Source organism: Eupeodes corollae, chromosome 1 (genome assembly GCF_945859685.1).
Source record: "Eupeodes corollae chromosome 1, idEupCoro1.1, whole genome shotgun sequence".
Taxonomy (NCBI): Eukaryota; Metazoa; Arthropoda; class Insecta; order Diptera; family Syrphidae; genus Eupeodes; species Eupeodes corollae.
This window is the reverse complement of record NC_079147.1, coordinates 310,173,545-310,231,905: the sequence shown is the minus strand read 5'-3', so window position 1 is coordinate 310,231,905 and position 58,361 is coordinate 310,173,545. Positions and strand designations below refer to the sequence as shown.

General features: G+C 32.3%; 2 protein-coding genes across 3 annotated transcripts; both read left to right on the top strand.

Moving 5' to 3' along the window:
- Window positions 1–8,776: 8,776 nt before the first annotated feature.
- Window positions 8,777–16,585, top strand: LOC129942884 (acidic amino acid decarboxylase GADL1). Its single transcript, XM_056052003.1, has 6 exons — window positions 8,777–9,201; window positions 14,753–14,940; window positions 15,085–15,210; window positions 15,299–15,647; window positions 15,713–16,201; window positions 16,282–16,585. The coding sequence occupies exons 1-6, from the start codon at window positions 9,049–9,051 to the stop codon at window positions 16,462–16,464; spliced, it is 1,488 nt and encodes a 495-aa protein (XP_055907978.1). The 5' UTR covers window positions 8,777–9,048; the 3' UTR covers window positions 16,465–16,585.
- An 8,986-nt stretch (window positions 16,586–25,571) lies between these two features.
- Window positions 25,572–57,743, top strand: LOC129942883 (semaphorin-5A). 2 transcript variants are annotated; one of them, XM_056052001.1, is made up of 9 exons: window positions 25,572–26,193; window positions 40,978–41,099; window positions 42,684–42,783; window positions 53,304–53,508; window positions 53,668–54,200; window positions 54,261–55,963; window positions 56,031–56,186; window positions 56,241–56,431; window positions 56,490–57,743. In XM_056052001.1, exons 2-9 carry the CDS (start codon window positions 40,979–40,981, stop codon window positions 56,715–56,717), a joined length of 3,237 nt encoding a protein of 1,078 aa, XP_055907976.1. In that variant the 5' UTR covers window positions 25,572–26,193; window position 40,978; the 3' UTR covers window positions 56,718–57,743. The 2 variants fall into 2 exon arrangements, with proteins under 2 accessions (XP_055907976.1, XP_055907977.1); XM_056052002.1 differs by lacking the exon at window positions 25,572–26,193 and adding an exon at window positions 40,718–40,816.
- The last annotated feature ends 618 nt before the right edge of the window (window positions 57,744–58,361 follow it).

Below are 58,361 nucleotides of genomic sequence, written 5' to 3'. Positions count from 1 at the left end.
ATATAGATGCGTTTTTTAATTGGTGTAAATATAATCATCTCGAGCTTAATATCTCTAAATGTAAAATATTTAGAGCTTCTCGTACAACACCTAAGGTGCTGTTCAGTTACAGTCTTGGCAATGAAAGTCTTTCAAGTTTTCTTTTTCTGAACACATACATTTTATTATTTCAAAAGCGAATTCTTTGCTAGGTTTTTTAAAATGGAACACGGGGGTATTTAAAGATAGTTATACTCTGAAAACGATTTACATATCTTTATTTTTACCCATACTGGAATACAGTTGTGTTATTTGGTCTCCTTTTTATCAAAATTCCTCAGACGAAAATATTGAAAGAAGATTCACGCGCTTGGCTTTAAGGAATTTCAGGTGGTCAGATGGTTTTCCCAATTATGGCTCTAGGTGCGCACTGATAGCTTTAAAATCTTTAAAAAGCCGTAGAGAAACCCTGGGGTTCTTTTTATCAAGGACATACTCAATGGTAAAATAAAATCTCCAGACTTACTACCTCTTATATCTTTTTATGTTCCTGAGAGACATCTAAGAAATAGAGACGTTCTCTTTTTGATTTCTAGTCACAGGACGAACTATGGACTTAATGAACCCATAACTCGTAATTTGTCTCTTTTTAATTTAATTCATAGTGAAGTCGACCTTCAAATGAATAGGGATATGTTTAAGAGTATTGCTTTAAACTTTTTTGATGATGTATAATGATAAATTATAATTTAATTGTAGTCAACAGATTATGTATCCATTGATGAATAAAGAAATAATAAATAACAATAATATTTGAGTTTTATGTTACTCCTTTGATTTGATTTCACAATTTTCATTTTGTTTGTGAAGAATCTTTCCTTATCACTCTCTCACCCTCATAAAATTTGTATTTAAAGTTTTCGACTTTAACCTGCAGATAAATATTTAATCATTAGAAAGCATCAAGTCCAAATTATAAAAGTTTCTTACGAATTAGCTTCGCCAATAAACGTTCAAAACCAAAAGTTGCAAATTGTGTTGAATGTTCGCAATTTTTAGTGCAAATAGCTTTAAAGGTCGTTTAGATCTTCTTTTTTCTATATGTGTTGAATTTAGTTTTGAAGATTCTTTTCTTTCCTTTTCCAGCTAATAGATCAACGAACTCTTTTTCTTTTTTGTTCTTTCTGATATTCCAGGCAGTGGTGTTGTATTTTTGGTATCTAAAGATTTTTAAAAGAATAATGAAAGAAGAATAAAGAATGAGAATGGTTGGTAGTTAAAATATTTTGTATGGTGATTTGAAAAGATTGGATCGAATTGAAACTGGTATAATTTTAAAATCTGAAAGTCTATGGGCTAAATATATTTTCAACGAAGAAGAACTTGATTTTTAAGAGGTTATATATTTTAGAGCATTTGAAGAATAAAAAGCACAAAATCCAACTTTCGGTGCCAAATTCTGTTTTAAGACCGAAATTTGAGGGCGCAGTTAAGCATTGCATGTATTTTGAGTAGTAGCTATATATCTTCGTTTTGTGTGCATTTTTTTTAAATCTATTTTATACAGGTACCTACTTCTACCTATTTTTGGCCAAACCAAAATCAAAAATGAATTCCTTTCAAAAACATATCTCCACCACTTACTATCTGCACTCTTTCCTTTCGGTTTGGATCAAATTCTTAGTTTTTTTTTTCTTGAAATTTATTGCTGGGAAGAAGAAACATAGACCTGGTTAATGTTTTTCTTTTTGTTGCTGATTTATTATTCTTTTCCCCTATAAAATGCTACTTCATTTTATTTTTATTTTATTTTACAAGGTCAATGCGGTCGTAAATAATTAAGGGTCAAGGTTGTATGGTATACATTTTGGGGATCCGCGTTATTATATAGAATGGCGGATTTTGTAGTTTTTTACTTTTTTAAGTGTGAGGTGATCTTTTTGATTGTTTTTATTTTTATTTTGGTCGCGTGTTGCCTTTAGCAGAAAAAAGGAGTTTTGCGTTTACTAAGAAATAAAGTGGCGTGATGATGGGAACTGGTTAGATTCTGGTATAGACGGAAAAAGAACTTTTGCAATTTCTAATTTTTGTTTTCGTCTTGGGTGATTGTTTATAGTTTTGGAAATGATGCAATGTTCAGAAAAAATTAGATCTTGAAGTAGGTAATGGGATAATAAATAATTGTATTCATTATGTTTTTAAATAAAATCAACTAGATAAACAATTCTTATAAGAATAATTATCACATTTTGTGGTTAAATCCTACAGGGGATTATAATTTACAAAATATTCAGATCTTTATAAAAGAAAATTAAGTAGTTTTTAAATGGGTTTGAACTAATTGCCTTAATTTCACAATTTTAATTGATGTACACCCGTAAGCTATACTTATTTCCTAAATAAAAAGATGCATTTATTTCATTATTTAAAACAGATTTGTATCTTCATTTAAGAAAAATAGGTAAAAGAAAATGTGATCTGTTTAAATAAGTGTCTTAAAATTAATAGTAATAGGTACTATGGAGTCTTTGGAGTTGGTTTGAATAAGGGACCAAAAAAAGATAAAAACTCTTTGCAAATTTAAATAAACAAAAATGAAATGTGAAAAAATGAAAAATGTTTGTTGGCAACTGGAAATCTAAACATGTTTCACAATACTGTAGAGTGTAGACCCTATTGATCCTATTGTTGGGCACAAATTTAAAACTACCCTGGCATTATTCAACTAACGATCTTCATAATCAAACAGGTGTTGAATTGATTTGCGCAAGAATTCGAAAATTAACTGATAATTTCTTAATGAACTGTGATATTTCTGACAACCCTTTGGTAGTGCAATTAAACACTTAAAAATGTATTTATTTATTTTTGTTATTTATTACTTACTATTTATTGTTTATTATTAGTTTTTTAGATTTTATTGCTAAATAATTTGCTTGTTTCTTTATTTATTTACTATTAATTTATATGTTTTGTATGTATATATATATATATGTTTAATTAACTTATTTATTTATTTATATTTTCAATTAAAATGCAACTGTTTTATTACTTAACGTTTCGTATGTGTTTTAAAATTCAATCTATTTCTTACTGAAATGTTTGTTTTACTTAAATGAAGGTTTTTATCATATTTTCATTCAAAATATAAATGTTTTCTTTTTGTAATTATAATGTTGTAAAAATAACTTATTCAGTAGAAAGATATATTTTTAATATCAAATCTCTGTGTAAACTGAGCGGTAGCAAACCAAATAATATTTTAAAGAAAGAAATAAAATATCTATCTATCTATAAAAAGAGGTTGGGATGCGACCCACATTGATAACTTCCCATTTCGTCTGTTGATTTTTCTTGCTTAAAACTTCAAAATATTTTGTGTGAGATAAACAATTTACAAGTCAATATTTTTGATTGTTCTCTTAACAATTGAGTCGAAAACCATTTCTTATCAGTTCCTTGTTGTTTTTTCGAGTTTCGAGATTAACTCAAGATTGCCAACGATATTTTGCATATTATGAAACTGACGCATTTTAAAATGTTTTGTTGTAAACGAGATTTTTGTTCCAAAGCCAATTTTAGTGGCATTTGAATTTTTTGTATTTCTTATGTAAACAAATAGAGATTGGATTTTTCTTGGAAAAGTTAGCACAGAATGAAATGATTTTGAAGTTAAAACCTTCATTTATTAACGAGATATCGAGGATCGAAGAACAATTTTTTACAATTTTGCGAACTTTTTTATTGAAGATTTTAATTTTTATGAAAAATCTTCAATTCTATTTTTCTCAAAATTTTACCATATATCAAAACCGTTATATTCATAACTAACAATTTAATTTATTGGGTTGACGAACATTTTTCGAAATTTAAAATTTTTTGGAAGTAATTTCTGCATTATTATCTGTATAAACGAAAAAAGTTGTCCTAACGTACGGACGCACGGGCTTCGTCGAGAAATGTCAACACTTTTAATTCAACAAATCAGACTATTACAATAACTTTCTACGGGTAGTTAAAAATAGTCGGTTCAAAGAAAAAGAATAATCATTATTTTGCATACAAAAAATGGGACCTATGCGTTTCGAAAGCCAATCCGATTCGAATCTGATATTCGAGTCGTTTTCGTACTCAGTAAAAGGTTCGAATCGAATAAAACAATCATCTAGTACTTTTTCTATTTAAAAATTGGATTTGTCAAGTCTCGAATTATTTCTTATGATATTTGTCAAAGGAAAAATATAAAACAAAATTCAAAACAAATCACTAAAAACACGAGGAATAAATTAAAATTCAGTCATTATTATCACTGCTTTGCAATTGCAACATATCTCTTTTTAATTCAAGCTTAGAAAGTCTAAGCTGATTTTTTTCATATTCATTTCTTTTTTTTCTCAAATTTGTCTTTTGTCACGGTATACATTTTTCCTTCAAGTCATACGAATTCCACCATAATTTCAAATTGCTTTTCTTTGGTATGCACTTTTCGCTGATGATTCCCTGCAATTTGCTTAAATTTTGAATACAATTATTATTTCCTTACTTACATATATATATTTTATTTTATTTCACAAAACTTATAACAATTTTTCTTTTATGTCCTTTAAAAACAACCTTGGAATTGCAATTCGTTACCGCTCTTAGTGTAGAAACAAAATGTTCGTTTTCGAACGCTAATGACATTCGGAAACGCATTGTCCGGTACGAAAAATACGAATTCGGATTTGTCATTCCGTAAGTACTAGATTTCTTATCCGCATTAGAAAAAGAGAGTACAAAATATTCGTTTTTGAAAATATTTGCTTTAAAAACGCATTACAGAGTAGAACCCTGGTTTACGTTTTAAAAGATACCTATGTACATAAGCAATAAGTGGTCATATTTAGAGAAGATTGGTCGATTAGTTTTTGAGATAACATTGTCCCTGTTTTGGAGACATTTTATTCACCATAAATTTATAATTATATAATTACATATTTGTGTGAGTAAAAAAAGGCTTTACTTACTTTGATTTTTTTTTTAACCCAAAAAGTTTTACAATGATATCTGTTCAAGAGCCTTTTAAAAAACTATTGAATAGATTACGTTAGTAAAAAATGTACTTTTTCTTTAAAATGAGTAAGCTGCAAATGTTATATATCTTACCTTTTTTTTTTTTAAAAAAAGCATAATGGAAAGGACATGAATTATTAGAACACTAGTTATGAAGCTGGGTTGGTGCAAAATGGATTTTTGAATCCAATGACAAAAATGCTATGAATTACTTAAGATACGTTTTTTAATTATAAAAATAGATCATTTAGGAATTTGTTTTGGAGCACCCAATCCCATGCTCGGGGTTTTAAATCATGTCCTTATCACGGTAGAAGATTAGACAACTAGTTACAAACTTAAACAAATACAAGAAAATGTAGCTGTATTATTTTTCACTAACTTTTTTGTTTGATAAGATTTTAAACCGAAAAGATTGTTAAGCGGTAGAGCGTATAAGAAAATGTGTCATGTGGGTTAAAATAGTGAAATAATAATTAAATTAAAATAGTTAATAAAGTGAAATAATATATCCTTTAAAGATAAGAGAGTTGATAATAGAGAAAAGAAGAACACGAAGAAAATTGAAAAATACTAGATTTCCAGATGATGAAACAACGTATAAGCAACTATCTTAAAAAACAAATTTACAAACTCAAAAATTGTTGACTCAGTACATTCCTAAGGAATTTAACGACTGATGCTTCAAACGATTTTTCGCTATTGAAAGCAACCAAGCTCCTGAAAAGATCGCAGTTACAAAACTCGCCCTTGAAATCTCAAGATGGGAAATGGATCGGTAACCCGAAAGAAAAAGCTGAACATCTTGCGAATGTTTTTAAGCCATACTCATCAAACGCGGATGAAAATAGTTAACAGTTTGTTGATAAGATAAATGAAAGTTAAATACCAGTTGTAAGACTTAAAGAAATAAAAACATGTGTGTTTACAACAACTATCAAATAAAAAATCACCAGGTTACGATCTAATTACTGCTCAGGTTATGAAAGAAATGCCATTGAAAGCCTTCATAAACTCCAATATATAATAAATGCATGCCTTAAGCACCGGTATGTCCCACACCATTGGAAAATAGCTGAAGTAATTGCCATACCAAAGCAAGGTTTTTGAAAAACTTATGAAGAGACTTAGCAAAATCATTGAAGAAAGAGGGTTAATCCCAAACCATCAGTTTGGCTTTAGAAATAAACATTGCACGATAGACCAAATTCATAGAATATCGGATGTAATAGAAAAAGAATTAAAACAAAAACAAGTATGTAAAGCTATTTTCTTAGATGTTGCTCAAGCTTTTGACAAGGTTTGGCATGAGGGACTTGAGTACAAACTGCAAAGGGATCTTCCCAGGCAGTACTTTGAAATATTAAAATCGTACATCTCAGACCCATTGTTTAGAGTAAGATACGATCAAGAATACTCAGAATTGAAGAAAATAGAAGCCGGTGTACCACAGGGAAGTGTTCTAGGTCCTACCATGTATTTACTATACACAAAGGGATATTCCAGTTGGTAATCACACCATAATGGCTACTTTTGCAGATTATACCGCAATTTTGGTACCCGACAAATGTGTCTCTAAGGCACAGTAAAACTACAAAATGCCGTCTACACAGTGAGAGCTTGGACCTAAAAATGGCGTATCAAACTCAATGAAACAAAATCTTCACATATAAATTTTACAAATAAAAAGATAAACAATATTCCAATGTGCATTAATAATCAAGCTGTACCTTACGCCAATACGGCCAAATGCCTTGGAATGACTTTGGATGCAAAGCTTAAGTGGAAAGAGCACATCAAAAAGAAAAGAGAAAAACTAAACTTGAAATATAGAAAAATGTACTGGTTACTTGGTAACAACTCTGATTTATCAATCCAAAACAAAATAATGCTGTATAATCAAGTACTAAAGCCTGTTTGGACCTATGTAGTCCAATTAGGGGGCTATACAAAGAAAACAAATACCGAAATAATCCAAAAATTCCAAAACAAAGTCCTTCGTGGAATAGTTAATGCACTTTGGTACATAAGAAATACCCATCTACATCGTGACTTACAAATAGAAATGGTTCCAGAAGTTGTTAAAAAATACGCTGTATCGCACAAACAGAGACTGTAAAGTCATACTAATTCTGAAATGGAGTCCGTCTTGAATATAACAAACCATGTTCTGAGATTAAGAAGAACCCAGCCTCATGATCTTATGGTCTAATAAAACATGGGAAAGTACTAAAAATTTAAACTTCCCCCAAAGTGATTGAACAAAGTTAAGAAAGAAAAATTTGTAGTCGATCCTTCAAGATTGGTCCTCATGAAGAGGTGGTTTTAGTGGTTAAGAGTCTCACACTACTTGTTGTCGAATACTGCCAAGTGTCATTTGAAGATTTCCTCTTGTCAAAAAAAAAAAAATCTGGTTTAGGTGGAAGCAACATTTCAGGTATACAAAGGGGGGTAACTACGAACGGCCCATCACCAACTATACGTAGACACGAGATTTTATGAGACTTTACAGCACAATGTTTAGAACATCTAACAGACCTCTTATTCTGAAGTAATATCTTTTTTTTACTTGTCTCTATGTGTCAATTGTGGACAATAGGTAGTCTAAAATGCCTATTCTCCTTTCTTTCGCTTATTAATTTCATTATTTTTATCACTAAAGATAGTTCTTTGTTGTCTGAATATCAATATGTCTAAATAGTAAAATACTTATAGCAGCAATAATGTGTAAAATAATCTTATCAGCAAAATTATGTGTAGGTATATCATATCTAACGTTCAATTCAAACTTAACAAAACTGATAACCAAGTCAACTAGAATTTTAATCTCTCATTATTATTAGTATATTTTATGTCGTTTTAAACAAAAGCATTTCAACTGATTTAGCGCCAAGATCGGTCATTGATTAAAAAATAGCAAACATTTTATAATATATAGGGTGCCTTTTCATGTACATATTTACATTTTTTTTGATATACGATTAAACTTAATTATATATACCCACACCTCGTTGAAATCAACTTAGAGTTTCGATTAGTGAATGGAATTTTAATTGCTTGGAAAATGTAACATAATTTCAGCACATTTCAGTTTGCCGGGTCAAGGCAAAGTCAAAATGAGCTCCCTAGCGCGCTGCATTCTGCACGCTTTTATCTCTTCTAAAACGGCCATTATCCGTAGATTGCCATGCATTTCCTAATGGTTAATGCCACACCTGTTCTAAGTACACTTCGCTGTCTGTCATAACATTGTCTACAAATTAACAATATACAAAATAGCAAGTCACTGCAATCTACATATTATTGGAAACGAACCTCAGTAACCTAAGACTCCAACAACTGTTCCATTGAATGGAACACTGATTCTCTCTCTCTAATGTTACCTCAAATAAAACCATGTATCCACCTAAACTATATCTAAAACCTAATCTACCAGAACGTGCTTAGCATACTCAAAACTCAACTTAACTCAGGCCAGGCGCAGCCACAAGTATCCAAATTGTAATTATAGATCAAAGCGTTACAGGCACCCCTATTTGTTGTAATATGATGAAGCAAAACAATTGACCGACCGACCGATCGATTATATATTCTGATTCGATTTCTCTGCGTCTCCGCAACTTATCTCCTCGACACATTTTAATCAGTCAAATAAAAATAAAAATACAAATCAAATAAAAATCGACAACAAAAAAAAACTCGCGATGAAAAATCCATTCGTTACAAATAAGGCTATCAGACACCATCACACTTCAGTAGTAGCTGCCGCAGAAGCATTGACAGCAAGCGCGTATAGATCTCTATGGAAATCAAGTTGGGCTTTCAGACGGATTGCCTGAGCGGGATCAGTACGAGTTTGCATCTGGAAGTGTCTAAACCGATTTTGAATTAGAAATTAGTAGAATCTTTCGAGTTTTTCCATCTTAAACGAGATACGTACCTTAAAAAAGAATTTAAGTGAAACGAAGACTGAGTATTGAAAGTGTTTGGTTTTTGTGTAAATATAACAAAGGTGCCATGAATCCAACGGTTGAGAAAATCCGCCAAGGCTTGCCGGCCGATTGGGAAGTCTTACGGACGGTCTATGAGTTATTGCGAAATGCGAACGTCTTCTGTGTGAACGATAACAATGAAAAAATCGTCGAATTTGTCCAGCCAGCTGAGCTAAAGGTGGGTCTTCTAGCTATACGCACACTTTTTTGAAGGTCTTTTAAAACTAACCTTTTATAGTGACATAACAATAATATCAATATGGGACACATTGCAATTTATTTCAATTAATATTGTTGTTAGTTCTTTGCTTGCATTAATTGATCTGTATTCTTTAGTGTGTGCCACTAATAATAATAAATAAATAAGTAACCATTTTGAGTGATGATAACTTGTATAATGTATGTGGACAAAAATATTATCGTATTGTCCATTTAGTCAATTGCTTAGATCAACCGCGACACCGCGTCGTCGGCCGCCAACGACCGACCGCCGGCGTCGATAGATATTAGCTCTATTAGGTTGCTGTTATATTTTGAATGTATATTTTTAGTGAAACCGCAATTTAATTGTTTGCTTCTGTTATTTATGCTTAGGGTCTAGACATATTAATTTGACATTTGACAGTAAATATGTTTCTCTGGGTAATTATTAGTCTAAGGAACCCTGCACACTACATATCAGGTTGAATACATTTTTGTATGAAGTTGGAGTACGAAGCTCAGATAAAGAATTTTTTTAATAAGAAGTTTTATTTTGATGAGTATTGAAAACAAAAATGAGTATTATTTGAGAGAAATAAGTGGATATTTACATCTTCGTAAAGATAAAGGCATATAGCAATGAAAAACGATAACCAACTAATGGCCATCTCGGCTACAGTTGCAACACCATGGCCGATTTCAACATTTCCGACTTTTACGAATGCTTTTAATGTGTGAAATCCAAATAAAAATGTCTAACAGTGTTAGATTACACACAATTTCGATGGCTTATTGTGATCACCTCATTAAGAAATTACACTGCCAGGAAGCTTTTTTGCAAAATTGCAATTGCGATGTCAAAAGCGACAAATGTCCACATAGTGGGCTATTCAAAATGGAACCTCTCATGGAAAACACTATACTTCATTATTTCAGTTTTGACTAAGCAAAATATGTTTGATATGATGTTTGGAAGATAATGTAGGTTTAAAGCTTTAAGAAGTCTAGGTTAAGGTTAAGACATTTTTGTCAACCCTGATAGACTCACTGTCAAAAACCATAGAGTCATATGCATTGTAAGAGGTTTAAAAACCACGCCAAAAAAGGCAAATAAATGCTATCGTTTTCAATACATTGTTATTTTCTTCTTAATATTTCCCTTACAATAATAATACAATAAAAGATAAAAAATGATTGTTAACATTTTGATTTGAATTTCAAGTTTTGTGTGAAATTTAATACAGAACGGAAGCACTGTAAATGATGGAAACGACATCAATTGCACTCAATAAATATCAACAAATTAAATTTTGCACCGTGTGTAGGGTTCTTAAGAAAATGCTAAAACAAAAAAGATAAGTAGGTTCTGCCCGGAAAGAGCAAATGAACTTATTGTCAATCATATTAAAAACAAAAAAGACAATATTTTCAAACATAGATAATGGGTTCTGCATTTTTCTGCTCTGGTCTAAAGTTATTGATCTCTTATCAATTTGTAGGTTTACTCATTTATTTACGAGAGAAATTGTTTCTTGCTTAGTGATAGATAGTAGATTTTTTTTTTTTATTTTATTGTTATACAAACAAATAAATTAAGAATAATAATACAATTTTAGTCACAGCCTTGGGCACATTGACGTCAAAATTAGTGTGTGAAATTAAAATTAATGAATGAACTAATTTTTAAAAATTTAGTTGTTTTGATATTTTTGCAGTTTTAATTTGAAATTAGAGCTTGGAATTTAAATTAAGTGGGGTTCCTAAATGTAAGTTAGTTACAGAAGAACTTTAAAACTGTTGATAATTTTTGAAGACTATTTTTTGAAACGAAATATATTACGTCTGTCTCTCTATCTATAGCATAAAACTGTATTTTTAATTATACTAGAAAAAAAAAACAAGCAAAAATATAATTTTTTTGCGGTTTCAAGATTAGAATGTAGACTTCATAAAAAATTATGATGTCGCATCACATAATTTTAAATAGTTAGGTAATGATGCAGACGTAATCATATGTATGTAAGTAATTACATACACATGAAATGATAATCTGAGTCTTGCTTCCTCAAAATAGCTTAATACTGAAACTGATCTTTGTTTTTACTATTATTTTGAAGCATTCAACTTTTTGAAATGAAAAGTTTCAAGACCATCATGTAATGGAAAAGGGCTTGTAATCTACAATCCAAAATTCCATAATGCACTTTTGACTCATTTCGGTGGGTTAAAAATTCATTATAAATGTATAACAAACCCAAGTGGAGATTTGGGTTGGGTAGAATATATCCTTGGGTTGACCTTTGTTCTGGGAGTTATTGCAGGAATGTACTCTTATGTATTAAAAAACGTTAATATTTACTACCACTATCAGTTGTAAAAAGTTTATATTATAATAGTTTAAATAGCTTGATTTTAGGCAAAAAAATGTTTACAAAAATATGATTTTTAGTTGTGATTGATTTTGTTTTTGTTTATGTTTTCTTTTTTATAATTTTTAAAACTGTTTTTAAAAATAATTAATCACTATCGTCATTATATTCTTTTGTTTTTGTTTTTCATTTTGAATTAATGTATTATTTGACATAAATTGGCAATGGTTTGAAACGAAAGATTGATTAATAAAAATCTAACAAGAAAACACAAAATAAAAGAATCTGAATGAATGGTAGCGACAATAGCCAAACAAATTTTAAACAATTTAATGTTTGGCATTCGTAATAATGATATTCATTAATCTATTTAACAAAATATTATTAATATTCATTTGGTGATTAGCAATGTTGGAATTTCTTTTATAACATCTCGATAAAAAAGTTAAAGTGAATTGTGCTTAAATTCAATGAAATCCCATGCTAAGACCAATTCTTAATATATTTTTGTTAACGAGATTAACTGATTTAAAATTGCATACAATTTTGAAAAATCTACTGTTAAGTGCTTAGAAACAGTTCGTTTTGTAATTACCAATCAATTTTTACTTTCCCAACATTTTTGGGAAACTGACTGACCTAGATCTTGAAAACTAAAAAAGAAAACAACATACAAATACGGGCTTATTTTTATGTAATGCAAATTTATGAATTTATTTTATTAAAATAAAATGCATTAAACAACAACATTTGTAATCTTTTTTTAATAAATTTAAATATATTCTGTGTTTCATAAGAAGTATTGTAAATTCTCACTGCTCGTTGGCCTTAACCTTTTCTAAATAGCTCTGAAAGAAACACTATACCATTTAGTCGAAAACTGTGTTTTAACAGAAATAGGAAAAACGGTACAAAGCAATTTTTTATTCTTAAAGGGTAAATTTTTAAAAGCTTTTAGAAAAATGCATGAAATATTTATTTGAATCGATAGTACGGATAGTAATTTATTGTTTGAAGATTATTTTATGCAAATGTTGTTGACCTTGACTACGCCTCGAATGGTTCATCCGCTTAGTCCAATTTCGACATACTCTTTTCAACATTTCGGCCGGTATCTCACGAATAAATGCCTCAATATTGTCTCCCAATGCGTCAATTGTCTGTATAGACATAAGCTTTAACATAATCAAACAAAAAATAGTCTGAAGGCGTTAAATCGCACGATCTAGGCGGCCAATTGACCGATCCCGAAGTGAAATAAAATGTTCACCGAACTTGCCGCTCAATAGGTCGATTATTGCACGTGCTGTGTGGCATGTGGCACCGTCGTGTTGAAACCACATGTCATGCAAGTCAAGCTCTTGCATTTTAGGCAAAAAAAAAGTTGGATATCATCTCACGGTAGTGCTTACCATTCATAGTTACGTTACGATTCGCATCATCTTTGAAGAAGACTGCTTCTTTTTCTTGTAGCTCTTGCAATGCTTCTGGCTGATATTCACTAAGGAATCGACAATTCTGGTTATTTACGTACCCAATGAGCCAAAAATGAGCTTCGTTGCTCGCTGGAAGAAGCGCGCGATGATGAACTTTCTTAACAAAGAACGCATTTTGATAATAAAATTCAATAATATGCAAACGTTGTTCGTTTGTAAGACAATTTATGGTTAAATTTTAGACCGAACTGATGACGTTTGAGTGTGAAACAAAACACAGAACGTGCGTTAGCTGTTTAAACCAATGTTGCCAAAAGATCATAACTAACCCTTTATATGTCGTCACATCAACTTCTTGAAAAATATATGGACAAAATATAAAAACAAATTTAAAAGGTGTTTTTTTATTTGGTCAAATTGCTAAAACCGAAAAATCTGATTAGAATTAAAATTAACTCTAAAACGTATTTTTTAAACCATAAAGGTATATCATATAAAACCACACTGAAAAACTATGTTTACATTTTGTTGTTTTGTGTCTTGTTTTACCTTAGCCTTAAAACACCATTTTATAAATTTGTTTGCACCACTAATTATAAATTAATGTCTTAACAAGTAAGAAGTGTTTTTACTTAAAAAAAAATACGTCGACTTTGAACACAAGTTATTAGATAAATTCAAATGTTAATATATTTATGGCCAATTTCTTGACAAAGTTCTAGTCTTTTAAACTCGGTTTATTGATAAATTGAAACTTGATCGAGTGCTTATTTATTTCTTCTTCAAATTCTCAAGCGTTAAAACTCTGGTTTAGATAGAACTTCGATTTATTAGACCCTCAAATTTGGTGTGTTTAGAATATTAGAAATCGCTTTAGCAATGTTTTTACGCCTTCGAAAGGCCTAATTCTTACGTAGATTCATTCCGGTTTTAGATTCAATTTCAGACCACAAGGATTTTTATGATACATAAACATGAAAGGTAGGCTACATAATGCAAAATGTTGTGGACGCTGACAAAATGTAAGTTACGTAGTCATTTAAACCCATTTAACTATTTACTTTTCATGCGCTTTATTGTAGTTTTATATATTTTAACGTTTATAATAACAACGAGCTTTGAGTCTACACAAAATGAAACAAGACCACATGATTTCATGAAACGTCTCAAAATAGTTTCTATAACATATTTCACGCATTATGGAGGCAGGTCTTTAATATTTAGTTCGAGTTTTCAAGAATACTGGAAAAATTGAAATCCAAACCAATTTCCTTTGATCTTGTGTAAATTTATCAAAAAAGAATAATTTATAAAATATCAACCCTAAATGAAATGCATTAAATCACGAAAATATAATTTTTATTTAAAAAAAGAGAGAATATCAGAAGTAAATCCTAAAATAAATTCTGCTGCTGTTCGTGTCAGAATTTGGCGTTTAAACTAGCTACGGGATGCTACAAAAACAACAAAAAGACTCAGTTCCATTCAACTGAGATCTTAAATTCCTAGAACTCAAAAATTATTTTAAACCCAGTTTTACAGATATGATTAGGTGTGAAGAAATGCTAGAGTTCAAAATATTGTTTTGAAAAGAAGTCTTAAAGATAAAAGAAAACGGGCTTTTCTATTTTCATAAATTATTATAATGTTAGGCTTAATATTTAAAAGAAAAAAATAACTTTTTTTTAATATTTTATCTCACAACTTTCTTCCTCTTCCGCAGAAACTCATAGATCTTTCAATTTCCGAAGATAAGTCTTTAAATGAAACCGAAATTCTATCCATGTGCCGCAAGGTAATTCAATATTCCGTCAAGACTACGCACAACCGATTCCATAATCAATTATTCGGTCAGATGGACCCCTACGGTCTGTTTGGTTCCTGGATAACCGAGGCTCTCAACACAAGTGCGTAAGTTTCCGGCATTTACAATTAATATAGATAACTTATTATGACAACAAAACAAACTAAACAAAAATATAAAATGAATCTGAAAATGTCAATGTTATAGATACCTTTGCGTTAATTTATTCGTTTGCATTTACCAATCGACAGGTATACATTCGAAGTGGGTCCAGTTTTTTCACTCATCGAAACGGAAGTCATAAAGAAAATGTGCGACATTTGTGGATATGCTAATGGCGATGGTATATTCGCTCCGGGAGGATCCATTTCAAATATGTGAGTATTGTCAAGTAGGTAGAAAGAAAAGTACCTTCGTGTTTCGAGCGGGCTTTTTAATTGAGTCAAAAAATTGTTCCATTCAAAGGTATGCCTTGGCCTTGGCCCGGTACAAGATATGTCCTGACATCAAGGCAAAGGGAATTTTCGGAATCAAGCCTTTGGTGCTGTTCACCTCGGAAGAATCTCATTACAGTTTTAAGAAAGCTGCCAACTGGCTTGGGCTTGGAACCGATAACTGTGTTTGTGTGAAAACAAATGCGCGGGGTCAAATGCTCCCCTTGGACCTAGAGGCAAAGATATTAGAAGCCAAAAAGCTAGACAAGACACCGTTCTTTGTGAATTCCACAGCTGGGACTACAGTTTTGGGTGCATTCGATGATTTAAATGATATTGCCGATGTTTGTCAACGCTATGGGCTTTGGCTTCATGTTGATGTTGGTTTTGAAATATTTGTCTATAAAGTTCGAATCTGTGATTTGGGTTGTTTTTTTCCTTTTAGGGCTGCCATGGAGCATCTGTTCTCATTTCAAAAGAAAACCGTCATCTGATGAATGGCGTCGAACGAAGCGATTCCTTAGCTTGGAACCCGCACAAAGCTCTCGGAGCTCCATTACAATGTGCCATGTTTCTAACCAGGGAAAAAGATCTAATGTCAAGATGCAACAGCACGGAAGTTAAGTATCTCTTCCAGCAGGACAAATTCTACGATGTCTCGTATGACACTGGCAACAAAAGTATCCAATGTGGCCGAAAAATTGATTCTTTCAAATTCTGGTTAATGCTCAAGGCTCGTGGAGTGAATGGGCTCGGGTCCCTGGTTGACCATGCCATAAAAATGGCCAAAATATTTGTTCAAAAGCTTCTCCAGCGGGAGGGATATCGTCTAGTGCAAGATTCATTTTCATACACAAACGTCTGCTTTTGGTATATTCCGAAGGCAATGCGAGGTCAGGAAGAGAACAGCGAGTGGGAAGCCAAGTTGTACACGGTAATTAAAATAATTGCTCTTTATCAGATGTAATCATTTTAATAAATACATACTTACATACTTGCATTGATTTATGACAGGTTGCTCCAAAAATCAAGGAGAAGATGATTCGAAGTGGAACTCTCATGGTTGGTTATTCACCACTAGCCTATAGGGGAGTCGGAAATTTCATTCGAATGATCTTCACATGCTATCCGGTAATCGATGAAAAGGAACTCGATGCTATCCTTGACGAAATTGAGTTTTTGGCAGAACAGGATTGAAAAAAAATAAAAAGCTTTTCGTTTTAGATAAGTTAATGAATATTTTGTATATGATTAAATAATGATTTGAGGTAATGATACGGTAGTTGGATATTTTAAATAAATTTTTAATTATTTCTTATTTATTGTATTTTAAATTAGATTAATTTAACTCTATGAAAATCATCAAAACCATTTTCTTTTATATTAATGGTAAGTTAAGCATTTTTAATTTCCAACGAAAAATCAACCAAAGCCACTAAAGTCCTACGCACGATTGACCAAGCCACACGCATTGTAATAATATATGGGCCACTGTTAAACATTTATTTTTCATTGTTAGAAAATAAGATTTGGAAAACAAAATTATGGTTATGGAAACAAAATAAAATAGTTCACTAGGGCGTATACGTGATTTTTTTTTTTAATTTATTGGTTCTTTTTGAAGCAGTCCGTTCTATTTGTAGATGCGCATTCTGCATCGCACGGCCTACATCAAAGGGCAGAACAATACCAGGCATTGATTCATTTATTCTTTGGAGTAAATACTTGAAGGAACTAAGTCAATGATTAGACAAACAATCCATTTATAAACTGATCAATATTATGTCGATAGTTGTGTGCGACTCTATCAGAGAAAAATACTTATATTTACATAAAGTGGCGCACTCAAGGGGTTTTAGGAGTGGGTTTTAAAGGAGTTGTCGATGCACATTGGTTTTGAATGCCTGAATATTACAATTGCTGGTAATGATTGTTGAAAAGCATAACACATTGGTGTAGCACGGCTTAAGAACGAAACTTTGTACTTGACAGTAGGACCGAAGGTTATACTGATGAACATTCCTGAAGAAGCGAGTATTGCTGTCAAATTGTTTGAGGGGAGGAACGCCACTGGCTGTTTCACTACATCATAGTTCAATAAAATAATGGTAAAAAGGAGACAAGAAACATCAGCAATTATCATCAATATATTTGAATGCTTTTAGTACAATACTTTCGAAGAGATTTAAGTAAGTTGCAGAAGCACCAATCCAGAGATGGGCATTATGCTTAAGTTTGGATGTATGTAAGACTTATAGATAAATAGCAGCCAGATTAGAGATTTTGAAAAACCTTTTTGGCTTGCCTTTATAATCTTAGAAATATTGCAATATTTTTGCCATTATCGTATATGTTTCATTCCACAAAAGGTGGTTAATGATAAAAATAACGAGAACTTTGAAACTCATTACTTGATTTATACGCTTTATCGACACAGGCAGAATTATACTTTTGACACATTACATTTTTATCCAGATTGTATTCCCCATTCAACAAAGCTATTATGATCTACAACCGAAAACAGAGCTGAGAATCTAGAAACAACTAAGAAAAGCTGAGAAAAGGAGATCATTAATAAAAATTAGAAAAAGTGCGGAACACAGAGCAGAGCCCTGCGGCACACCAGCATTTATTTTGCGTTTTTAGACTCGAACCAATACCACTTATATTGAAATATATTTAGGTGATTTCTAATCCAACGAAGGAGGAGTTCGTTCGATTCTGATTCTAAAATCTATAAGATTCTTTTGTCAAAAAAGCTTTTTCCTTCAATATTTAAATCTAGATTTGAATTAAATTAGACTACCGCTTATAAAGATAAATGTATTTAAAAGCCAACTTTGAGTGCAGTGGAAACGAAACCATTAAAACCAAGCTGTGAAAATATTTATTCTGTTTTATTTTCCAAATTTGTATGAACTTCTTTCCTCGAGATGTCTTTACATAAGCTAAGAGCTCGGCTTTTATATATAGATTGTGAAAAACAAAGAAACACCCACATTATGTACAAATTGTTGTATTCTACGGGTTTGTTTTGTTTACGTTGATTCTTCTTTTTTTTGTTTTCTCGCTGATGTTATAAAAACACATTGACAACACTTTCCTTAAGATCTTGAAATGAATCCGAGACAGACAGTCAAGAGACCGATCATTAACTTTAAGACTTTTTGTTGTTGGATTTTGTTTGTATCATCATAAAATAAAAATATCCGTCTAAGCGCGGGTAATTTTTTGTATTGTTTGGCTCAAGCATCTTTTCGATGATGGATTGCAGTCTGAGGCACAAACGAAGAACGTACTGTAACGAACGCGTGCTGAAGAAATCAGAGAGACAGAAAGTGATGCAGCTGCTAGAAGATGATTGGAGGCGACATGCTTTATTTAGAGCAAGATTAGATATTTAAAATTATAATTATGATAATAAAAGCTATATCTATTGTCTTCTTCGTCTCCTCTCTTATCGTATTCATCACAAACAAATGATGACGGTGACGGCTAATAGAAACAGAAAGATACCAAATTCAAAAAAAGCCAAGCTTCCTTTTGTCAAGCGTTGCGTCCGCGTCGCATCGCTTTTTAGTGGTATCGAAAGGAGACGCAGAGTAAAATCAGTGAAGATAAACGATTTTACGTTGCTTGAATTTTGATTAACAATATCAAAAAAAAAAACATAACACATATGATAAGCGTAGGTGTAAATAAGCACAATAAAATTATATATGTAAAACTTACGTATGTATATAGGAGCTTTGTGTTTACAATGTCATTTATGCTGAGAGAGCCTGTATTTAAATACAAACAATAATAATAATAACCGCTTATTTTAAAAAAAGAAATGATATATGGACTTCGACTTCGAGAAGAGCTCACGTTCTGCTTTGTTCCTTGGTTTTGGTTTCATCTTGCGATTGAGGTACCTACTTTAAGGGAATTATATAAGTTTTAAAAAATAAAACAAGAGTTGAAGCTCATAAAATATAAACCTTTACGCTTTCATGGTTTTGAAAAATACGTTTTGGATTTAATGTTTTGTGTTGATTTTCAGTTCGAACATCGATTTGTATGTTTTGTCAAATGTTTTAAACCGTTTTCTACCTTTTATTGTTTTAAACAGTTTTTGAATACATAATCTAGAGTTTCTTTAAGATATATGTATGTTAAACAAAATATCTAAAAACTAATAAACATTTTTTTAAAATTTTATGCAATTGTAAAAAATATTTAAACTAAATATTAAGGATATGAATTAAAGATTTGGAAAATTACTTCAAAAATGTATAAGGGCTTTACACGTGTAATCTGATATATCGTGAAAGCCTAGCGTGATAAAGATGTTTTGAAGTCGGATTCGAACTTAGGCGATCAAAACTCTTTGTTTAAAAGTATAATTTAATTGGCAGTTATAATAACTCGCCAACCGGTGTTACTTTTCTCAATTCTGTAAAGAATTCGGCCGTAGCGAAATATCTGTTCGTAGCAGAAAATTTTTGTTGAAAGTTCAAATTACATTCAAGGTGAGGATAATACTACACAAATGCGTAATATTTTAATATTCAAATTCTTACAAATTCTTAGGGCAGAATTGAATGCAATACTCTATTTCTTACCTATGGTCTAATACGTCAATAAACGGTTGCAAACAGCGCCTCACGACTCTGCTGGTAAAGTAGTAATATATCAAATGAAAAGGTTCTACAGAAATAATTGGGGATGGGGAAATGAGCCGACAATATCTATACACTTTTTTGAAAGCAACTCGCCAACTCCTTCAGATATCCCGATCAATGCAGCATATTTCAACGCAAGGTATTGGCACTGACATATAACTTAGGTCTCAATGAATATGGTGATATCACAGGCTGATATCACCATATTCATTGACTGCTAAGCCAAGCATTAGAAATGTCTGCCTTAACAAATAAATCGAAGCTTGTAAATTACTGTCGCCAAGAACTTACGGTTTTTAGCTTACAGCATAATTTTATACGGTGCTGGGTACCAGGTCACAGTGAAGTGCCTGAGAACGAGAGAACTTGGACCTGGCGGCAAGGCCTAATCCGATATAAACTCAACAGGAAAACCATCCTGTGAATTAAATCAGACCAAAATACTCCAAGAAACCAATGAAAGATAGAAAAGCCTTTAAACCAACTTTTTCAAAAAACAAGATTCCGTTCGATTATGCATCTTGACAAGCAATCTTTACAATAGATTGTATAAGCATAACAACCACACATACCTTGTAAGGTATATGCAAAAGAGTGTAGCGATGAGGAAAAGCACGAAGACAATACTCACTCCCTATGCCACTGCCTAGCATTATGCCACTTAGGCAGATAAGTGTTCAATAACCTTGAAAAACTCGGAGACCTTCCAGTTTTTAAATGGCTGGAAAAAAATAGTGCAAGGAATACATTACTCTAAGAATGACGAAAATTAAATCAATCTCTATACCATTTACCTAACCTCAGCAAAGTTTTTCCAGCACTTTTCAGTTTCTTCACTTGGGCCTATTGTTAAAGAAGTTCCCGATTCATATTTGTAAAATTTGTTTGACAAACTATTTGATAAATTTTTACTTTCCCAAACAAAATATAGAATTTATGTTATTTCATAAAAGCAGAGAGCAGAAATAGACCTCGAAAGAATTATTACCGGAGCCAAACGAAAACTTTGGGAGTAGTTAAAAAAAATCATAAGAACTCTTTATTATTGTGATTCCCCTTAAGTGCAAGTCCCTATGACCCATACATGTGTTTTATTTTTCAATTTTTACTTTATTTTTATGCTGCGTCTTCACTTGTGGAACGAGAAATTTTTACAAATTAATAGTTCTTAAGAGAAAAAAACTAAATAAAGGCATGAAGCTTATTTTAATCAAAGCTTTCAGAATAAATGGAGGACTCAAAATAACAAATTCATCAATTTTGACAGAGCATTGCAGTTGTGTTTAAAATAAACAAACGAATGTTTCAAACTTAAAGAATAATTTTGCCATGAACCTTGAAATTAATAGTAAAGTCATGCGGTAAAAAATAGCAAATATTATCTCACATCATAAGAATTGCTGACCAAAAGCGTGTGATTTTTTTTTAATTAAAACAATGAATTATTACAAACTATTTGCTAATTAAATTTTATCAGAACTATTGGAGAAACACCTTAAAAACCGTCAATATCCTCCGACTTATTTTTAAAGTCCAATTCTATTTTCAGAAATTACAAAACGCCATCATCACCTAACGCTAAGTTTTGTACGACTAAAAGCTACAAGCTTGCTTCGAAGCTTCCAACAAATCTTAAGTGGCCCAACCCTAGTAAGTGCCACAAAACACTTGATAATAATAAAATAATTTATTTGCCAAACACGTACTTCATGTACTACTTATGTTAACTCGTAGCTTCTTCACGTCTTCATAGCTGCTTTACACGAAGTTCTTAATCTTAAGCTTATTAATTATTCGCAACAGAAGAAAAAACTCGTTTTTATTTATGTACCTAACTGATGCTTTATGCAAACAAAGTTAAAACATTTTATAACATTTTCGAAGTCGAATACTGAAGATTCTAAAACTCAGTTGCAACGTATAAGCTGAGCTAGTGGATGGATGATTTGAATATATGAATGCTCGTATAGTGTGCTCAATTTATTTATTCATTTTATGATTGAAAGAAAACCTTGGAGAGGGAGTCTTTTTAAATCTTTTCCAAGTCATAATAAATACGACCACGACGACTACGAAGACGACGACGGCGACAACGAAGACATCGAGAAATAAAACAACGAACTAGAATATCTCTGAAGTTGCTGGCGAAGATGACAACAACAAAATCAATCAAAGATCATAAAATAAGCAGAATATCTGTTTATGAGTTCAGCTACGAGTTTCTAGAACAACACAGTACGCTCTACGCTCTAGCTCTGTGCCTCTATGCCAAACCTCAGGCCGAGGCCGAGACTGATCAACATGCCGAATTCGAGCATCCAGAGTGTTGGGTATTGTAAGTTGGAACTGCAATTGAATAATCAATTGTACTCGTATGTAAGGAACGGTACGGTATTTGGCTTCGTGTGTCCTCTACTCCGACCGATCGTCTGCGTCTCCAGAGATTCATTATGTTGCAATTTCAAGATGCTGGCTGGCTGGTTGTGCCTTGTGTGTACAATACATAAATGTGGTTCTAGTTCTAACTTTCTAAGCTCTACAGATCTCAGAACTCGGAATAAAAACTGGGCACTGATGATGATGATGATGAGGAAAGTAGAGGTAAACTCGCGTTAGCGTTTACGTTAACATTCAGCTTACCTAGAAATGAAGAAGTGGTCTAACCAAAACAAGGCACCAAATGGGGGCGATGGCTGAGGTACTTTAAAGGGGTTACCTGTCTCTACCCTTTTTTCTGCTGTTCACTGTGCTCTTGCTGTGCTGTTGATAATACTAATGCTTCAGATTCGGCTTCATGAAGTTGAGTTGAGTTGTCGTATGCCAAAGTGCCTAGTAGTGCGGACGCGGAGTGCCTACCTGTGGCCAGGTAAACGTGATCGGAAAACCGGTCGCAATGAGAGGCGTTCGCATTATTTTTGTTTTTCTTCTTTTTCTTTCTTTTATTTTTGTTGTATACTCGTAGTTTCTCTCCGCGGATGGAGTGGTTTTTTTTTTTACTACTCCATACTCTGTTTACTGATTCTATCTCATTTTTGGTGTGACCAGAGGAACTTGAGTTTTGTTTTCCAAACGTTTATGATTTTAATTCTGTTTTAATGGTCCTTGGACCGAAAGCATCCTAAATCATGGTGCTTCATTCAACTATTTAACTTTACTTATTTATGTTAAAGTTAGTAAAGTTTATTGATTTTAAAAGAATTTAATTTCTTAAAACAAACATTTTATTGTTAAATACAAAACAAGAAAACAACTGTCTATGAGACCCGGTTTTTTTGTTTTGATATTTCAAAAATGCAAATATGTTGTAAATGAAGAAACATACAGGTTTACATATTCGGCCTTACTAAAGTAGACTCGTACTTTCAATAGAAGGAGGAAGTTTTGATAGTTTTTGTTGCCATTAACACGAATAAGCTTTGCCGGGATCTGTAATAAGGCCAATTTTTTAAGAGGAATACATACATACATACATGCATACATACATACAATACATGCACCTCTCAATGCTTAGTTTAGCAATAAAATCGAGTTTAACTACAAAAAATATGCATTTTAATGAATTTTTTAACAGAAAAATAAAATATCCACTACAAACATTCTCACTCTAAGAAGTAAGAGTAATAGCTTACGGGGAAACCATTATCCGCAGACCGAAGACTGGTCGCTATAGTAAAAACAAGTGCCGGTCTTCCTAAATTAAATAAAACAAAAATTAAGGATAGGTTGCAATTTGACAAAATGTTAGCTACATCTAAAAAACACAGAAAGTAATTACATCCGTTTTAAATAAAAAAAGGAACGAAAACAAAGCAATTGAGATAAGTGTTTAAGTAATTGTTATTGTAATTTACACCCGTGACAAATTACACGCCAAAATATTCAATAATGTTGAAAATAGCTTAAATTGATCTTTATGTGTACAATATCTTAAACTATTCAACAACGCATTTAACGCTGTTAATAATGCTGTTAAAATAATGCGTTCACCTAATCACCTAATAAGCGAAATGTTAACTGAAGAAAAGAATCAGTGCTTCAAAACAGTAAATTAGCACGCCAAAGACTTGATTTCTTTGTTGGTATATTCGAAGGATCAGGGTCTCAGTAGATCGCAATCTCTATTGGTGTCAGAAATGCTCAATTTTTGAGCCCGCAACTCATAAACATTTCCATTTCGAAGAGGAATTTTCAACAACAATTTAAAAAAATTCAAAAAACCTTGACACAAGTTTACTACACTATAGGGGAGAGGTTGAGTGGCACTACTGAATGAGGAGGATAAAATGAATGTACAAGATTTTTCAATTTATAAACAAATTCTCGGATTTTTTGCCTACAGTGCTACACCGTAGGCCCCATCATTCTTAAAATGATAAAACAATTATAACACATGAATGGCTTTAGTTTCGGCAAAGTGCACTGGGACCTAAGGATCCATAAGCCTCTTTTAAAACTGGAACGGCTGTCAATTTTACAGTTCTTCAACTAAGTTTGTATCTTCTCCTTTGGTGTATGAGTACTTACCATTTTCCTAAAATGTGATCAGGTGCAAAGCAAAACCTAGAATTGGCAAGGTCTGTAAGACCAAGGGCGTTTAGGTTCTTGTGACCAGTGAGTATGCCTTTCTAAGAATATTTTTATCTAAACTTGTATACAGGCTGTAAAACGCTTTTCATATAATTTCTAATAAATGATGAGGTCTTTTCAAATTTTTATTCTTTTTACGTCCTCGTTATTTTTGATTTTGTATTAAATCACGTTTTCTATATTCCACAACAGTGTTCGGTTCCTGTCAGTGAAATTGTGGTACACATTTTTGAAATAAAATCTGGTTCTTTTTTTCCCTGCACACAGACTTACCCAGGTACCCAATGATAGTGATAGAATTCATTGTGGCAAGTTCTTTAAATGTCTCAATACAATCACACCATATTTTTAGGTGCAGCTTGATTAACTGAAATAATGATACTTTTTGACTGTTCCATCGACATGAAGATGAAAAACTTATTACATTTATAAAATTTACAAATGTGCACTCCTTCCATGTCTACAATTTTAATACACCATTAAAAAAGTAAACTTTTTAATTATTTTCTAAGTGTTTACTATAATCATCATCTGTTACAGTTTACTTGTAATTCAAAATACTATATACAATATCTGTATACGTAGAAAACTCATTATCGGTTCTGAAGAGCTTTATGAAAAACAGTTGTTTGTATAATATTTTATATTGTTTTTATAATTTTCTTCAGTCCTTTAGTCTCGCGTATAAAGTCAAAAGGTTATCTTCAATAAAATAATTATTATCAGAACTTGACTTTTGCTGTTAGCACATTCACTACGAAATAATTTTTCTGATTCTATTTTCATTTCCGTGGTGTGATTCATACACAATATCTCAACTACCACATAACGATCTAACTCAAAAACTACTGGGGAAAGAACCCAAACTTAGATATCTCTTTAAGTTCCTTCACAGGTCTGGTAACCTTATGATATCTCAGTTGTTTTACACATTTCAATGTTTGGCCCATGAAGAAAATAAATAAAAAATGAAACCTGAATTGTGTAGATACAATTTACCAGCTAAAAACAACCATGCCAACCTTAGCCTTTATGTTTCTCGGCGATCAGTCTTCTTTGGAACTTGCTAGCTAGCTATTGCTGCAGCAACGCGCGAGCACACTTCTAACTACACCAGGCAAAAAATTATATATTGTTTTTGTTTCTTTCGTCAACTCAAACTCTACACATATAGCTAGCAGATACAATATCTATACCATACGATACGAAGATTCAATTGTACTTACGAGTTACGTACGATAGTCTGTTATTGGATTTTCAAACGCGGATCCGCGTTCGTGTTGATCGCTGATGTTTGGAGCGTTTAATGTTTTTATTATTATTTCATTTGGAGTTTTTGTTTGAATCTTGTCGTTGTTGTTGTCTTTGCGCGCTCGAAGTTTTTTATGAGGATGAAAATTAGCATACGCGACTTTTGATCGCACAAAACATAAATTGTGTTTACACAAATCGCATATTAGGATCAAATCCGCGAAGTTCAGTGTTTCAGTGGAAAAAAAAGAAAAGAAAAAGAAATTATTGATCGAGTGCAATAATAATTTATAGTCATATAGTGAAAACTCCGGTCAAGCCAAAGGTTCATTTGAAGAATATGCTTTGGTAAATTCAAACTTTCACTCGAGTGTAAATTTACAGCAATTAAAGGATATTCCCGCAAAAAGATCTTATCAAAGTAAGTATCTTCTAAGGGTTATGGCATGTTTTGCCAACATTTGTCTCTTCTTCCGTTCAACTTGAAGTTGCATTAACACGATCAGCATCAGAGTAGGTATATCATGAGGTTGAGGTACAGCTGTAAGTTTCCATAAATATTTATGCCTTCACTTGACAGGAGTCTCTTTTTTCGCTGTATTACGGCTTCTTATTAAAAATTCAGTAGAAGCATAAAACAAGCTTTTTTGCAGCATTCGAAGATGAAGTCAAGTTTTAGCTTCAGCTTGAGCTCCGGAGTGTGGTATGAGGAGAGCGCTAGCGCGCGCTACCTTAGTTTTTTTTTGTTGTCTTTCTTATGTTTTGATTTCAAAGTTGTTAAAGTATCTTTTAACTATACTCGTATCTCTATAGATGTTATGTGCAGTGTAAAGTCAACGGCATTCGCAGCATTGGCAAACTCACAATTGCAATGGCAGTTCTTTTGAACAAAACAAATGTAGGTATGATGACGGAATTATTGTTGTTGCAACTGAAGCTGAGCTGAGCTGATACTCAACTCGTACGTCGTACAACAGCAGCAACAGGCAGTTAAAGACGATGTCGACTACGACTACGACTACGATGACAAAGACGAGCGAGGAGTGACCTACCTACATAGAGTTCCATCTCTCGGATAATCAAGTACTTTAGTGTTTGCGAGTATCTGCAACCTACGGATCTTTATACGACGAGAGTTGTTGGATTAAAAAATAAATAAAACTAAAACTAAGTACGAGTACAATGCAAAAGACCCAGCCACACATAAATGGAAACAATTGCCAGTTGGCACATTATTCAAGCTAAATAGGTACACGGGGGGATCAAAGTTAAACAACAACAACCCAGCAAAAACAACAACAAAAAAGTTTATGCTGGGTTGTTTGCTAATTAAGTAATTTCGGAACTGTTAAGAGGTTATAATTAGGTTGCTGTGCTGAGTTGAGCTGGATGAGGTATGAGGTCAGAATTGTATGGTTCTGTGATTGATGTTAAGAATCTTTTCACTTCCGTGTATTCTTTTCCAGGTTTTTTTGAATCTTTATTTTGATTTTGATTATTTTTCACTTGAAACAATAGCTCGTTAGAAATTAGGCAGAAATGTCTTCTTTTGTAAAGGGTTTTTTTCGAGCTATATTTTAGCAACTTTATGAGATACTTTTTCCTGCCTGGTTTCATTGACCTATTGTTTGGTTGTTATTGTCTTTCTTTTTTTTTTAAATAAAAATGAAGAGAGAGGTTGGCTTTAAACATACTTAATTTCCATATTTGGTAAACGTTGAAAATTTGCCTATCCGTTTTCAGTTTCAGGTGAGAGTTAAATTTACTAAAAAGACAAGAAAAAATCAGCAAAAGTTTGCAAAAACCGATTTAGATGGGTGTCAGGGGAGTGCAAGCTTGTGCATACATGTATTTGTAGCTTATTGTAAGTAGGTATCTACATTAAGCAAATTGTTTTCGCTTTTTTAAAGTTTTTTATTATTGTTGTTTAATTAAAAATAAACGTCGAAATTTTTGCTGATTATTTATTTTTGATCCGAGGAAACTTTAATTTTTTTTTAATAAAACACGTTATGACCTTGAGTTGTATTTTTATTGAATAAAAAGCAAATACTTAAAGCAATTTTTGCAACACAAAAATAAACACCTGAGAAAAGAAAAAAAGGTTTTTTAAATGAAAGGGAAAAAAATAGGTACTTGTGTACGAATGTAAATAAATTACATTATATTTTTAAATATCTGATGTAATTGCAGTTAATAGTTAACCTTTATAGACATAAGTTTGAAAAATGCGTTGATTTAAAATGTTTGTTTTGTTTAAAATGAGTTAATACGAAACAAAAACGAGTATTTTTTAAGAAAAATCAATTGATGTTTATTTTGTTGTAAAAACAAAGGTATATACATTACAGTGCTTATAAGTCAGATGGCCACCATAGTTTTAAAAGCTTGAATCGATTGTGAACCATTGGAAACTTTCACGTACTACCAAAGGATAAAGGTGATAAATCGCAAGATAACGGAGGCCAATCTTTTCTCCTAGAAATCCAACGGTCAGGAAACTGCTGCCAAAATAGCGGGCTAAATGAAACCTCTTACTTGAAACAAAAAACAGTCTAAAACTCAACATTGAATCTGTCACTGTTAAATCACTTACAGAAAGCATTACATACAAATATGTAAGCCGTATTTTAAAATGTACTTCGAAAAACAAGACACTTGAAAAAGAATTATTTTCCCTAGGATTTTTACGCTGAATCCTACATTTCAAGCCTTTAAATAAATAAATTAAAGGTTAGGTTTAAAAAATGTTTTTTTCTTTTATTGATTTGACATTTTCATTCATGTTCAGCATCATCATTTGGACTTTCAGTTAATTGATTTCATAATTATTTTAAAGTGATATTTTGTAGTAATGAAACAAATTTAAAAGCAAATTCGCTAAACCGACATCGGTTAACTAATTTGATGTAATTTTAAAGCCCCTGTAGAGTTTAATACAAATTATACCAATCGAATGCCTTTTTTTACTATCTCGCATTTAAACATCAATTGATTTTAAAGAACTATTTTAAATGGAAAATTTAAAATGTATCGTTTTTAAGCAATTAAAAATAGAGGAAATACAAATTTCGTACTTTTAAAATGATAGCTCCCTTTTTCAATATTCTTAACTCGCGAATTTAGCGCTTTGTTTATTTTTTAAGCAACTCGAATAGCCCATTTTATAATGAGTGCAAACTTTATAACATTGTTACTATTAAAGGAAAAACATTAATTATTTCCAGGCTTGGATTTAGTCATTAAAATTTAACTGAGCCAAAAAACAGTGTCTTTTTTTAAGAATACAAATTCGAAACACCGAACAAAATGAAAAAAACGAATAAATTTTCGAGTCCCATGGAAATTGTACCAACTTACTTTGACTGTACATGCATTTATTTATTGTAAACGATACTATTAAGCGACTGTCTTTTAGGCAAATTCAAAATTGCAAGCAAAGGTTTTTCAACTAAGCTCATATAAAAAATTATTTATAGAGAAATTTACTATACTAAGAGGTTCTGAATACAAAATATAGAGTTAAGTATTATGGTATTTTATTTTTAAAAACAAATATTGCATTGGATTGAAAAATATTCCACTAACAAACTTATAACGTTATTTAATGACAATTTACATTCGAATTTAAATTGAAACCCTTTTATTTCCAGGCATTTCAGCAAAAAATAAAAACTTAAATTTTAACTTTTATTTCAATTTGCACATCTTAAAAACGATCAAAATTAATTCTTCCGAGCCAAAAAAAACATACTTATTAATAATCAATAAATATACAACAACAAAAGATGACAACATCGCAGTCATTTAAATTATTAAAGTTTTTTATTTGTTTGTTTCTTCACTTTAAAAAAATAAAGAAACCCTCATCTACGGCTTTTGCTTTTCATATTCATATAAGTTATGCGACAATGATCACGTTTTCATAATCGCCAAACAAATGCAATGCAATTTCTGTGGTATCCTTATACCGCAGAAAAACTTCATTTTTATTGCTTTTCAACCTCAATGGTATGGAAATTTCAATACGGCTTCCATTTATTGATATGACGTCTTATGTAATCTAATAGGCCGGGCACTGTTATTTGCAACATGTGAATACGCCTTGTGATGCAAGTCTATAATACATTATATGTTATGTAGGTATTCCCACGCTCATCGATAAATCGATGGCAAAAATCTGATACGTTGGGAGATTTCCATTTGATCTTTAGGTATTTTATTTTTATCGCCGTCGTCGTCGCCATCGTTCCAATTGAAAGATTGAAGTTATTTTGAAATTCCTAACCACAATTGGAATTCTTTTTTATTGCAGCTAAAAATTAAATGCATACTTAAATAAGTTCAATAAAAACACTGAGTAAGATTATTCCATTTATATGTGAGCAGGTGAGCTTCAAGTCTGTTCATATAAAGTTCTTCAATTTAAAAAAAATTGTATTTTTACAATATTTTGGTTAACATTTAAAAAAATTTTGTCACTAAAAATTGGTTTTAAAAGCTAAGAACACATGATTTTAACGTCCCGAATTCGAATTTAAACTCATAATTGCTCCATCAGGTACAAATTTTAAAAGCAAATCTAAGAACGTTGAAAAATCCGCAACATCGTGATTTTAAGGTTAAGGCTAAAAAAGAAGTAGCTCTTTGGAACAAACATTTTATGATGATTTTGCAAAGCTGAAATGTTCATCTTTTAACTAACTCACTTAGTTTCTAGAAAATCTAAAGTCCTAGTCTTCTTCGAAAGTTTTAAAATAACCTTTAAAATGCACCAACTTTAAACTTAACTCGCATGTTTTAAAATACCCATTACTTTTATATTTGTTTCAATATATTTCAAAAACTTGATTTTATAACCATGATAACAAATAAATAGTTTTATAGCAGAGTTACTTTCAGATTTATGAATGACAAGTGAAGAATAACAAAGTTAATATCATACGGAAATATTGCAGATATATGCGTTATAAAAAAATGTAGTTCAGGAATTAAAATAGTCTCCAAAAATCAATATAATAGTTTTAGAATTTTAAAAGGTGGTATCTGAAAAAACTGCCCAGATAGTGATTTTGAAGCTGGATTGAACTCATAGGTCACTAAAAACATTGGTATAATTTTATTACCAATTAATAAACTTATTTTCATAAATTTAGATACTTTTTGGTAACACAAAACAAGCGTTTCTACCGGGCCTAATAATTCTCGTTTTTGCGTGTTTTCAATAAAACCGCTAAAACGATTTTGGTGAAATTTTGAATTTTAGTTTTGTATGAGAATGTTTAAGATAGTTTGTTTGATATGAGCAAAATCAAAAGATGTAAACATTTTCAAAAAACAAAAAAAGAACCTAAAATACAGGTACATCTGTACTGTAACTGAAGACCATTATGAAAAACTGTAACAAGTTTGTAAGGCAGATAATAGAATGTGGACAATTTACTAACAACAATAAAATGTTGCCCATTTTATTATCAGCCTTTTTTTACTAAAACGAAACTAGGTTAAGATTTGTTCGTTTATTTTATGTAAAAAGTCTATTTATTAAAATTTATTTAGTTCTTAATCGGCTAGTTCAAGCTTTAAAAAAAAAAAACTAGATAAGGTTTGACGAATTCACCACACAGTCAATTTTATTATTGATATAACTATAAAATCAAGTAAATCATACAAACTTAAACATTACATTTGTGGTGTATTTATTATCAAATTGATAGCGCTACAGAAAACTAAAACTTCAAAGCTGTGTCCGGCACCGATAAAAGTTTACATATTTTATGTTTGTATTTATTAACATATACATATATACATAATATTTTTCACGTGTGGGTTGACTTTTAATTTAAGTAGCCGTTGCACTTTTTGAGCTCACTTAATCGTGAAGCATTATTTTGGCCTCATTACGAGGGTGAAATTAAATTAAGTATGCCCCGTCTTAAGTTTGAAGGTTTACTGAAATAAGGTAAAAGAAAAAATGTAATTCCAAAACGAGTTCGTTAAAATGCATCAATAATGAAAGATATGCATCATTAAAATATGTACAGGGTTTCAACGCCAAGCATAATATGCATTTAGTACACACTTCATTAAACAATCTTCATTCCTATCATAAATTGATACAAACAAATAAAAACAAAATCGATACTCTCTTTTTTTTTCCTCAAATGGAAATATGGGACACAACTACGGACCGATATTGGGGTATCAAATGACGAGAATTGATATATGAGATGGTTTTAAATGACTGAATTAATAAAAAAAGTTATCGATGGTGGATGATTGATTTTAATGTTATGTCAATATCGTTTATATTACTGGAATTGATCTCCAATATAAATTCATGCGTTCCATAATTTCTTTATCTATCAGAAAATTGTATAATTTTGGAATAAAGAAGAAGGTACGTTCGATACGTAAATTCCTGTTTTTAATTCTTAAATTCGGTCTTTTGGATGATATGAACGTGCTCAAGAAAATCCAAGGCAACTAAAGGCTATTTTGATCCTCTTTTGTAGCTCTTCGGACTAAGTTTTTTTTGTAAGAGTTTCAGAACGATAGTCCATTCCGAAGGGAACTTCGAAATCGATTAAGTTATCCACTCTGAATTAAAAAAAGCCATACAATGACATGTGTCAGCTGTATTAGTTCTTCAATTAATACAAAATATTTCTGATATTAAGAGTTTTAAAGTTAGGAATCGGTACCGAGTATTGTGGGACTTCTACTGCACCGCAACTATCAGTTAATCAAGACCAATTTATGGAAGATCGACAAATTTGTATTCTTTCTTTAAAATTCATATAGCTTTTATTAACCACTTCTGCGACCATTTTAATTTGAAGGTCACGATGAAGATTTCTATTTATTATACACCAAGGGACATTTATTATTGCTTTGGAATGTTTGGATATATCGATCCATAATTCATTTCTTAACTTTTTTTTGGAGACTCAATTTCTTAAAATATTGTGCAAATATTTTCTGGCGAAAAATTTCGGAAGTAATTCTTGGCTAAACGCAAATCGATACAATGTTAAACGCGTTACATTTTTTACATCTAAAATTGTCAATTGAAAAGGATTTAACAATAGGAAATTCTTTATTATTTATTTTTTTACTTGAACTTAAATACATTATCGATTACCAATTTTGACTAATTCGCTAGCATCAATATCAATATCAAAAAATTTCGGAGTGATAATAGAAATTTCCTGTTAAAAAGCGGTTATGAAAATCTCGACCATTAAATATGCCGATTCACTAAAAGCTGATTTTAAAAATACCAACTGATAAAATGTCTCTCAATTGTCAGTTGACGCTAATTATTTTTCTCAAGTATTTCCTTTTCGTTAATAAATTTGGAGAAAAAACATTGTACGAGTACTAGGCTATTCGAGGCTATTCGAAAAATTCGCGAAGTTTTTTTCTTGACAATTTATTTCAAATATATCCAGTATTAGTTTCTTTTAAAAAATCTACATTAGTTATTAGTTTTAACCCGTTTAGAAATTTAGTGTGACATTGAAAAAATTGTACTTTAAGGAATATATTTCAAAACCTGGCATGATTCTGAAATGTTAAAGCGAGTACAATTCTAGTAAATGAGAAACTAAAAATAAGCAAAAAACGTTCTCATCACCGCTAACATGAATTCAAAAATAGAATATTTATTCCAAAAATCGATATCGTTACCGACAGCTCTATGATTTAAAAAAAAAACTGCATTCTAAAATCGAGGGTTTTTTATTTGTTGACATAATTTCAGTCAACAACAATTAGATGCAAAATTTTAAGTTCGACAAATCGTATAGTTTTCATTTTTTTATAGTTTGAAGCGTGAAGAAATTCTATATTTTTTGAAAATAAACTGTATTTGGAAACATTACCTGTGCATAGAAGTTCCAATAAAGCTTTGTTGAGTTTTTACAATCAAATTACGCCAGTTGTTACCAGATAGTTAATCTGGGTTGTGCGAAATTCAAAAAACATTTAACTCTCACAAAAGGCTATCAAACGATATACCTAGAAAAATAATAAAAACAATCAATTATTTAATATACATATTTCACACTTATTCTATGAAAAAGTAAATATGTACAAACAAGTGAACCTACTTAAACTAAAAGACACACACAATACAATTCAAATATAATTCTCAGTAGCATTAACCTTGCGCCTATTTCTAGCCATAAGATAAACACTTAACTTAAACCGGGGTAACGAAAATAATAAAAAAATAAATAAATGTGTAACGGAAAGTATACCATACCACATAATTGATTCCATGATTGTTATAAAGCTACCCATATTTGTCAAATTGATTACCTTCTTAGAAACCTAGCCGAACAACAAGTTGTGCTAGATATGAGTATCAAGTCTGAGATGGAGTGAGGGCCCTCTGAGTTTCGGTTGAGTTTTAGGGCAAGACAATTCGGTAGTCTCTTTGCATAAATAAACTCAAGAGTTTCGGGTAAGAAAAATCAATATATAGTCACATATTCATATATATAAAAAAAGATAAACGTTTGTAGGAAGTTATTGGTTTATGTTTTATACGATCGTGCTAGGGCATCAACGACAACATCACCAAAGCACTTTCGACAACGTGTAGGCCCCAACATGCGTGGTGAGACCCTTCCGTTTGCACCTTTTTATTTTTTTAATGCACACACTATCTTTTCCGATACATGTTCGATGTATATCGACGATGTCGATTGCAGGGCCCAGTCCCACTATCACGCCACGCACGCTCCAGGCATCCATTATCACCGTAAACTATCACATAGCAGCAGTCAAGCCAAGCCATTTGGAAAGAAACCCTCACTTTCCAAATTTGTATCAATCTTACTTTTTATAAGTGGATGTGGAATATATTATTGCTGTTGATTGAATAGTTGGTTGGTGACCTTAAGCTGCCACATCTGTGTAACCTATGCGTGCAACATGTGGTTAAAATTAAGTTTTAAAAAAACACATAATTTGTATCTCAAAGGGTGCGGGCGTTCCTAGCCGAGTATATTTAAGAAGAAACCCTATATATAGAAACTAGTAAATCTGAATCAGCATTAAGTAACAATAAATGGAAGGAAATTGTGATATTTTGTTTTCGCGTGAATTTTGATTTGAATGGAAAAAAGCAAATTATTTCCGGTGATAATATGAATGATATTTTAATAGAAAGACATCAACGATTGATTATATTTTAAATAAATTTAAACATCAAGATCATCTTCAAGTAGGTGTCTTACTACTATTTAAATTTAAAGCAAACATCGCATTATAATAATTTATGTAAATACATACAACATACATATTGTACCTTATGTTGTGGAACTTACAAAACACAATTCATCCAAGAATGAAAGACTACACAAAAGTAAGCTCGGTGATAAATGTGTGTCTCCAAAAATGTGCGGACCTAAATATAAATATATTCTCGAGCTTTAACTTGGGTTTGGCAACTGAGACAAAAAACAAAAATGAAAGATCCCATCAAAAAGAATCTCCCGCCTTTGCGACATACAACAGTTTTTAAAGCTGTGTTTTTGGATTCAAGGCATGTTTGTTGGTGGTCGGTCAGAGCGGAGTCAAGGACGACATAAGTTACCTTTTCTTGTGATCGAAATTTAAAGTCTTAATGTTTTGGTATAGCACCCACGTTTTGTCGTATTTATAAAGAAAAGGAATAAAGGATTAAAGTATGAGAATGAGGAGAGATGTTTCAAACCAAAGAAGAAAAATCATCGGTGTTAATGTGACAAAAGTTATGGCTGTATACTTATGCGCTTATTAAATGCAAATGTTTCCTGGTTACGAGCTTTGCTTTTTTTCCGTCCAAAGAAAGTATAACCATATAAAGAATTAAGGAGTAACTAAATAAAAAACGTCTGATTTGTTTAATGTTATATTCAAATAATTACATTGGGATGAACGTAAACTTTATGAAAGGGTGCTGACTTAAAAATGTCCACCTAAAAGTTATCGAAATTATTTTGCTTGTCTTTATAATTGAAAAATTTAACTTATACCAATTTAAAAGGCTATTAAAATAATCTTCTACCCAGGAAAAATATTTCAAATTCAATTATTTCCCCTTACAATTTTTGGATTTATATTTTTAATAAGGTTTTTTTGGGACAAATTAGAGAATTAAAAATGCTAAGAATCAAATCAGCTTTGCATTTCTTTTTTCCTTTTTAAATGGTGCGAGAATACTTGAGAAATCGAATCATAAAAATAGTTTCTTTTGACCACAAAACCAAGAAATTTGAAAGAGAAATTTGGTTTATAACGGGTGATTTTTTAGAATTGTATAAGTTGGAAACAGGGTTTGTGGAATTTTTGGCCTAGTTATTTAAAAACTATCGATGTTGGCCAGAACATTGTTACAGTCAATTATGACTACATAAAGCCATAATTACTGACTTTTTTGTTCATCAATTGAAAATTGAAAAACCATATTGTGCAGAAGCTGTGATTTCCAAAGGAAAATGTCACACAAGTCACGCCACAATTGACATATTAAGGGAAACGTTTGGTAACCGTATGCAGTTTCGTTGCGGACCCGTGTGTTGGACCAAAAGATCTTCCGATTTAACGCTGCTTGACTATTTTCTGCATTATGTTAGAATTAAAAAAAAGTCTTATTTGTTATCATCTTCCATTTTAAAGTTCTATTCTTTCAAAAAGAACACCTTTTATTTTTGAGAACACACAAATCACTGAGTTCTTAGAATTATTTGACTATTTCAAAATTCACTTGTCCAATAAATAAAAACATTAACTCAAATTACTTTAATAATATAAGAAAGGTACCTGAACATTGTTTTTTAAAGGTTTTTTTGACAAATCCGGTGAATAACTTAATTTTTCAGCCCTGTTATGAGGTCTTGAGTTCAATCCCTGCCTTTGTCATCTAAATTTTTTTCACGGTTACTGCCTCCTGCGTGGAATTGAAAAATCCTCCAAAAGAGATTCTTGTCATGAAAAGTGCTTTCTTAAATTAGCCGTTCGGATTCGGCTTAAAACTAAAGGTTCTCTATATCTCTGACAACACTGCTTGCACACAGGAATGGTTGAGAGTTGTAAGTCACTAGATCATAGTTCTCAATGGACTGTTGCGACGCCTAAATTTTTTTATTTGTCATGAAATTGAAAGAAATCGGAAACTTTTAGGAATCCTGAAGAAAAAAACTATTGCCAAATACTTTTGCAGTGGAAAATTTCATTGCATTGCGAACTGATTTCGTAATACGGTTTTTCGACATTCGTAAAAGTTTCCACTTACGATGAAATTCGTGATAGGCCTAGATAATCAGATAATGTATTTATGTGTATATTTAAAATATTATTTAACAATTATTTTAGACATAGAAATCTAAATATTATTTGAAAGCTACTCAGCTCGTCCAATAAGGTATCTAAAAATTCACCTATCCTCCAAAACAAACTGAACGCAGCCAATATTGCGAGGAACGCCATAGTCACTTATTGTAAGGCAACCGACATTAATTGAAAATATCAGACAATGAAATTATAAATAATAAGAAAAGTGTTTAGCTATTGTAAACTCTGTTGTGACGGATTTACTGATTTAACATTATTGTAAGATCTGACAACAGCCTGTACTTAGCTTAAGTCTTCAAATTATTTGAATTTCTATGTAAAACCACAAATGCTTATTATAATTTGCCATAGCAACATTAAACAAAGTGATACGTGTAATATTAATCACTGTAATTCTTGGTAACAAACGGAATGCACTTAATAGCCCTTTTTGTTTCTAACGATCAATTAGCATTATTACTCAAAACTCATAAATAAATTATTGCTGAGTGAGAAGGGGAAACATTCACTCGATAATTATGTTTATTTCTATGCTTTAAGAGTTTTAGTTTTTTTTCTTTTTAATTTAAATGCATTAATTATATGTTAGGCGTGACTTTCCCTACCACATCAAACTCTTGATGATAATGATGAATAGAGTGGTAAATATTTTATAACAATCTTCTAGAAATATATTTTTAAATCGATAATAAAATTTTAGAAATCTTGGTTGCAGTGGGTGTTAAACATGCATAGGTGCTTTAAGTAGAATTAGTTTATTTTATAATGCATCTATTATCCGGTTTTCCGCTTTTATTGGCATTTTACTTTATAGCCTGAAAACAAAGAGCTGTTTTAATTAACTCAGCTTGATATAAAAATTATATTTATAAAGTTTTTTTTCTTTTTATAAAAGGATCGGTCTTTACCTATAATATAGAAAGAAAAAAACCAGTCAGTGGAGAGTTGACAGTTGACAGTGGAGTCGCATAATTTGAAAAATGGCTGGGTTTTAAGTCGCCAACTGTATTCCAATTTGTATATAGTGCATGTTGGAGGAGAACAGCGGGAATTATTTAACTAAGTAAAAGTTTAAAAAATATGAAAATATGTAAATGCAAATTAAGTTGAATAGCAAATTTATTGGTGTTTAGTTAATTTAATAACTTGATTTAATTTGAATTAACATCAAGTGCATATTTGTTTAGCATAATCGTGTTTGTAAAAGGGATTAAGCAGATAGTTAATGGGAATATTATTTAAATGGATGGCGCTTGCTATGGCCATTTGACATGATAGTGAGAGTTGAGTAAAATGCATTCACACAATTGTTTACAAATAGTGTTAATATTTTAATTTTATAAAAAAGTTAAGAAAAGATTTGGTTATAACCTTTAAAGTAAGCATATGTAATTTTTTAATCGGGAAGAAATTGCAAACTTTTGTAACTGTTACAACAGTTTTGACTTCTCTAAGAATTTAGGAAATAGTTTACTAATACTGTGTAAAAAGGTAAATTTACGAGAAACGATTGCATAAACCATAAATACAATCATCATATTGAACTTTCTTTTGAAAACAAAATTATTTGTTTTGATTAGTTTTCTCTGCCGAACATACGCGCATTTGAGGCGAATGTCTTGAAACAATAAAAAATGTTAGATGTATTAAGACACTCGTGTGGTGAGCATAAATCATGTTCAAAGATAGAATTATAATAGACGCAAGCTCACGTTTTAATTCATTTTATCTGTTTTTAACTTTTATCGTCAAATATGCAATCGCGATGCAATAATTGCAGAACACAGTCAGAGTTTTTTTTAGTTCTCTAAGATCTTAAGGTCACAATGACATTTGAATAATTTCATACAAAGAAAATTGATAAACGTATGCAGCAAAATTCTTGGATATTTAAATGCAATTTTTGTAAAACATTCTCCAAATATATATCAACACTAAATATGAATTTCTAAAGCTAATTAAAAACATCTAAAAATTAATAAGTTTTATTTTAAATATGAATTTCCGTTCACTTAAAAAAAAACTTAACACTTAGCATATGGAAGCTCTTTAAAACAGAGTAGAATTAGCCTAGTTCTAGGGTGATAGAACAATAGGCTGAGTTTATAATTAAAAGCTTTTATTTTGCGCTTACCCTACTTAAATGTATATTTTCATGAATTCAATTGCAACTGCATGCATGCAGTCATGCTTCAATTAAAATGAATGTATGATGATTGAACTGCTCAAAACAAAGAGATAGTCGGTTATGTGACATTTTTAAATATTACATTGTCTATTGTTTTTCTTTTCTGTCTTGTAATTATAACATATCATTTAAGTTCATTATGAATTAAACTTAAGGCAACCCAGGCTTTCTATAAACAAAAATGGTAATTTTACGATTTTATATGCTTTCATAAAATGATACTCACATTTACTTTTTTGCTGCTACCCATGAAAACCATTAAAGTATCTGGTCAACTGTCAATAAAGTTTCAAGTTATTATTCCCATTTCTAAGTCAAAACCAAGAAAAAATAAGCCTGGGTTCCTCCATTACTCTAACTTAACAAGACTGCAAAAGTTTTAACTGATGATAGATAGATAGATAGATTCTCAACTTTTGTTTGAAAGCATACAAGCAAATTTGTTAATTTAATTATTTATTTATATTAAAAGCATCTACATTTATTTACCTTTACCATGATTATATATTTTACCTTAGAATGCCAGACTTATTCAAAAATGATCGTGATTTATGCAGAATGTTTTCTTAGCGCAGTTAGGAAATGGCTTAAGGTTGTATAAAGATCTCACTATGGCAGGATGTTGAATAGCCTTAACTTAGTAAGAATGACTACAACTCTCGTAAGGAAAATCAGCCACAGGATAATCGACATATCCGGTATTTGCAAAACCCATCATCAGTGTTACTTTTAGCACCATTGAAGTACGAATAGACCAATAGAACTCCTTCCCTCTTCTAATATATTTCCATTTCCATCACGTTGGCAGGAAATCCTTTACACTGAAGTAATATGTATTTTTCTAATATACCTACATGAGTAGATACCGACTTATGTAAGTTTGTCAATGGTTGGTTAACGATCATGTAAAATTCTTGCAAATTTTGTCTCTAATCGAATCGCCCATTCGGCGAGAGCTGTGCTGAAATCACAAATATTCCCAGCACCAGCTACGTGATCAGAATCAAAACAGAGATTGCGTGCAATGGAACAATTAACGGTCATTTCAATACAATATAGTAATAAAATGTTTTGTGTAGAGTAACAATATTGCAAGGTCAGTTTTGGTGCCAAGTCAGTAGTATACCTACCTACCTACCTACCTTTTCGAATAGTGCTAACTCGAACTAGATACATTTAAAGAACATGTTTAACGATGGAAAAACATAATTTACGTGTGTACAAGAAAGATACACGGGATTATTGCTTTAGGATCTCGCCCTAGATTTCCCTGGAAAAACACACGTGTTTAAATGGCAGAAGAAGCAATCAACATAATCGAATGTCCCTTTTTTCGTGAAACGTGATATCCGAGTAAAGTTGAGGGTCCGCCGCCGCCGTTTAAGTTCCACACCAGACATAGACGCACGAGTATCTCCGAAAATTTGTCATTTGAGCGGAAAGAGTGAATCTGTCAACATCTCGCGTCAACAAGTGGAATACAAATTGTATATTTTGTTGTCTTTTGAAAGTAATTTATTTATTTTATTTTTTTTCGTTAGATTATCAATTTTTGTTTATGATGCTTTTTTGATTATGAGAATTTTTTCCTGTTGAAAGATAAATTTGATTATTGTGTTTTGTTTTCGATAAATTTGATTACAGTGTGTTTTTTTATTTGTTTATTTGCAGAATGGAGAGAAGATCATTTTTAATTATATTGCTATTTGCAATTATAGCAAATATGAGTGCTACAATAGGAAAACGTCAACTAAATATACTTGAGGATGATTCTAGATACATTTCATATCAAGGTAAGTAACTTTAAAAATAATTGGAATAAATTCTAAGTTGAATTTTTGTCAACTTTTAAGTAGTACACGAAATTGTGCTCATTTGAAGTAAATTCTTCATAGTTTTTCAATAGATAATATCTAAAAACCAATAGGTGCCAATAATTGTAGTTTTGATTTCCTTAAGCGAAGATAAGTTATATGGATATTAGTTTGTTTTGATAAAAAACAGGATGTGTTAGTATCTAGTGCATATTTTTTAACGATAATTATCTACAGTAATGGAAACAATTACAGACTCGACCTTTTCAAGTGTATTGGGAAGAGCATGAAAACCTAAAAATTACTTTACAACTGTCCATAGTTTAACAAAAAAAATATCATATTTAACTGAAATGAAGTAATTATAAGAAATCACAGAACTATTTACGATGGATTTGCACTGACAAAAATAATATAAAAGAATATTAAAGACGGGATATGTTTTATTTATTTTTCAGAAGAGACGTATTTTTAGGTAAAAATTGTTTTTAATCTTTTAAAACATAGTAATTACACCATTACATTTCATAAAAGAAAAACATTTTTTACCATAAAATTAACCAACTTGACAAATGTCTTTAAAAGTTTAAAATGCTATTAATTTGTATTTTTAACAATAAGACAAGTTCGTTTTTGCTTCGGTCCCTGGTTTTTCTTCTAAATTTATCCCAAAGTATTTTATAATGTTAAAATCAAATAGCTTTCATGACATCTAGATTAAGTGTATTCTAGTTTGCAGATGGTATTCTATCTCCAAATTTTAGAATTGAATCCCATGCAGTCATCGGCAAAAGGAATCATTGTCTAGCTTAGTATTTAGTACATAATTTACTTCATCCAACTTAACTGGCTTAATTTCAAAAACTGAATAAAACTAGCCCCAAAATCATACTACTTCCGCAAACCTTATCTCTGCGTGTATTTGTGATCGAATTCAGAGTTCTAGCCTTCTGAAACTATTTTCTCAATCACATTTAACATGTTTTTTTATTAAATTTATCTTCGTTGTTCTGACCAGTGTTTTATTGCAAAAATTAATATTTTTCTTTATTTTGCTTGCTAAGTTTGGTGAAGAGTTTATTTAATCCTGTCAGAAAACTTTCTTTCGTAAAAGTGGCTTTAGATTGTTCTATTTTAAGATCATTAAAACAGAAAACGGTTATTCTTTTAAAAGTCACACTGAGGATTTTTTAACTTCTACTTTCTGCAAGCCATTTTTATAAATTATTGAAAAAATTATATATTTTAAGTCTTCCAAAATCAAAGAATTACAATTAGTTTCTGAAATAAAAAAAAAACCTTTTTGTCTATCATTTTTCCAAGGAACGTTCGCATATATTCTTGTACATTACTCTAAAGATACAGATCGCATCTCATGATAAAAAATCAATAGTCTGAAGCGTATTTTGTGATAATATAATATTTAATCATACAAATTTCAAAACACCTTAAGCATTGAAAGTGGCAAATTGTTATCTCACTTATTGTTTGTCTTATATTTACTTATCATTTCATGCAAATTATACAATACATACAATTTTTTTCTATTTTCTTATTTCCCAGACTTAATGTCGTCGTCAAATCGTTTCGAAGACACCAATATCACAACATACTCAAGAATGCTCTTCGATGTTGCTAGAAATCAAATGATTGTTGGAGCAAGGTAAGTTTGAAAAATAAAAACAAAAATTAATCGTAATCACAATGTAAACTTGTTGACTTATCTTATCGTATTCTACACAAAATTCATCTTAAGCAAAAAAAAAAAAGTGTCAACTCAGCTTGATAGCATAACACACTAAATAAAAACAAGCGTTTGGATCGCAAAAACTTGCTCTTGATTTGAAATAATTGTCCGAGGTTAAGATACTTTAAATGATAGTTTTATGAAAATATTTATATGTTACCTATGAAACTACGTTTGGACAACATTTTAAGTAAAGTGGCGGAGCCATAAAGAAATTGAAACTATTTTAAAAAACTGTATACAAATAAAGCCAAAAACCATTAATGTTTTTGTTGACATTTTCTTTCAAAACGATAGTTATCGTTTCATGAAAAAAATTCACTAAATCACTAGATCACAAAAATTCATGTTTGTTCAAAAAAAGTTGACACATTTTAATGTAGAAGATTTACTTAAGTATCAATGAAATACCTTAACCTTATTCTCAAAAATATTCTGTTTTAAATATTTAAAAATCCCTTTATATATGTATGTATTTTGAAACACAGAATTTTGCCTTACCAGAATTTTGGAATACTGAATTTTGTCCCATAGTATTTCAGCGCGAAACCTTAAACAATGGATTGATGTTGGTACCGAGTTTAACCAAAATCATAATAGTAGTTTTTAATAATTTTACTCAACAAAAACAGATTTCTTAAGATCCCAATATTTAAAATAAAAATTCGAATTTCTTCTCTACGGAAACACACAAAAATACCCCATACAAAAATAATAAGCTCACTAGTTTCGTCCCTGAAAAATTCAACCCATAGAGTCTAAACGTTGACTATAAATTGAATTCTTAGGAGTTTGCCATAATTTTATCGTAGGGTTTCATTTATTTTCAAACCTTTTCTTATTTTTGTATGAAACCAATATACAGACTTAAATAAACTACAAAATTTGATCAAGTGATTCTGTAACCAAAAAATATAAATAGAACAAGTGCGATTGTCGCGAACTGCTTACGCAATTTTAAATTAATGATCATTTGACTGGCAGACTTTGATACACAATTAAATTAATTCAGAAGCTTTACAATTGAAGTAACGTTAAAATACAATATATGAGATCTATGTATATGTGTATATTTAAGTTTATTTATAAGATTTTTGTTCTGTTTACTTTCGTTTATTCTTCCAACATGACGGTTATGTTCATAACCTCATTTTTTTCCAAGAGAGATATAGAGATTGAAGAAGATCGTAATATGAGAATCGCTATCTGTTTTGAAGAAATTATCTTTCAAAAGAATACAAAGATAAGCCATCCTTTGGTACTTGTATTCTTGCTATTTGTTGTTATTTTGTCTTTATTGCTCATGTGTTTATTTTGATAAAAAAAGATTGTATAGTATCATAATAGAGGGTGTTTTGTTTTATACTCTCATATAAATTTGAACTTCATAGTAATTATAACTGATTCTATCTTAAGAACTATGCGGATCAATGATATTTTAAAATAAAGTATATTTAGTAGGTATTTTTTTTATTCCAAACAAGAATTCATTGACCATTTTAAAATTTGAAAGACTGAGAAGATGAGTTGTAAGACATCTGAAATGGATATTTAAGTCGTCGCGCCAACACTCCAAACTAGACACCTTTTTTTAAAATAGAACTTAATAGACAGACTCTCTCAATCTCAACTTGCTTAAAATTTGAGTAGGTATATTTTTCTTGTTTGCACAGCAATTAATTTTCCATGGAAATTCTGTTCCTATATACATACATCTTGTCTTATAGTGGACACATCCATTAGAGCATTTGACACCAGTTTGAAATGAAGATACACTTTGTCTAACTTCATAAATAATGTGATATTAAATAGTGATATCTAAGAACAATAACTCGTTATTTGTAAATATGTACGTACGAGTTATATGAGTAGATACAAATTTTTTGTAGGAAGATATAGAATGTGACAAAGTAGATTTATAACTGGACAAATCAGCTATGAAAGTCATTGGCATGATAAAGTTCATCCATACGTACATAGTATCCTATATTCCTACCTACTATATTATGTTAGAATATCAATTTACGCGCAAACGATAATAAATGTCCATTTATCTGTTCGATTTCTTTGGTTTTGAAAGACAAATAATATAGTATCTGACGTGATATATTTCACGTCGTTCGTTGAGTTGGGGGCAAATAAACAGTAGGTAGGTATATATTCAAAGTATCTATATATGTCACACATGAGATAAGCAGGTAAGGTATATATTTATTTGTATATTTAAACTTTTTAATTCGAGATGTTATCGTAATAGAAGTAAATAAAGTAATATCATTGCTTCATTTTGTCGCACATACTAACAAAGCTGTTATTCATGGATCGTAGGTAATGGGCAGGAGAGCATAGCGATTAAACTCATCATTCACAGTAGAAATATTTTCTCAAAACCATTTTCGTAAACCTTGAATAATCGAAAAGGGTTCGATTTGTAGGTACAAGTGTTTTAAGGCCTACTTCTTGTTTCTTTGAAAATTCTCTAGTTGTCCCTCCACTTCGTTAAGGGTATGTACATACATTTATTGATCCTATAATGAGCTTTGGCATTTTCTCTCTTTCTATAAGTTGATTCATTTTGCTAGAAGCTGTTAACAGAAGGAGATTAAACTGTTTCCTAGCCTAATATACATATTGAGTGATTACTATTTGAGTCATGAAAGGTGGCCTTGTGTAGCAAGAATTCTTTTGCGTTAAGACCCCTAATTTTCCATCTGTTATCGAGTTCGTGAATTAGGACTGCGGCGTAATGTCCACTTTTCATTCAAGGTTGGCGCTGGCGGCTGTACTGTGTTTAAGATTAGTTTGAATTAGTTTAATATTCATCACCAATTTTATTGACACACTTACCTGTTTATTTTTGGTCTAACAGTAATCTCAGTTTGCAGCGAATTATTCCAACGTTTACTTAGAAATCTACTTTACTCACAAAACGACCTTTTAACCTGCTTTCAGTGTTGTCTACTCTAAGCACCTCCCACTTCTTGACTTTGCAGACTTGTAAAGGACATGGTTGTTTTTATTCTAATATAGGTAATCAGTTCTTACAAGCTCAATCATACAATCTATCAACGTCTATCTGCAAATTAAAATTGTCAAAAACAATCGCCATCTGCAAACAAAACCAATTAAAAAAATTAAATCATTTGAGAAACATAGAAATAATAGGGGACCAAAGTGGCTACTTAGTGGTACATAAGAATAATTAAGTATTTCAAACGATTTTAAACAACCAATTCTAATAAATTCCAAATGATTCTGTAAGTAGCTGTTGATCCATTTAAAATTAAGAAAATGTTAGAAATAGTTCCACAATGTTCAACAATTTGCTATGAACCCTGTTTAGTGTTACAAGAACTCTCTACAATTAAAAGTCGAATATAATGCCTAGTAGGCTATAAGGCTCTTCAAGTATATCATTGATACGATATTTGTTATTCGTCAAATGGCTTTCGAAACATTCCAATCTAATTCCTTTTATTCCTTTAACTTATTTATCCTTTAGAAAACAAAATCAGTTTATTGAGTCTAGCACTCATAGCTTACTTTGGTGCAATCCATCAATTTCTATCAATTTTATGAAAACTGAAAAACTAGAGGATAAAACTAGAATTAGAGAAGTCTTTTACGTTTTTGCTACCTTGAACAAAAAAAAAAAAACAATTAATAGCTGAAAACTTAATTAACATTTCTAAAGCCAGTAATGTCCGCTGATATTTCCTTCAATATTATACTCTTTCTATTAAGATAATTGCACAATTAAGTTCTTATTAACCTAACAAAGCACTTATGAACTTATTTTACAAACGTAGTTTACTAACACTTGAAGAGGGGAATACTTTAATTTACGTTTTATATTGACATAATAATTATGGAAAGTACAGTTTTGCAAGATATAAAACTTAAACGTTCTGTTAGAACTACGTGCTGATAAACATTTGTAGAAATGATGACTTCATCATATACACAATATTAACTATATTTCCAAGAATAGAGTACTTTCAATTTATTATAAATATAATACTTCTATTAGATATCTAAACAAAGAACTTAATTAGTATTTCCTATAAACAAAGAAACTTATTTTACAATTTTTGTATAGTCGGCTGTGAAGCCAAGTATATACTTCACTTTCACCCTTCACCCAATTTCAACTTATTCCGTCTTAATGGAATGATTCGATTTTTATAGCCTCAATAATTTTCACTGAGTATCCTGACTGATAAGAAAATTAGAAAGTGCTGAAATGCATTTGTTGTACCGAATAATTTGGTAATGAGGTTTTTGTTTTCAAGTGAGTGAGAAACAGTTTTTTGTTAAAATTTATTTAGATTTTCGCTCCGAGTTCCAACATTTTTAAAATTAAAAACATCTAACTCGCTTCTCTTCTCAAAGCCCACATTGCCTTATTAAAGAACTTCAAGTATTTTTCCAAGAAAAAAAGAACGTAAGTAGATATTATTAAAATCAGCTTAAAATAATAATCTTAATAGCAGAAAGCAAATAGAACAAAATAAATAGAAACACCCGAAGGTTGGACTACACAACATTTCAACGACGACGATTAAAATATATTGCCAAACCGAACAGCGGCCACAAGAATGCCGACTCAAAGGCGCTAAATTCGCCCACCACATAATGACTACGCAATAATGAAAAACTATTTCATTCAAATTCAAGTCAATCCACATTAAAACTTAACTCCGTTCAAAAGTTGAAGTTATTAAAAGTGCGATTTATTTCTAACTTTATTTTTGCCAAGCAAATGCAAACCCGTGTCCTCAATATGTATTCGGAAAAAAATTGCATCTAACAACTTTAATGTGGAACCTACATAGAAATTCAACCATCGATCAAATCGATAGCAATTCAGCGACATCGAACGCGACACATACAACAGCCCACCATTAATACAACCCTTGGGACAAACTTGTCTCTAATCGAACAAGAAAAAAACACGAAAAATTGAATTAATAATAATTTAAGTGTTTATTTTTTCACATTTCAAAACTATTTCGAATAGACCAACTCGCTGTCGCTACACTTTCACATGGCCATCAGCAAACAATAATAAAACAGAGTGCATGCAGATCTCCCTTTGGAACTGATCTCGAATTAAAAAAAAAAGAACTCTCCTCACCTCCACTTGTTACCATTGCCAGTGCACGAAGAATGACCGTGCGCAGGCAGGGAGCAGGAGCACACGATCACAGAACTTAGAAATCGATCAGAGAGTGAGAGAGAACTTTGGATGTGAATACTCGTACATGTAGCTTGCTTTAAGATCAAGATTTAAGATACGTAGACCCCAATGCCCAGTCGTCAGTCCTCAGTTCCCAGTGCAGGGTAGGCGCTATAGAATGTTGTTTTGGTTTTGGTTTTTGTGGCTTGTGGGCAGGTTGGATCATTCGTTCGTGGTACTTGATGTTTTATGTATTTGACGGGCCGACCGAACGACGCGATGGACGGACGGACGACCGCCAACGTCCACCACAAGAAGATAGAAATCTTCTGATCTCACACAGTTCAGCATACTATAGATATCTCGGGGTGTGACGTGTGAGTGTGTCAGGCTTGCCGCTGCCGTTGCCGTTGCCGTGCGCGCCTCGTCACTTAACTCGTTTGCCTTGTAGTTCAATGGCCCCTCACCAAACGTCATTGGAAGCTCGATGATGGGGCAAATCTACGACGAACCATAATAAATAATTATGCTATTATACCTAATGGTTACTTGTTGACCCGATCGGCTTGGCTTGGTTTGGCTTCGCTTCGCTCTCGGCTCTCCAATATAAAAATTGCATGACTTTGGCATATGGCAACATTTTTTATTTTGTTAAAAGCCAATTGACACACTTTGTAGGCTTTTGATATAATGATCGCCACCAGAGCACATGAATTTGTCGTTGTCGTTCGAAGTTAACGTTTATGGCTTAATTTTGAAGACAAAAAAAAACTAACATGCCCACATGTTTTAATTAAAAACGAATAATGTATTAAATGGGCGCGTGTCTCGTTACTCGCGAAATCGCAAAAAAAAAAAAAAAAAAAAAAACAGAAACAAAAACAAAAGGGGATGGTGGAGATTCTGCAGCAATTTACCTTACTCGGAGTACAGTATTAAATCTTCCTTAAAAGCGTTTTTCTCATAATTGTAAGGCATCAACGACTCTATTGTTCCGCTTTTCACCAATACAATACATCATGTTGCACTCAGTTTGCATTTAGAATTTTATGATTATCCTTCACCTGAGACTTCAGACTTAAATTTTAATTACAATTTTGCTGAAGCTATGCAATTGAATGCAATTTATGATTTTCCGGATGGTACAAACTGGCAAACATTGTTCACCAATATAGATTTAAATGAGTGCTATGATTTATTCATAAATGTTCTTAATGTTACGATTTACTTATATTTACCCAAAATTGAGATAATCAATAGCCAAAAACCTGTGTGGTTCAATAAAAGAATCATAAATCTTAATAACTTAAAAAATAAGGTTTACAAGCAATTTCGCAAGTCTAATAATGATCGTGAATTAGAAGAATTAGAAGAAAACTTTAATAAATTTATATACAATCAATATCTGTTTTGTGTTGAGTGTGATTTAAAAACAAATAGCAAGGAGGTTTATAAATAATATAAAACTCAAATGGCATTCCCAACCGTATGCGCCATGACGGTATTACATCACTTGACATCTCTGTTGTATGTAACTTGTTTGCTAAACATTTTCAGTCGGTTTATTAAGACAGTTGTCCTAATATACCTAATGCTACAAACATAAACTCTTCAAATACTTCTATTAATATAGGCAGTTTAAGTTTTTCCACTTCTGAGATTGAGTTAGCGTTGTCTAAGCTTAAGGGTTAATCATCATTTTAAAAATGCCTTTAAAAATTATTTGTAATCCTTTCTAACTACTTTGAAACGTTCAACAATCACATCTCATTACAAATCAGGTGGTAGGCAAGATGTTTCAAACTATCGTCCAATTTGTAAAATTGCCTCGATTCCCAAATTTTTTGAAAAGTTAGTCTATGACAAATTAAGTCCTTCTCTTAAAGCAATGATTTCACCTTACCAACATGGTTTTATAGCTGGTAGATCCAATGCAACTAACCTCACTATTTTTAGTAATTTAGTCTTGAATGCACTTGAGAAAGGTTGTCAGTATGATGTTGTCTATACTGGCTTTTCTAAAGCTCTTGACAGAGTCAATCATGATGCTTTATTATGAAGATAAGTAAAGTAGGTTTTCACTCAAACTTTATAAAATGGCTTAATTCGTACTTAAGGAATCGTATTCAGTACGTTCGTATAAATAACATTATTTCTGTACCGGTATATACTACGTCGGGTGTTCCGCAAGGAAGCCATCTTGGTCCTCTTCTTTTTTTGTTGTTTATAAACGACATACCTGAATGTTTTCAACTGGTGTTTAGCTAACTGTTTACATTTGAACATTTCCAAATGCCAAAGCCTAACGTTTTCTCAAAACCGTAGTCCAAATAATTTTATCTATAAAATCAATCATATGCCATTGACCGTTAAAAAAGATATTGGTGGGATTTTTCACAAAAAACTTGACTTTGTAAAGCATAGATTTTTTAGTTGGTAAAGGCAGTTCAAATGTAGGTTTCATATTGCTAAACTCAAAGCAGTTTTCTTAAAGTGTTTATATTTTGCGTTTGTAAGGTCTAATCTTTAATACTGCAGTGTAATCTGGAATCCTTAATATTTTCTTCATTCATTTAGAATCCAAAAACGATTTACGAGAGTTGTAGTGAAAAGACTTCAATGGGACATAGATCTTCTTACCTATGAAACGAGGTGTAAACTACTTGGTATTTTGCCTCTTAACATTCATAGAAAGTTCACAGAGGTTATGTTCATTCGTGACATAGTAGCAGATCATATTGATTGTTAACAAATTTTAGCTCTAATTGGGATTAATGTTCCTGCGAGATTGCTTCGAAAAGATCCGTTTTTTAATGGTCCATATCATAGAATTTTGTATGCTTCCAATGAACCAATATCCAGGTTGTTAAGAGAAACAAATACTGTTTGCAACATGATTGATTTCAATGTTAGTAGATATTTATTTCAATTAAATTTATTGTGTAAATAACTTTCGTGGTGGAAATGTTTAAAATTTGAAATTGTATGTATTATATTATATAGTAATCGCTAAAGTACCTATTGAATAAGGGGAGCTATGAAAATGTGCTGTCTCCCCTATAGAACCTAATTTAACCTATTTTAAGACTCTATAATTGTTTCGCTGACGATAATACTCTTAGCTTTTTATATTCGTTTCCAGACTCACATTCCTTGTCTTCGGATGTGAAACTGTAACCACAAAATAAGATACGCTCATTAAATTCCGACCTGCACAGCATGTTACAGTGGGGAATAAAAAACCTCGAGTAATTCAATGCTTCGAAAACCGAATGCTGTCTGGTATCATTGCCGATCTGCTACTATCTATGAGTGGCACTTGCATCAATGGCCAGGTTCAGATACTATAAGAGACGTTATTTGCAGTCAAATGCATTCTTTGAACGTAGATTTAGACCAAGGCAATACGTATGTTGTTCAGATGTCAATAATTTCAAACTTAGAACTTTACTTTATTAACCTCTGTTATCAGTTGATCATACAAAAAGTACTAAAATCTTTATTGTCTACAAAAAAAACTTCTCAAGCAAGCTACAAGTTTGTCATGCGGTTTATTTTGTATTTAAGAAAAAAAATATTTATTCTTTTTCCAAGTTGGCAAGGATCCCTTTTAAACTAAAACATTATTTGTAACTGTTAATAAATAAACAATAAAGTTCAGCTTTCGGTTGAATGAGAAACATGATCAGCTTAGAAGAATTGACTTCATAGTAAGGCAGATTTTATTTTTGCCTTTATTGAAGGCAGGTTCAGACAACTTTTGACTAAGGCAACTAGTTGGTTTTTCAAGAGTCATACATTTCAAACTTAGAACTTAACTTCACTAAATTCTACCTCCAATTTATCTTATAAAAAGTACCAACGAAATTATTGTCTACAAAATATTCTGAAGGCAAGCTACAAGTAAAGCACGATTTGTATATTGTATAATAAAGACATTTTACTTATTTCTTTTCCAATTTGAAAAGGAACCCTTTTTCACAATACATTAAAAGAAATTGTGCAAAAAATAAATAAATAAATAAAAGATTAGTAAAGTTCAGCTTTCAATTAAATGAAAAAAAAAAACATGATCAACTGTCATTTTGACATAAGTAGACTTGAATTGATAAATAGGGAGATTTTTCTTGACTAACTTTCCAATAGAGTTGCCTTAATTGGAAGGCAATTTTTGTGGCAGCTAGCCAATTAGATACTAGAAAATTGCCTTACTCTCCCTTATGTCATCTTAAGCTGCCTAATCAAACTAAACAACATGTGCCGCAGCCATTACCTCTTACGTTAAAAATATCGCAAGATGTTGCGGTTTTCTGCGACGATGAAAGAATTTTTTCTTAAAAACATCATTAATTCAATTACGTCTTTTGAACATCGTCGTAAAGTTTCTTGTCTCACCATTTTTTTACCGATATTTTATTGGACTATGATCTAGTGAAATAGCCATATATTGCGGCCACTTCGTATGAAGTATAGACTCTTTTTTTTAACCGTACTACATGAATGTGAAATGCCTAACCATGCTCTATCTTTCGCTGTCATTACAGTGTTCAAGAATTCAAAACCAATGTACAACGACACTTCGTTTCCTTATTTTTCTAATGCTCACATTGTGTCTTTGGCATACGAAAGCTCTACAAAACCCTTTGAATGTGCGCTAATTACAAACTAAAAAATAAGTGCATGCTGGGGTGGACACTTGATATATAATTGTCTTGTTTAGAACAACCTTCACTTTTGTTAAACAGATTCTTAAAATAAAACCCAGCTTCACCCACGACGACTCCGCAAACCGTGTGCCTTTTCAAAATAACTATAGCTCATGAATTTTCACTTTTAAATAAGAAAACAAAATATACCTACGTAGTTTACTTAAGACCCTGTAAGTTGATTTTTGCTGTGAAATGTTTGCTATTGCGACCAACTTAAGATCGTTAATTTGCCTGCAGGAGAAACAAAAATGGCAACAACAACAAAATAAATTACAAAACCAGAACCTGTACGCGTGGCCCGCGATGCCCACTCACCTCAAGTCGTCGATTTATCTCTCACTTACCTCAACATAATGAAATTCGATAGCTTCGTCGCGTCGCGTTGCCTCGCCTCGCGACGCTTTGAGTTGCATTGCTATAAACATTTTGTAAACAGAATCTAGATAAAAAATGAAAATAAAAATATCGATAGCATCGTCTTCTTCATCTTTTTAAAATACCTAATAAAATAATAATAATAAATTTGTATTCATTTTCATTAATTTCAGAGATGCAATCTTTCGCCTATCCTTTGACCTGCATCTGTTGGAGAAATCAATCTGGGAGGCCACATCGGCGCAGATTCAAATGTGCCAAATGAAAGGCCAATCGGAGCACCATTGTCGCAACTATATCATGGTCTTGCAGAGTTACGAGAATCAGTTGTACGCGTGTGGGACGTATGCATTCAACCCGAACTGTTCGTGGCGCCAGGTAAGTTATTTCGCATTTGCACCTAACTGCACTGCACTACATTGCCTCTGCACTCTCACTTCTCACTTGCCTAGTACCTGCTAGCAATAGTGAAGTAAGAGATAGAGGCAAGGGGACCAGTTTTGCTAATTATTTTATGCATAATTGAACATTCCACAGATGGAGAATTTAACCGTAACAGCAAATGACAGTGGCGTTGGGAAGTGTTCCTTCAGTCCGAATTCGAATATAACCGCTTTGCTGACGAGCGAGGGCCAAATCTTCGTTGGATCACCCACAGACTTCTCTGGATCGGATCCTGCAATTCTGAGGACGAATGTTGCCCATCCGCAGGAGCACTCTGCCCGTCGAAAGAACGGAAACCTTATTCGGACCAAACAGTACAACTCCAAGTGGCTGGACAACCCTCAGTTTGTGGGGAGCTTCGATGCAGGGTCCTTTGTTTATTTTGTCTTTCGGGAGACAGCTGCCGAATACATGAACTGTGGCAAAGTAGTCTACTCCAGAATCGCCAGAGTATGCAAATCCGATCCGGGCGGTGGTCAAATTCTCAATGATAATTGGACGTCTTTTTTGAAAGCCCGTCTTAACTGCTCTCTACCGGGAGAATATCCCTTCTATTTTAATGAAGTCCAAGGAATGACCTATTCAGCTGAGGAAGATGTGCTCTATGCTACATTTACAACACCAAGGTAAGCATTTTAATATCATTCGCCTTTCGAATGCTTAATTGGTTAATTTTCATTTTCCAGTAATGGAATCCACGGATCGGCAGTTTGTGCCTTTAATCTCTCCGCGATAAATGCAGCCTTTGAGGGCCCATTTAAGTTTCAGGAGCACATCGACTCCAACTGGAAAGATGTCAACACCCAATATCGAAGTCAATTTTCGTGCGAAAACCCTCCAGAGGGACTGAGCTACAAGCACCTTTTAGAGTCTTCGCGATACCAACTGATGGATGATGCCGTCCAACCCATGACTACATCTCCACTCTACTATTCACGACTCGAACGGTTCACCCACATTGCCGTTGACATAGTTTCCACCAAGCACATCGGTTCCACCCATGTTTTGTATATCTCCACAGAGGGCAATATTATCAAGAAACTGTCGGTCTTGCCTTCGATGCAAGCCTGCCTCATCGAAGTGTGGCAATACGAGGAAGAACAACTAAACTCGCATATTCATTCAATGGAATACCTGAAGGTAACCGACTCGCTCTACGTAGGCACAGATCGAGCGCTTATACGCATCAACTCGCATCACTGCAAACGCCACGTCTCGGAGAAGACATGTCTTAACGCCATGGACCCGTACTGCGGGTGGAATGAATTAAAGGACGAATGCACACCTCCTCCGACTAGCGGTGACACCTCAGAGAAATATTGGAAGCAAAAGGAACTGCAGTGTCCCATTCTCACAGCACCGATTGATGGCGGGTGGTCGGCCTGGTCGGATTGGTTCAAATGCAACAAGTACAACGACGAGGGATCTTGTTTGTGCCGCTCGAGGAGTTGCATAAATCCTGCTCCGAAAAATGCCGGCGAAGATTGCGTGGGAATAACCACTGAGGTCACTAACTGCACCGTAAATGGTGGTTGGACAGAATGGAGTGCGTGGTCGGCGTGTTCCCAGACGTGTGGTGTAGCAGTGAAGACGCGTCGAAGGTCCTGTGGCAATCCCAAGCCAGCATTTGGTGGACGCACATGTGTTGGCTCAGATCGCGCAGAGATTTATTGTTCGCAGTTACCGCCCTGTCCAGCACCAAAACCACAGGCCATTGATGGTGGGTGGGGACCCTGGGGTCAGTGGAGTGAATGTAGTGCTGAGTGTGGCGGAGGATTTCGCATCCGTCGACGAGAATGTAATGACCCCAGTCCACAAAGTGGCGGAATGGATTGTCCTGGCTGCAATATTGACTACGAAGTGTGCAACGCTCAGGGGTGCCCAGAAGTGAAAAAGCTCAGTCAGTGGACCCCGTGGCTCGTCCAAATGAACACCAACGAAAGTAGTGGTGAGGTTGCGCATGTGGAAAAAAGATTCAGATTTGTGTGTCGTGCGACAACCTCCGATGTGGGATCAATGAAGATAAATCTTTCCAAGGAGGAGACTAGATTCTGTCACTCGGACGGCAATTGCCAGAGGGGAAATAGTGAAAATGAAGAGGAAAGTGTATGGAGTGAGTGGGGACCCTGTTCGGTTTCTTGCGGAGGTGGGCTTCAGTACAGAACCAGATCTGGAGATGGCGGCAAGCATCACAAGAACACAGTGAGTCGTGTTTGCAACACGCAACCTTGTCCCAACGAATGGAGCTGTTGGACCGAGTGGTCTCCTTGTTCGACTACATGTGGAATCGGCATTCGCAAACGATCCAGAAAGTGTCTTGGCCCCGAGAAGACCTCCTGCAAAGGCAAATCATTTGAGGAAGCAAGATGCGAAATGCCATCTTGTGCTTGTAAGTTACTGATTCAAATTTGTTTGATATGACAATATGACTTTAGTTGGTTTCTCTTCTTTTAAAGATTATCTGGGCTGGAGTAACTGGAGCGACTGGTCTCCATGCTCAAGCGATGGAATCCGCTATCGAACCCGTACGTGCCAACTAAATCAACCGAACGCCAACGAATGTCTTGGTGAACCGTTTGAAAAAGCCTCCTGTGTGCCAGATCCCTGCAGTGGTAAGTTCGAAACAAATATTTTTTTTAAAATTGTTCCTAATAACTTTTTTACAGGCACAGCAATGGCTTCATTCTCAACGATCAGCACCATGGTTGCTCTATTCTGCTTGTTTTACGCCCTGACAATTCTACTAACATTTTGGATCACCAGGCGCCGATTCATGCCAGAGACTCCGAAAAATAATTCACCAACTCCCAGTTACGATGCATATCCCAATCAGTACTCCAGCCTTCCAACCAAAGATGTAAGCAGTAAACCGCATTTTTTAAAAATTAATAACACGGCATCCTCCAATTTCGCAGATCTATGAACCGCGTCAAAAGCCCAAGAGACAAAGTAGCTTCAGCATGAGTTCTGGCTCCAAGAATTGCAATACCAGCGGAACTCTAAATAAATCGAATAACATTCAAAACAATCATACGCCAAAGGTATTGGCCAAAACTTATAATGATTGCGAGTCGGGAACTTTAAAACGGAATTCACACGGTCTCAATAATTACCGGACAAATATCGATGATGAAAAGTTTTGAGAAAAGAAAAACACTGCAAATTATCTACGTTAATGAGGTTTTTCATTGAAATTTGACAATACGAGTCATTGTTGTGGGCTTTTTCGTTGGAAATGAAAAAAGTTTGAGGGTTTGTCCTAAAGTGAATGAAGTCCTCGTTTCTATTTCTGACGATCGACGTCAGTTAGGTTTGATTTTCGATAAACTCAATTTGCAACAAGTTAAAACAAACGTTTAAATTAAACCTGCCCATAATCTGTTACATTTGTATATGAAACGAAGGCATGGGAAATTTGTTCTTATATGAATGCTTTCCGACATCGTTCTTCTATTTCGATAAGCCCCTTTTATCAGGCGTATACCTTTCCAGAACAAAAAAACATACTTTCGTGATTCGGTCATAACAATTAGCACCTCTCCAACATTAAGAGGACAAACTAATTATTTTGAAAAAGATGTAACGATACCTAGAGGCATTCATTGCCCAGTTCTCAAGTATTTCGTTAATTCAATGAAAAACTTCGTTTAAAAGCAAAGAAAAGTTTCCTTATTAATTCCATTAACTTTAAACATAAAATTATTACATTTTGTTAAAATACGCAGTGCCATTAGACTATAAGCTAAGCGACGAATTTTGTTAACTAATGTTATTCGGGAAATGCATTATATTTAAATTTGACTCATATTGAGTTGACTATATGTAGAGTTAGGAAATAGGATAATGTTAGTGCTAAAAATAATTATATACATATTTTTATAAACATTTAATTTAAGTAGTAGGTATAGTTGTGCTTTGGAAGATTTAATTTTATTCGGCGACTAATCATACAAAAATACAAGACTGATTTATTGTTTTTGTCTAATTTTTCGTACGATAAGTGCTATAATAATATTCAGATATACAATTTTAAGTGTATAGGGGCTGTACTAACAAAAGCAATGAAAGATAAGTATTAAATTAATTAATTGTAAAAACAAAACAAAAATAATAATTTTTCTTTTCTGTTAAATAAATAAAATAAATTATATTTTAATAAAAACAAAAAACATTTTGAAGGAAATTACTACATCTAGATACAGATATTCATATGACTGAAGAAAGTAAGCTTTTGAATTTCAGATTATACTTCGTAGATAAGGTTCCGGTAGAATTCATTTTTTACAGGAAAAAACTCGTCTCAAAAAAGTTGAAGTGTTTAAATTTGAAATATTTAGTAAGCTGATTGAAGACATTTTGCAGGTTTAGACGAAATAAGGATTTGAAGGTAAGGCAAGTTTTGAGTGTCACATTGAGTGTCACATTGGCCAGAAATTGCCTTTATTGGGAATTTAGTGAAGATATTGCACAATTTTTTTTTATAATAAGCACATACCCTTATTATGCAGAGGCACAGTGTGAGACAGAAGGAGAAAGGGTTTGAAAAGAGATATCGGTGCACATTGGTTTTGAATTCTCGAGTATTGCAATGACTAGGAAAGACAGAGTGTGGTAGGACATTCCATATTCGCGTAGTACGGCTAAAGAACGAAGCTCTGTATTTGACAGTACGGCCGAAGTTTGACTTAAGGGTATACTGATGAGCATTCCTACAAGCGCGAGTATTACGGTTGAACTGTTTAAAGGGAGGAATGCAGCTGGCTAATTCACTAGAGCATAAACCGTTA

What these genes read in the sequence shown, in the direction of transcription:
- LOC129942883 (XM_056052001.1), top strand. Translation starts at nt 40,979, where the DNA reads ATGGAGAGAAGATCATTTTTAATTATATTGCTATTTGCAATTATAGCA. An exon ending in CAAATGATTGTTGGAGCAAG is followed by an intron (nt 42,784 to 53,303) that starts GTAAGTTTGAAA and finishes CATTAATTTCAG; the next exon opens with AGATGCAATCTTTCGCCTAT. An exon ending in CGAACTGTTCGTGGCGCCAG is followed by an intron (nt 53,509 to 53,667) that starts GTAAGTTATTTC and finishes AACATTCCACAG; the next exon opens with ATGGAGAATTTAACCGTAAC.
- LOC129942884 (XM_056052003.1), top strand. Translation starts at nt 9,049, where the DNA reads ATGAATCCAACGGTTGAGAAAATCCGCCAAGGCTTGCCGGCCGATTGG. An exon ending in GAGGCTCTCAACACAAGTGC is followed by an intron (nt 14,941 to 15,084) that starts GTAAGTTTCCGG and finishes ACCAATCGACAG; the next exon opens with GTATACATTCGAAGTGGGTC. An exon ending in GGCTTTGGCTTCATGTTGAT is followed by an intron (nt 15,648 to 15,712) that starts GTTGGTTTTGAA and finishes TTTTCCTTTTAG; the next exon opens with GGCTGCCATGGAGCATCTGT.